The sequence below is a fragment of the Myxine glutinosa genome, chromosome 2, assembly GCF_964187855.1.
Source record: "Myxine glutinosa chromosome 2, kmMyxGlut1.1, whole genome shotgun sequence".
NCBI classification, from domain to species: domain Eukaryota; kingdom Metazoa; phylum Chordata; class Myxini; order Myxiniformes; family Myxinidae; genus Myxine; species Myxine glutinosa.
The window spans coordinates 113163630-113235718 of NC_136262.1; the positions used below are offsets into that span (position 1 = coordinate 113163630).

At 45.2% G+C, this 72089-nt stretch overlaps 1 protein-coding gene across 6 annotated transcripts; it reads left to right on the plus strand.

Annotated features, from left to right (window-relative positions):
* The first annotated feature begins 14743 nt into the window (after positions 1-14743).
* Positions 14744-50837, plus strand: LOC137421403 (sodium/potassium-transporting ATPase subunit beta-1). 6 transcript variants are annotated; one of them, XM_078771426.1, is made up of 10 exons: positions 14787-14825; positions 17918-18023; positions 25857-25942; positions 27009-27113; positions 38618-38830; positions 38949-39077; positions 40353-40505; positions 45070-45242; positions 48717-48782; positions 49032-50837. In XM_078771426.1, exons 5-10 carry the CDS (start codon positions 38737-38739, stop codon positions 49383-49385), a joined length of 969 nt encoding a protein of 322 aa, XP_078627552.1. In that variant the 5' UTR covers positions 14787-14825; positions 17918-18023; positions 25857-25942; positions 27009-27113; positions 38618-38736; the 3' UTR covers positions 49386-50837. The 6 variants fall into 6 exon arrangements, with proteins under 6 accessions (XP_067963530.1, XP_078627551.1, XP_078627553.1 ...); XM_078771425.1 differs by lacking the exon at positions 17918-18023 and having other exon boundaries at positions 14749-14825; XM_078771427.1 differs by lacking the exons at positions 17918-18023; positions 27009-27113 and having other exon boundaries at positions 14751-14825.
* Positions 50838-72089: the final 21252 nt, after the last annotated feature.

The window sequence follows — 72089 nt, forward strand, 5'->3', positions numbered from 1 at the left end:
TCCATTTAGCATGAATTGGAAGAAATATACATGCAGGTGTATTTTGAAATTTATTAAATTGTGGCACATTTAAAGAAATCGAAATTTTTCTCATTTCGCAGTGCAGGTGATGCCAGCAGTTATGGTTGAGAGTCCATGTAGAGTGAGATAACGAACATAATGTGATAAGTAATACACCCTATTAGAGGTATTTATATACCCATTCCAGTAATGTATGCTGCTAAATGATCATTTAAGCCACAATAAGATGGCAGGCCAAGAACCAACTGGACCCTCCTACCGCGAATAGCGCGAAATTGGCAAAAATGCAGAAACACCGCATCCCCCAAAACCTCATTTTTGAGAACGTTACGTTGATCCTATCAAATGTCTCCTCATCTATTTCAATTCAGCATACCTTAAAACCCTTATATACCAATTTTTATGCTTCCTGCCAGAGGTGAACATCTTGTTCACGTATCCGCCCAACTACTAGATCCACCTCCGGTGGGAAATGTACTGCGGCGCATTCTTGGAAATGCACTTTATAATTTTTGAAATAAATTTTATTGATCACAACATGTCATACTGCAGATGATAATTTTGACAAGATTCCAGTATATTAAGGAGAAGATAAAGGAAGATGATTTGTAATACCAGCTGCCACCAAAGGTGGTGCTAAATACACCCAGAATGGGTACCTTCAGTGGTTGGGAATGTGATGAGGATTAACTGCGCTGATGCCCTGATGAGGATGAACAAGGCCGAAACCGGTCGGTAGTTTCACCTTTCAGCACCTGCACTGTATGGTGTGTAGAGTGAAAGAGTAGTTCAGGGACACAGGGCTGCCAAAGAGTAATGGGAAAGGTAACAATTATGGGTAAAAGGAACACAGAAGAAACTAGAACAGCACTCGGTAGAGCATATAGGCCTACCTCTGCCAGGAAGAAGTGTTTACGTTTTGTATCCAATGATCTGGATCCGACATGAACCAAAATCGAATCCGCTTGTCCTTGGCACCGACACAACTCATCCACCACATTTTGTCATGTCGTCCACAACTTTTTGAGATATCATGCTACATGTCATCTGTATCGTATTTGGCCCTGTCTCTCAATGGCGAAGAATGACTTATCATTGTTTAAAAATTCTCGTATCGAATCTTCCCCAAAATTGAACCAAGTCGTCCTTGATGACCACCGAGATTCATACGAATCTGGAAATGTAGTTTTGATATCCTTTTCACAAACAGAAAGACAGCCAGACAAACAAACAGAAACACAGACAGAGCGACAGACAAACAAACAGACAAACAGAAGGACACAGACAGATAAACAAACAGACAAACAAACAGACAAACACAGACAAGCAGACAGACACACAGACAGACCGACAGACACGCAGACAAACAAACAAACAGACATACCGACAGACAGACAAACACAGACAGACAAACAGACAGACAAACAAACAGACAAACAAACAGACAGACAGACAAGCAGACAGACACACAATCAGACAGACACACAGACAAACAAACAGACAGACATACCGACAGACAGACAAATACAGACAGACAAACAGAAAGACAAACAAACAGACAAACACAGACAGACAGACAAACAGACAGACAAACAGACAGGGGTGAATGTAAAACCATAACCTCCGTCGACCTTCGGTGGTGAAAGCTTCAAATAGAAACACGAAGTACTTTCTATGAGAGAGTTATTTCTATTGTCTATAATCTATATCCTTCCTTAATAACATGATCCTGGACTGACGTGATGACTTGGAGGTGTGCACACTCTCTGTAGGCCATAGCTTTGGCCCAAAAACGCTCACAAAATCCACCCATAACTTTGCCCTCAACATCGACGGTATCCCAGTATCCACCTCCCCTCACATCCGGAATCTTGGCGTCATCTTTGACCAAACCCTTTCCTTCGACAAATACACTAAACAGATCACAAAGTCAGCCTTCTTTCACCTGAAAAACATTGCCCGTCTCCGCTCATCCCTCTCCTCCACGGCTGCAGAAACCCTCATCCACGCCTTCATCACCTCCCGTCTGGACTACTGCAATAGCCTCCTCTATGGTTCACCCTCAAAAATCACCAATAAACTCCAATACATTCAGAACTCCGCTGCCCGTCTACTCACTCATTCCCGGACCCGTGACCACATCACCCCCGTCCTTTACAAGCTTCACTGGCTCCCCATCCCCCAGAGAATCCAGTACAAAATCCTCCTCTTGACATACAAAGCCCTCCATAACCTGGCCCCATCCTACCTGGCTGACCTCCTCTCCAGACACACTCCCACCCGCAACCTCCGCTCTGCTGGTACCAACCTCCTGACCCCCTCCATCCGGACCAAATTCAGATCCTGGGGGGACAGGGCCTTCTCCATCGCTGCTCCCACCTCTGGAACTCACTACCTCACACCATCAGAGACTCCTCCTCACTCACCACATTCAAAACATCACTAAAGACCCACCTGTTCAACGCTGCATTCAACATTCAACCCACAGCATTTAACCCCTGACTATCTCTTCTCCTTCTCCCTCCTTTTGCTTTAAATATTTCCCTATTGATTCTTGTCTTGTCTTTTTGATTCTTGTCTTATATATATGCCGTATATCGCTGCTGTTTGTTTTCTTGATTCTTGTCTTTTTGCAATTGTTGTTTTCATGTATTGTTATGCATTATGTTTTCCACTCTGTCAAAGCGCCTTTGGGCTTCTGGAAAAGCGCTATACAAAATAAATGAATTATTATTATTATTATTATAGCTGTCTAGCCCAGGACTTGGAGGTGTGCACACTCTCTGTAGGCCATAGCTGTCTAGCCCAGGACTTGGAGGTGTGCACACTCTCTGTAGGCCATAGCTGTCTAGCCCAGGACTTGGAGGTGTGCACACTCTCTGTAGGCCATAGCTGTCTGGCCTAGGACTTGGAGGTGTGCACACTCTCTGTAGGCCATAGCTGTCTAGCCCAGGACTTGGAGGTGTGCACACTCTCTCTAAGCCATAGCTGTCTAGCCCAGGACCTGGAGGTGTGCACACTCTCTCTAGGCCATAGCTGTCTAGCCCAGGACCTGGAGGTGTGCACACTCTCTCTAGGCCATAGCTGTCTGGCCCAGGACTTGGAGGTGTGCACACTCTCTCTAGAGTCTAGGCCATAGCTGTCTGGCTCAGGACTTGGAGGTATGCACACTCTCTCTAGGCCATAGCTGTCTGGCCCAGGACTTGGAGGTGTGCACACTCTCTCTAGGCCATAGCTGTCTGGCCCAGGACTTGGAGGTGTGCACTCTCTCTCTAGGCCATAGCTGTCTGGCCCAGGACTTGGAGGTGTGCACTCTCTCTCTAGGCCATAGCTGTCTAGCCCAGGACTTGGAGGTGTGCACACTCTCTCTAGGCCATAGCTGTCTAGCCCAGGACTTGGAGGTGTGCACACTCTCTCTAGGCCATAGCTGTCCAGCCCAGGACTTGGAGGTGTGCACACTCTCTCTAGGCCATAGCTGCGTGGCCCAGGAATCAATGTGTGCTGTCCCTCGGATGGACGTTAAACTGGCGTCCTGTCTGACGGCATTCGTTGGTGGACGTTAAGCATCCCACGGTGTGTCCTTCATGAAGAGTCGGAGAGCTATCTCTGGCACCCTGAAAATAATTATAAATTGCTGCCCGAACCAGCAAAGGGCACTGCATCAGCGACACAGCTGCACCCCCAGCCAATAATGGCACCGTGGTGCCTTGTGCTGCAATTGGGACGAAGATGAAGAGGACATCATCCAATAGATGCACTTAGACTCATTCATGACGACAAACCTCATGTCAATCCAAGCGATGGCAATCCTGTGTGTGCCTCATCCTTACACAATCTAAGGGATGGTCTGTGGTCATCCTTACATAATCCAAGGGATGGCAATCCTGTGTGTGCCTCATCCTTACACAATCTAAGGGATGGTCTTCCTTACATAATCCAAGGGATGGCAATCCTGTGTGTGCCTCATCCTTACACAATTTAAGGGATGGTCTTCCTTACATAATCCAAGGGATGGCAATCCTGTGTGTGCCTCATCCTTACACAATCCAAGGGATGGCAATCCTGTGTGTGCCTCATCCTTACACAATCCAAGGCATGGCGATCCTGGGTGTGCCTCATGTTACGGATTCGTCACTTCCGTTGTTGTGGTTCTCATCCACTGTAAACATTTTTGGTTCCATGTACTATTATTGTTATCGTGTAAGTGAAATAGAGATAACTGTTTTCAAAAGGTAAAAAAAAGTTAGTGTTTTTAAAAGAAACTGGAAACTGGATCGGGACCCGGAAGAAGAAGAGGAAGACAAGGAAGAAGAGGCGGAGCGAGGGAACTCGAGAAGGAGCCGAGCTGCATTGAGGTTTTGAGCAAACGCTGGCCAACGAGGGTCACGAGTGAACTTTGGGTTTCCTGGGAAAGGGATTCCTGCGACAGAGTTGTTATCGCTGTGACAGATAAACCTGCGTGACAGGTTTTGCGGTTGATTCCGAAGAGAATCGTTGGAGTGCCGTTACGTCTCGAGTACGGGCCGGTTGGCCGTTTTGCCTCGCGCCGGATTTCACATCACTCTCGGCTCTACACCTCGCTTCAACCATTTCACCGCATCCAGACGTTAACCTGGTGTGTGTGTGTAACGTGGATTTCGAGTGGGAATTTGCGGTTCACCGTGTGGGGAGCCGTTGAACATCCATACCCGAAGGTGTGATTTCCCAGTCGCCTCTTGAGGACACCTTTGCCCATCTTTGGCAGTGTGACTGTCAACCGAACGGGATTCTGGTCTCGATACGACATCGTTCTGACGATGACTGGAACGTGGATCGACTTTGGCTTGATGCCGGGATAGAGACATTGGGAATGTTATTTTCGCTCACTTGGAGCACAGTGAGTTACATTGTACGAAACTTATGGTACCATCATAGGAATGATATATTGGTTGTACAATTGATTAATATTGTTATTGTACTGTTATTCTTGTTTGACCTTAATACAATACTTGTTTGTTGGTAAAAATTGGTGTGGTTTCACCATTGATCTTTGACACACAGAATAACACATCTTTCTGCCGTGACTCCTCTCGAGGCTCGGAGGTACACCGTGACCGGGGTTTGGGGAGGAGCACGTAACAGAAATTGGGGGCCGTCCGGGATAGAATTCCCGAATATTCCCAAAATTCCCAAATTTGGAATTTTCTAACATTCCCAAATTTTTCAAAAAAATTGGATTTTTTTTGTGTGAAGGTTAACAGGTGCTAACTGATAGTCACCATGGTGTTTGACGCAGAAAGGTTTGCGGCGTCCCCTAATGAGGCACAGTTCCAGGCGTAAAAAAGATCGGAACTCATGATATTGGCCAAATATTTTGGTGGTGGAATCTCTAGTGGGACAAGGAACATGGGAAGAGGTAGCCTTGGATTGGTTACCAGAGGAAAAAGGAAATGTGGAGCTCCGGAAAATGGAGCTGCAACTGCAGAGCCAGGAAAGGTTAAAAGAGTTGGAATGGAAAGCGGAAAAGGAAAGAGCAGAACGGGAACGAGAACTCGAGGAGAGAAGAGCCGAGGAAAGGAGAGCTGAAGAAGAAAGAAGAGCAGAGGAAAGAGCAGAGGAAAGGAGAGCTGAAAAGAAACTCGAGGAGAGAAGAGCAGAGGAAAGGAGAGCTGAAGAAGAAAGAAGAGCAGAGGAAAGAGCAGAGGAAAGGAGAGCCGAAAGGGAGTTAAAGGAACGTGACATGGAGTATCAGAAGGAACTTAAACTCAAGGAGCTGGAATTACTGGGAGAAAGGAGAGAAGTAGTATCCATGCTGGCTAGTTCGACAACTAGTGAGAACTCTTGGGATGTTGGTAGGCATGTGAGGCTGGTTCCACCCTTCAATGAAAAGGAGGTAGCCAAGTTTTTTTTACACTTTGAGAAGGTGGCTCAAATGCTGAAATGGCCTGTGGGGTCCTGGACTATGTTAGTGCAAAGTGTTCTGGTGGGTAAAGCTCAAGATATCTATTCGGCTTTACCGATTGACCAATGTGCAGATTATGAGACAGTGAAGAAAGCCATTCTTAAAGCCTATGAATTGGTCCCTGAAGCTTACCGGCAAAAATTCAGGAATGCCAGGAAGAGGGAGAGTGAGACCCATGTGGAGTTTGCCAGAATGAAGGAAACCATGTTTGATAGGTGGTGTGACTCGAAGGAGATTGGGAAAGACTTCAACCTGTTACGACAATTGATCTTGGTGGAGGAATTCAAACAGTGTGTCCACGGGGACATTTAAGTACATCTGGATGAGAAGAAAGTACCAGAGTTGTATGAGGCAGCAACCGTAGCAGATGACTATGCCTTGACACACAGGATGGGGTTCCACAAACCTAACTTCCCGCCTAGAGTTAGCCAGGGGAGTTACGGAAAATCAGGTTCGGAGAACAAATTTTCATGGAGGCGGCCTAGAGAGGACTATGGTTCAAATCTGATACCGCAACTTTTAGGGATCAGAAGACTGCAGTTCCAAGACATACCTATCTTCCGGGGGGCCCGAGGCAGACCACCAGTTTTTCCTCCGGGCCTACTTGCGCTTTTTGCAACAAACCTGGGCATTTGATGTCCCAATGTTATGCCCTGAAAAGGAAAAATCAGGAGCGGAGTCAAACTAGTGCAACTCCGAATGCATTCGCCAATGCGAGAAATCGTCCTTGGAGGACAGTGCCTTGTGAAGGTTCCCATGCCAAAGTTATGGCATCACAGAACGACCTTGTCCAAGAGGGTTACAAACCTTTTATTTCAGAGGGGTTTGTGTCACTGGATGGAGACTTAACGAACCAGAGACCTGTTAGGGTATTGAGGGACACAGGAGCACATCAATCTTCTTGATGCTTGAAGGCATTTTGCCATTGTCAGAGAAGACGGCAACTGGTGTTAGTGTTCTTAGACAGGGGGTTGGTGGCTATGTTAAAGCTCCTCTTCATGTCATCCATTTAGAGTCTGAGTTGGTGTCAGGACCGGTCACTGTGGGGTTACAAGCCACTCTTCCTGTAGAGGGAATCTCTTTTATTATCGGGAATGATTTGGCCGGTGGTCGAGTTTCTGGTAATCCAATGTTGGTTGAAAAGCCGAGTATGGAAAATAACAGTGACTACTTCCAGGCCTCCCCACCCAACCACCATGAAACCTGGCTCTCAGCTCGGCCTCCTTAAAAAAGTGCTATAGATTTGCTTTGCTTTGGATTTTTGATCACAAATATATATTTTTAGCCGCGTCGCAAGACGCTGGTCATAGAGTGCCCTCTGCTGTTGTTCTTCTTCTTCTTCTTCTTCTTCTTCTTCTTGTTCTTCTTGTTGTTCTTGCAGAGAAGACAAAACCTCAAAGCTCCACCCATTCTGGGAACCATAGCTCCACCCATTGTGGGAGAGGCTTCATATAAACAAATATCCACCATTTTATTAACTCGCATAGCTTTGAGGCCTGTTTTGTAGGCCCGTGGTGTCTTCCTCTCTCACACAGTTTTATTTCAAATCAAATTCGATATATCATTTCATTTTTCACAGTCGCTAACATAGTTTTAGACTCGGTTGAAATAAAACGGGAATAAAATCCGATGAAAGTTGCCCTTTATAGAACGAAATGAATTCTCAAAGGCCTGTAACTTCAAGTCCATTGAGATATATATATTTTAAATCGCGGCATGGTCAGTCATACACCGCCCGAAATAACAGACGGGAAAATGCCGAGATATATATATTTTGTTTAAATCGCGGCATGGTCAGTCATACACCGCCCGAAATAACAGACGGGAAAATGCTGAGATATATTAAAAATTCGTCCATTTGATGACAATCGTCACGATGAAATATTTAATTTATATGTCGTCACAATAATGTGGAGAGAGGAGCATAGCTTCGTTCACGTGTCGCCACATACGGGAAATTGCCGAGATATATATTTTTAAAATCGCGGCATGGTCAGTCATACACCGCCTGAAATAACAGATGAGAAAATGCCGAGATATATTAAAAATTCGTCCATTTGATGACAATCGTCACGATGAAATATTTAATTTATACGTCGTCACAATAATGTGGAGAGAGGAGCATAGCTTCGTTCACGTGTTGCCACACACGGGAAATTGCCGAGATTTTTTTTTTTTAATCGCGGCATGGTCAGTCATACACCGCCTGAAATAACAGACGGGAAAATGCCGAGATATATTAAAAATTCGTCGCCACACACGGGAAATTGCCGAGATATATTTTCACTTTGCACAAAAATAACATCAAGTAATCAAATCAATAGGAATGTCCTGTGCCTATAACATCGACGTTATAGGCACAGCTGCATCAAGGCATTGTGTAACATCGACGCGGCTTTTGTTTTAATTAAAACTTTTTGTACTTGTTTTCATTGTCATGTTCAGCTTTTGTAATATTGATAATATAGTGCTGATGCTTTATCCAGGGTGAACTAACTTTGGAAATTCCTGTAGGTTGTTTGGAAGTTTTGTTGCTTTATTTTGGGGAATATTAATTATTGTTGCTCACGTGAATTGATCATTTGGGCGTGAGTTTTACTTTTGTTTGTTAAAAGAGTTTTTGCATGCAAAGAAAGTTTTCACTATGGTCCAACTTTCTTTCTTGAGGGGGGGAAGTGTTACGGATTTGTCACTTCCGTTGTTGTGGTTCTCATCCACTGTAAACATTTTTGGTTCCATGTACTATTATTGTTGTCGTGTAAGTGAAATAGAGATAACTGTTTTCAAAAGGTAAAATTTTTTAGTGTTTTTAAAAGAAACCGGAAACCGGATCGGGAACCGGAAGAAGAAGAGGAAGACGAGGAAGAAGAGGCGGAGCGAGGGAACTCGAGCGGGAGCCGAGCTGCGTTGAGGTTTTGAGCAAACGCTGGCGAATGGGGGTCACGAGTGAACTTTGGGTTTCCTGGGAAAGGTTTCCTGGGAGCCGAGCTGCGTTGAGGTTTTGAGCAAACGCTGGCGAATGGGGGTCACGAGTGAACTTTGGGTTTCCTGGGAAAGGGATTCCTGCGACAGAGTTGTTATCGCTGTGACAGATAAACCTGCATGACAGGTTTTGCGGTTGATTCCGAAGAGAATCGTTGGAGTGCCGTTACGTCTCGAGTACGGGCCGGTTGGCCGTTTTGCCTCGCGCCGGATTTCCCATCGCTCTAGCCTCTTCACCTCGCTTCAACAATTTCACCGCATCCAGACGTTAACCTGGTGTTTGTGTGTAACGTGGATTTTGAGTGGGAATTTGCGGTTCGCCATGTGGGGAGCCGTTGAACATCCATACCCGAAGGTGTGATTTCCCAGTCGCCTCTTGAGGACACCTTTGCCCATCTTTGGTAGTGTGACTGTCAACCGAACGGGATTCTGGTCTCGATACGACATCGTTCTGACGATCACTGGAGCGTGGATCGACTTTGGCTTGATGCTGGAATAGAGACATTGGGAATGTTCTTTTCGCTCACTTGGAGCACAGTGAGTTACATTGTACGAAACTGATGGTACCATCATAGGAATTATATATATATTGGTTGTACAATTGATTAATGTTGTTATTGTACTATTATTCTTGTGTGACCTTAATACAATACTTGTTTGTTGGTAACAATTGGTCTGGTTTCACCATTGATCTTTGACACACAGAATAACACATCTTTCTCCCGTGACTCCTCTCGAGGCTCAGAGGTACACCGTGACCGGGGTTTGGGGAGGAGCACGTAACACTCATCCTTACACAATCCAAGGGATGGCAATCCTGTGTGTGCCTCATCCTTATTCAATCCAAGCGATGATCATCCTTATACAATCCAAGCGATGATCATCCTTCCACAATCCAAGCGATGATCATCCTTACACAATCCAAGTGATGGTCACCTTTACACAATCCAAGCGATGGTCATCCTTTTGCACCTTTTTTAATGTAAAGGTGTGATGTTGGCAGCTTTCCAAGCAGATGGAAGATGACTGAGGGCAAATGACGTCAAAAGGTGTGTGTGTGTCCGTCTCCTCCATAACTGTAAAACCATGAAACCTGGTGGTCCCAACCTTTGCATGCATACTAGGGTGACTTAAAAGCGATTTCATGAATTAAAACTGGGTGTATTGATGTGTTTTTGAAGATATTTATGCTAACAGGCTTACCTTTGGTCAGTCTGCATTCAGTTTGCTCAGCTTGGGGTCTTAATTCCACCATTTTGTCCGCTCAACTCAAGTATGCCTTGCCTCAGAACAGTTCGGTTTCTGTACAATAAAGCTTCCTTTCTCCAAATGGTAATATAGCTGATCTTCATACCTATGAATCGCTGTATACCTGTATACATCGCAATGCTTATAAACGCTAGTGTTCGTGCTTTTATTTAATTTCTTCAAAGATCGAGATTCTTTTACCTCAACTGAATTTCAAATTTTTAACTGCCGAATTGACCTCAGCAGTTCCTACTATTAAAAAAGTGTTCAAATGTCTAATTCGGACATTGTGGGACACTCCTGGGATGTCAACAGTATTGTGGGAGTACCTAAGCTGGTTGGCGAGTGCTCTACAAGTAGCTTAGTAATGGAAAACCCCGCTAGGTGGAACACCCTGCTAGGTGGAACACCTCACTAGGTGGAACACCTCACTAGGTGGTACACCTCAATAGGTGGTACACCCCACTAGGTGGAACACCCCACTAGGTGGAACACCTCACTTGGTGGTACACCCCACTAGGTGGAACACCCCGCTAGGTGGAACGCCTCACTAGGTGGAACACCTCACCAGGTGGTACACCCTACTAGGTGGAACACCCCACGAGGTGGAACACCTCACTTGGTGGTACACCCCAATAGGTGGAACACCCCATTAGGTGGAACACCCCGCTAGGTGGAACACCTCACTAGGTGGTACACCCCACTAGGTGGAACACCCCACTAGGTGGAACACCACACTAGGTGGAACACCCCATTAGGTGGAACACCCCGCTAGGTGGAACACCCCATTATGTGGAACACCCCGCTAGGTGGAACACCTCACTAGATGGTACACCCCACTAGGTGGAACACCCCACTAGGTGGAACACCCCACTTGGTGGAACACCCCATTAGGTGGAACACCCCGCTAGGTGGAACACCCTGCTAGGTGGAACACCTCACTAGGTGGAACACCCCACTAGGTGGAACACCCCATTCGGTGGATCACCCCACTAGGTGGAACACCACGCTCGGTGGAACACCTCACTCAGTGGAACATCCCATTAGGTGGAACACCCCATTAGGTGGAACACCCCATTAGGTGGAACACCCCACTAGGTGGAACACCTCACTAGGTGGAACACCTCACTAGGTGGAATACCCCACTAGGTGGAACACCCCACGAGGTGGAACACCCCGCCAGGTGGAACACCCCACTAGGTGGAACACCACGCTCGGTGGAACACCTCACTCAGTGGAACATCCCATTAGGTGGAACACCCCATTAGGTGGAACACCCCATTAGGTGGAACACCCCACTAGGTGGAACACCTCACTAGGTGGAACACCTCACTAGGTGGAATACCCCACTAGGTGGAACACCCCACGAGGTGGAACACCCCGCCAGGTGGAACACCCCACTAGGTGGAACACCCCACGAAGTGGAACACCCCACGAGGTGGAACACCCCACGAGGTGGACACCCCAATAGGTGGAACACCTCTGCTCCTTCCTCAGATTGAGTCTATTTTATTTATTTATTTTGTCCCTTTTTGTGTGATCTGCTTTCATTATATTCCCCGTCACTTCCATTATATTATATGAGGCGTTGGATGAAAATACCCGAAGGCCAATCACCGAGTCGGACTGGGTCTGTGTGCTATATTTGGTGGTTGTCGCCCCAGTGGTCTTTGCAAAAAATGCGAACATACAGACAGACATCCGATGAATTTTATGTATTCGACTAGTGGGGCAACCATGGGAAACCCTCAGGGATAAACATGTATGACATTTGGACATCCTGAGTTAGATGGTGCACCAAGAGTTTTACATAATGGGTAAAAAACCTCACTCTCCTAGCTCTCCCTCCTCACACCTCTCTACTCCTCACTCCTCTCTCTTTATGCCTCACTCTGCTCCCCTTCCCCCCTCACACCTCTCTCTAACCCTCACTGATCTCCCACCCTCACGCCTCTCTCTAGCCCTCACTGATCTCCCACCCTCACGCCTCTCTCTACCCCTCACTGATCTCCCACTCTCACTCCTCTCTCTACCCCTCACTGATCTCCCACCCTCACTCCTCTCTCTACTTCTCACTGATCTCCCACCCTCACTCCTCTCTCTACTTCTCACTGATCTCCCACCCTCACTCCTCTCTCTACCTCTCACTGATCTCCCACCCTCACTCCTCTCTCTACTCCTCACTGATCTCCTATCCTCACCCCTCTCCCCCCTTTACTCCTCTCCACCCTAACTCAGCCTCTCCTTCCCCTCACTCTCCTCGCTCTCCCTCCTCACACCTCGCTACCCGTCGCTCACCTCTCCTTCTCCTCACTCCTCTCTTTCCCTCCTCACTCTCTTCTCTTCCCCCCTCACTCGCCTCTCTTTCCCCCTCACTCTTCTCTTTTCCTTCTCACCCATCTCTTTTCCTTCTCACTCCTCTCTTTCCTCCTCACTCCTTTCTTTCATCCTCACTCCTCTCTTTGCCTCCTCACTCTCCTCTCTTTCCTCCTCACCCCTCTCCCTCCTCCCCACTCCTCATTCCCCTCCTTCCCCTCACTTTTCTCTACCTTACTATTTCCTCCTCACTCCTCTCTCTACCCCTCACTGATCTCCCATCCTCACTCCTCTCCCCCCCTTTACTCCTCTCCACCCTAACTCAGCCTCTCCTTCCCCTCACTCTCCTCGCTCTCCCTCCTCACACATCTCTACCCGTCGCTCTCCTCTCCTTCTCCTCACTCCTCTCTTTCCCTCCTCACTCCTCTCTTTCCCGCCTCACCCTCTTCTCTTCCCCCCTCACTCGCCTCTCTTCCCCCCTCACTCTCCGCCCTTTTCCTCTTCACTCCTCTTTTTCCCTCCTCACTCCTCTCTTTTCCTTCTCACCCCTCTCTTTTCCTTCTCACTCCTCTCTTTCCTCCTCACTCCTCTCTTTCCTCCTCACTCCTTTCTTTCATCCTCACTCCTCTCTTTTCCTCCTCACTCCTCTCTTTCCCTCCTCACGCCTCTCTTTCCCTCCTCACTCTCCTCTCTTTCCTCCTCACTCCTCTCCCCCCCTTTACGCCTCTCCACCCTAACTCAGCCTCTCCTTCCCCTCACTCTCCTCACTCTCCCTCCTCACACCTCTCTACCCGTCGCTCTCCTCTCCTTCTCCTCACTCCTCTCTTTCCCTCCTCACTCCTCTCTTTCCCGCCTCACTCTCTTCTCTTTCCCCTCACTCACCTCTCTTCCCCCCTCACTCGCCTCTCTTCCCCCCTCACTCTCCGCTCTTTTCCTCTTCACTCCTCTTTTTCCCTCCTCACTCCTCTCTTTTCCTTCTCACCCCTCTCTTTTCCTTCTCACTCCTCTCTTTCCTCCTCACTCCTCTCTTTCCTCCTCACTCCTTTCTTTCATCCTCACGCCTCTCTTTCCCTCCTCACCCCTCTCTTTCCCTCCTCACGCCTCTCTTTTCCTCCTCACTCTCCTCTCTTTGCCTCCTCACTCTCCTCTCTTTCCTCCTCACCCCTCTCCCTCCTCTCCACTCCTTATTCCCCTCCTTCCCCTCACTTCTCTCTACCCTCACTATTTCCTCCTCACTCCTCTCTCTACCCCTCACTGATCTCCACTCCTCACTCCCTTCCACCTCTTCACTCCTCTCCTCTGCTTCCCTCATTCTCTCCCCTTGCCTCCAACTCTCCCCCTCCACTCCCCTCCTCACATAGTCACATGTTGAACCCATTTTGCTGGAATCACGTGACTGACGTTCCCAGTGCTTTGTTTCAGCCGGATGAAGCAACAACAACACGACCATCTCTTGTCCGCGCCATGACTCAATGACCACTTTCATGGAAGATTAATTTCCCGCCCAATCTACATTTCCTTCGCTTCCAAGATCTCCTGACCTTTCACCCTTAGGTCTTTTTCTCTGTGGATTTGTTTAGGAAAATGTTTTCACTTTCAGGGAGAAGCCATGGAACATTAGCATTACAGAACCCAAGGATGCTGCATTGACGAGTCTCATTATCACGTGACACACTTCACGTACTTCTTCTTCTTCCTCTTATTTAATGAACACAATAATTGCCCGAACGTGTTCTCGTGGGACTCGCCGGGGGAAGCTTGGCCCAAGTCTTTCACGAACCGGCTGGACAGTCCTGTCGTTCGACTATGGTCAGGGCAGGAATTTGTTCAGGGTGCCGGCGATAGCTCGCCGAATCTTCGCGATGGATATTTTAACATCCACAGGGTCACACATGGACGGCACACGTCACATTGACCACCCTACCCGTGAAACACTGGGATGACCGTTCATACCTGTGTCGGGATTCGAACCGAGGCTATACCATTACCAGTATACACCTTAGACCGAGTGTGCTCACCTCGAGGTTTAACCATTATTATTATTATTACTAATAGTAGTTATCCTTATCTCAAATCTCTCGGTATTATCATTTATTAAATTATCAGAGAGTATTTTGCTTGAACTTGGACTCCGACTTAAGCCCCACCCCTCACCATTTCTCAATACCTAATGAATATTCATAAGGAGGAGGGAGCTAAAAACGCAGCACTCCACACGCGCTCTTGAGGCTCCGCCCACCGAGAGGAATATATATGTGGAACAGCACGTTGAGGTCTGGGAGGGTCTTCTGAACATTCAAACGGCGCAGGCAACAAGGTACGTTTGGGCAGCGATGGCATTTATCATAAAAATTCGTGTGTTTAAAATTGTCCCGATTAAACATGTAATTATTTGGAACTTTAATTCAATAATTGATTCGAGATTGAGGTTGTTTTTGTTTCTTTAGCTTCTCAGCGATGATCATGAACCGTTGGACGGAGTGATTGAAAACAGGTGTTTGTACGCGGGGTGTGCGCGGAATTGAACGTTTTGGGCGGTTTAAAAAATGTATTTTTCCTCACAAAAATGTTTTTCCTCCAATACTCTTGGGGTTCAGAGTGGGGGGACAGTGGCGGTGTGAGGGCTGGAGGCGCCCGGGGAAATTTCCCCCATTCCGTGGGGGAAGCACCCCAATTCTCCCCATGTAAATATAGCGCCGCTCCTGGTGGAGGGGGTATGACAGGTGACACGAAAATCCAGATAATTTCAGAGGAATTGTCCCGTCCGTTGTTCGCTAGTCAACTCAATTGCTAGTTGAGTTGCTAGTTAAGAGGGGTTGTTCGCTAGTCGTTTATTTCCCCATGTTGATGGTTGGTTTACCCCAGGCACACTAGTCCGGCCGGCACGTGATCATGTGTTGCTGTGAGATTCGTGACGGCTTCTTAGGCGGTGTATAGAGTAAATTTTTATAATGATGTCCAAACTGCTTCATCTTTAGTATTCACGATGTGGCCTCTGAAACTTGTTTTTATTATTATTATTATTATTATTATTAATTTATAGTATATTTGTAATTTCAGATCTACTTGAAGCTATTAGCTCCCTTAACTGAGATTTAAAAAAATCTTAACTACAGCTCTTGATGAGAGAAGTTCGATATTAAAGGGTTTTGAATATTTTTTTTCCCATAATTTAAATTATTTAAAACCAAGGGTGTATCACATCGAGCAGCTTGCAATGGCTTGCTAAGTCAGCCGTTCCCTGGAGTGCTTGCTCGGGTGCTTAAGCCACTTGGCGAGCGCTCTACAAGCTGATTGGTAACGGGACACACCCCAGTTTGAATATTTTCCATTGCGATGGTAACTGCGAATGAAATCGACCTTTCACTTACCGAAGTGTGACGTCAAACCCTATGAAACCGTCACTTCAGATTGACCTGGACCATGTAAACGGCATCCGTTTCGGACGTGAATTGTGAAAATGGCGACTTTTCCGTGGTAACTTGATTTGTAGACCGTTCTGTGTTTGCAGTAAACTGATGCGCTCGTAAACCCCCCCCCCCCCCCCAAAAAAAACCGGTTGCGTCACGGCGTATGCCGACGTCACTGCGCACGCGGCACAAACGTTGCCTGCGTCAAATCGTACGCAGAATCGTAAGAATGATGTACACGTCGATCTGTCGTGAACGCCACGCCCCCTTTTGATCCCATTGTACCGTACTCTCCGGTTTCCATGGTAACCAAAGCGCAAATGACGTATATATCCCCTCGCAGGTGCATTAGTCGATCCAGGCCGACACGCTTGGGAATTGCGAGCATTTCCCAAATGGGAACTGAGGCAGTTGGTCAAAGGTTCCGATTCTCGGAAGACCTAAACGTCGTTGGGACGTCACCCTGACCCACTCGTCGAGAGTGACGGTGACGCTGTTGTCTCCAGGACCAATGGAGGGTTTCGGGTTGCACCAGATGGCGAACATAGCCGGAGGAATTAAACGCGGATGATCTTTATAATGGTCTAATTATAACCCGAGGAGTGGATCAGCTCTCCGGGTCTCGATATAGATAGAACTCCTTGCTGTAATTGGGAGGACCGTACAATGGCCGCTATTGTATGACATGTGTAACCACAAGCAGGTACCAACTCGAACCTGACCCCTTCCTGCCCACAACATTCGATCCGAGCATCCCGTGCAGGTGCATCTTTTACACCTGTTCGTTCTGTGAACCAGAGCAGACGCTATTTACCTGTCGGCCGGACCTATGAGGGAACAGGTTGTCGCGCATGACATGGGCATTCTGTCTGTAGAGTACGTACAGACGACTCTTACTATGACCCTTGTGGGATGGTTAACAAACTGCAGGTAGAAAACGGCTCAAATCGTTGATCTACATAACCGTGGACCGTATGGTGTACCCTGAGTACCCCCTGATCATCACGAACTACCTGCCAGGTTCGCACCAAGGGCCGCTCATGGCTTCCGATCAGGGACGGATTTAGACACTGAGGCTGTTCGGAAGGAAATTCGTGCTGATGGAAAAGGAGTCACTTGGATGGCTCCTGATGGATTCAGATTCCACTGGACCATCATTGTTACCCCTGCTAGACGAGAGAGTGTGTTTGAGTGTTTGTCTGTTTCTTTGTCCGCACAGAATAATTTTGATTTTCTCTGCAACCGTTGGTCCAATTGACAGGAAATTTTCACCATTGGTGCAACTCCACCTGTGTATTTTTTTTAATGATAATTATGACGCCATAGGTCACGTGGTTCGGCCGCCATCTTAGAAAAACCGAAAATTTTTGCACCTCCATCGCCGAAAGCGCTGCACAGAAAAAAAATTGAGACATGACTCATTGTAAAGAACTCTCCATGGGGAATAAAATATGTTGATGGTGTCATAGGTGCCTCCATTATGACGTCATAATTCGACAAGTACAAAACTTCATCCGTTGAAGACGAAATGTCTTGAGTGTCATGTCGGCATAGCTTGGTGGGAAAAAAGAATGATGACGTCATTGGTCACGTGATTTGGCCGCCATCTTGGAAAAAACGACAACATTTGCACCTCTATCTCTGAAAGCACTGAATAGAAAAAATTGAGACAGAGCTCATTGCAAAGAACTCTCCATGTGGAATAACATTTGTTGATGATGATGCCATAGGTGCCTCTATTATGACATCGTAATTCGACAAGTACAAAACTTCATCTGATCAAGATGAAATTTCTTGAGTATAATCTAGGGATAAATAGGTGGAGGAAAAAAGAATGTCATCGGTCACGTGGTTCGGCCACCATATTTCTTTTAACACAAAAGCCTTAAAAAAAAACACGGAAAACACGTCCTGGTGAGGGTCTGCAATCTATGATTGCTGTTTCTTGTTCTTCTTGTAATTGACATTCTCAATGTATGTTCCACATCTGTTCAAACAGACTTTCATCCTGACTCCGAAATGCTCCACAACTCGTCTGCAAATGGCTGAAGTGGTAGCCGGACGGTAGTCCTCCACCTCCTGCTGCAGGAAAGCCAGGGTTCGAGGTTTGTTGGTGTACACTTGACATTTGGCAGCACTCCAAAATAAACTAGAAGGGCCCCTCCGCCAGGCTGAACATTTTGTTTTGCATCCCACTGATAGGCCGGATCTGGATTCTGACCTGAACCAAAATCTAATCGGCTTGTTCTTGTCACCAAATCAACTCGTCCATCAAGTTTAGTCATAACTCGTCCATAATTTTTAAATATCATGTTATATATCGCTTTTCACCGGATCTCTCAATGGTGAAGAATCACACACACACACACACACACACACACACACACACACACACACACACACACACACACACACACACACACACACACACACACACACACACACACACACACACACACACACACACACACACCAGGTCCACCAAGTTTCGTCCAAATCCGTCTGCAACTTTTTGAGATATCTTGTTCAGACAAACAGACAGGGGTGACAACATAACCTCCACCCATCTTCGGTGGTGGACGTAAAAAATCCAATGGATTCAAATCAGGGCTGTGGGGTGCCCACTCATGCGCTGTGCCCAGGCTGATGACACGATTTCCAAACAGCTGGTGGAGCAAGCTGATGGTTTTGCGTACAGTGTGCGGTGGTGCACCGGCCTGCATGAAACATGCGTGTCTGAGTTGGTTTGGAGACGGTAGTTGAGCGAGATCATTGTGGAATCGGCACAAGACCTCGTGGTACCGGTCATCGTTGACTGTCTTACCATTAGCGTCCTCTAACCAATACGGCCCCAGCATACCCCCATCTGGCATTCAATGTACAGAAGCAAGTGGACTTTGGGCCCTTGAGAGACATCTCAGACACCTTAGGAGGCTCAGCACCCCAGAAGACGTTGTGATTGTTGATAGCCCCCATTGAAATGGAATTGTGGCTTCATCATGGACCCACAAGGAGTTGATCCAGGTTTGGTACCTTTCCATTCGGTCACTGAACCAATCACACAATTGGTACTGGTCTTGCCATGTCATTCCGAGCTAGTTCATGCCTTACAGACATGATGTAGGGGTGGAGCTTAAGTTCGAAAGTGAGAATGTTTGGCATAGGTGAGGCTGAGATCACCAGTTCTCAGGAACGGTGGGATTTCTTATGATTTCCGATAGCTAAATCTCTCAAGATCAATGTTCCCTTGGTCCCTGGTAACCATTGGTGAGTGGCCACTGTTGCCTTTATTTTGGATTTTCATGCTCCCATGTGCTTGGAAGTGCTCCACAAACTGCAGAATGCTCCCATTGGAAGGTCCATTACAGGTGTGGACATTGTAATACCGACAGTATCGTCGGCGCACCTGCACGTAGGATTTTGTCTCAAACCACAAAGTCACGATTTTCACTATGTTCCACTGTGAACACCATAGTTGAGGTAGAGTCCTACTGACTATTTGTTAGAAATGGCCCACCACCACCACCATAACCTTCAAGAGAAGGGTATAGCATTAGAAACAGAATGAATATCAGGCTGCTCAAATAGGCCAGCGTATCTCTGTGTATTATCTCCATAATTCGGTTTCAGAAGATGGAATGGAGTCCTCCCTGGATTCGAAGTATCCACCTTCATTTCGGTGAAGGATTGTGCTTCATGGGCCAAGTTGTTCAGTTTTGTTCCGCGGTCTCTTTTCAGGATCGTCACCGAGCCCCACACGGTCTTTAACTGTAGTTGGTTTGTGGTGATGTTCCCAGCGGCGGTTTGTACAGGATCTTTAATGTTCTTCTTCATCATTCCCAATGCTCCAATTATCACTGGTACAATTTTGGTGCTCTTCAGCTTCCAGGATCTTTTCACTTCATTTTTGAGGTCTTGGTATTTGGTCATTTTCTTCATTTCTGTGTTTCGGCCAAAACCACTGGGTACTCTCGCCTCGATTAGCAATGCCTTCTTTTCTTTTTTGTACCTCAGTACTATATCCGGTCACAATGCTTTGTTTTCTTTGTTCAGGCTTGATGGGATCGTCAGGTCATACGTGAGCGTTGGTTCCTTGTTTTCAATGATTGATTTTGGTTCATGTTTCCATGAGTTTTCTGGAACTGGGATATTGAGATTTTTGCAGATGTTCCAGTGGATTACTCGACATGCTTTGTTGTGCCTTTGGGTGTACAGCTGCTCTTACATGAGTGTTTTACATCCCAATAGGAGGTGACTTGTGCTTTGTTTCTACCTTGCAGAACCTATGCTTGTCTGATTGACTCAGTCCCACCATTTTCTCAAAGTCATTGGTGTAGTGTCCTTCGTCTTGAGCATTTATAATGATTTGTTTTCCATCCCAGTTGATCTTACTTCTTAGCCATTCCAAAGCTCCTTCATTGTCTCCCCAATATGTCCAACTCCTTTTATTTAAATTTTTTATGGTGTATCTCATAGAGCAAAGCTGTCTGGAATAGAGTTTCTGTCTGTATGTCCCCACAAATGTACACCAATCAGATAGTCCAGTCATTCTAGTGAACTTTTACCCCTAACCCACCACTAATTGCAAGAGAGAAAAAAAAAGATATTTTTCTGAAACATGTCGATCCTCTGAACAAATACATAAAATTATACTCGATTATAATGAGTGGATCATACTTTATTTTCAGATTGAACGAGAGCCGTGACCGAGAGGTGGAGTGACGCTTGCAGTGAGATTTGATCAGTGTGCTGAGGACAGTTAAATGCTGTGGTCATTGTGAATATGTCGTATTATATTTAATTTATGATTGTTTAAGGTTTTATTTTTATTTTTAAAAGCAGTTTTTTTACATTTCATTTTATAATAAACATGTTCAAATTTTGTATTTTTATGAACCTATACATTTATAGTAGGACAACACAGGGAATAAAATGTAATCCTAAGTTCCCTCTCTCTTCAGCAACATGGGTGATATCGACTGTGTCTTCTGTAAGAAACCCCTCTCCAGTGATCCAACCAGTACACTGACGGATAAAGGTTGTACAAGGATCGAAGAAGCTGGACGTGAGCATGGTGAAGAAGTCCAAGTCCATCCAGGACAGGCAGTTCATACAGATTGTCGTAGGGTGTTCTGCAATGTGAGAGACATTGAACTTTCTCTGAAGCGAAAACGTGTTTTGTCTGAGGCAGACAAAGGGAGGTGCCTTCGTTCAATGGATTCAGCGTTTGACTGCAGAACTCAGTGTCTTTTCTGTGGTAATCCTGACAAGTACCAGGGGAGGAAAAAGGACCATATGTTGATCCAGGTTAAGACATTCGACTTCCAAAATCATGTGTCTGCTGACTGTGAAAATCGATCTGACAACCGGTCGGGTACTGTGAGGAGCAGAATGGCATTTGTTGGCGATCTACACGCAGCAGATGCGGTATACCATAAGGTGTGCAGTGTTAACTTTCATACAAAGAAACAGATACCACTCAAATTCCAATCGGAAGAGGCGTCTTCATCAAAAAAGCAGAAGCTTGGTCGACCCAAGGACCAGATCAGACATGAAGCGTTCCTGAAGGTGGCAAAGTACCTTGAGGAAAATGATGAGGAACTAACCACAATTAGTGATTTAATTGGGAAAATGGAGGACTTCCTAGTAGACACTGGCTGTGATGCATATGGTTTTTCATACATGAAGGATAACCTTTTCAATCACTTTGGTGATAAGATTATAATTGCAGACATTAATGGAAAATCAAATGTTGTGACATTTAGGGGTGTGGCATCATCGATTCTTCATGACTTCTATCGTCAGCAAAAGGAAAGGGACCCTGAAACGAAAAAGTTGCGCCTGATCAAGACAGCTGCTGATATCATTAGAAGTGACATAAAAGAGGTATCTCAAAATAAGGACATTTACCCGACTACTTTCGATATGTCCAATGTCAATGCTGCAACCAAGTTCCTACCTGAGTCACTAAAGCTCTTGCTCGAAATGCTGTTTGTGGGGAAAGGAAAAGACTTAAAAATCTGCTCACTGGGACAGGCGATCATGCAAGCCGCGAGGCCTAGGATCCTTCAACCTCCACTGTTGGTGGGTCTTGGAATCCAAATGCACTTCCATTTTGGTTCTCGATTTCTCATAGACACGCTCTTTGCACATGGGTATAGTTCATACACGGAGGTGCAAACGTATGAGCGCAGCGCAGCAGTCACGTGTGGAACAGACATCCCTGGTTTTACCCCTGGACATTTCATCCAATATGTGGCGGACAATGTTGACCATGACATCTGCACATTAAATGGGAGAAACACATTCCATGGTATGGGCATTATTGCGAGTGTGACCCCGAAAACAGTCCGGACACTTCAGATTGCCCGTAGAGCTGTCTCGGCAGAGGACATCGCACAAGTGGGGCGAATCAATATACGACCTTTCACATCGGCATGTGGAGGAATGCAGTCCTTTCTCTACGAGAAGCTTCCAGCCTGTACCGACTTGAGACAAATCAGCTCAAATGTTGACCTCCTCTGGAAGGTTTCGCTTACTGTTCGATCACCTCGGCCCTCTCGGACAGGAATGATGCAGATGGTACACAAGGGAGAACATCCGGGTGAGGCATCAATAATGTTTCTGCCCATGATTGATCTCAGTCCAAGTGACTTGGACTGCATCAACTCCACACTGCATTTCGTTTGTGAACATGCGCAGAGATATGGTGTAACCCCGATACTGACATTTGATCAGCCACTTTGGTGGAAAGCTCTCACCATAGTCAAGAGTGAGCCAGCGGACAGCAAACTTCACTCGATTGTTCTAAGACTAGGAGGATTCCATACACTCATGAGTTTTCTTGGGTGTATTGGCCACCTGATGTCTGGTACTGGACTCAAAGAGCTTCTGGAAGTTGCATATGCCAGCAACACTACAACCCACATGATGAGTGGCAAAGCCGTGTCTAGAGCTATACGTGGACATCTACCCGTTGATGCAGCACTCGATGCAAAACTTGCTTCGAAGGTATTTCAGATGAACCTCCCAAGTGATGGAGACAGCGAGCGTACAGTTCCAGCAGAGCTCAATGATGCAGGCGACTTGTTTGACGGTCTGATGTCGGGTGACCAAGCAGTGTCAGACATCGAGTCATCGAAGGTGATGCAGGTCATTGGAGACAAAATCAATCAGGTGATTGATACAATAAGGCATCAACGGACAGCGAGACTGTGGTTACAATACATGGAAATGGTGGACATTATCCGTTTTTTTCTGAAATCTGAAAGAACAGGGGATTGGATGCTTCACTTGCATATCTTGCAGTTTCCGGACACAGACACTACACAAAGTGCCTGCACATATATCTGCAACTGATGACCGAGTTACCAAAGGACCATCCAGAAGTACATCAGAAATTTCTCCAAGGATTCCAAGTTGTCCGACGGAGCGACAGATACTGGGCTGGTCTGTCTACAGATTTAGTCATCGAACAAGTACTTATGAGAAGTCTGAAGACATCAGGTGGTCTGACCAGGGGACGAGGGATGACAGACACAACGCTCAGTCTGGGTCATGGCTAGTCCTTTCTTTGCAGAGGTGAACAACGCCCTCCAACACCTCACTGATGTGATGTATGTGACAAGTGAACAGCACAAGGATCTATCAAAGTCTAAAAGTCAAAGCAGTGATAAACGTTGTGGTTGTCGGAAACTTGGGCTGCCTTGCACATTTGCATGTAGGGAGTGCAGAGGTATTTGTGCAAATGCAGACGAATCAGTGGACGTTTTCGAGGATGCTGATGATAGTGACCATGGAAGAGACGAAGTGACGTGTTAAATATTGTGAACGGACAGAAGGACATTGGGTACAAATAATTGTGGTAGTGTATTCAAACATGGTTAAATAAATAATTTAGAGTTGATTTGGTGTATTATTAAGAGTGATATTGTCATATAATTAATTTCCAAACATTGCGGTAGTCCGAAAAGTTCCCAAATCGGAAAGGACCTGAAAAACCATGTTCCACTCAATATATTTAAGTATAATTTTGGGCAGATATTTAGTAGACATCAAGGTCTCAGAAAAGTATTACTTCGTTTCTCTTGCAATTAGTGGTGGGTCCATTCACATTTTGACTGGACTAAGAGCTGAGGATGTGGTCACATGACAGGGGGACGTGTTTAGTAACCATTACAGTTGCATATTTTCCCAAAAGGAAATCTAATAACCTTCTGTGGAATGTTTCCTGAATACAGAAATTCCTGAATACAATTATGATTTTGAAATGCGGTCGACACGGATCTTGCTCCCGAATCCGGAAGTGAGCAGATAACGGTTCGCTGGTTTGATAAATATCTCGATACAATCGTGATTTAACATTATATTTTGATATATTGATACTATAATAATAATAATTTGTGATTGGAATGATGAATGATGCTTGTTTGGAATATAAATATAGGGAACGTGCTGTCGATGTCTGCCGTTGGACTGAAGGAGGCACAGGAATGTGGAATTTATTGGTTCATCGTTTGCCATTCGCCGTATTTTGACCCAAGTCATTCACGAACCGGTTGTCCATGCCTGAAGTCAAAAACATTTAATACTTGAATTATTTACTAACTGGTATCCCCATTCAGGTCATACTACCTACCCTCTTCAACTAAAATATCGAACAAGCCCGGCTACCTGTTAGACTATCGGTCTTGTTTGTTTTTATTTTTTTCTTGCTCTTGTCTCTCGGTTGTCACTGTAATATCCATTGTTATTTCATCTTGCATTTTTATTTTGTCTTTTTTGCAATTGTTAGGGCTGTAATTGTTTCTGTTTTGGTTTGGTGTGTGACATCTACAGTCTACAACATTCACATTTTCTAGATTTGTTACGTACCCAGATTCAGGCAATCAGCGTAAAAAAATAATCTTGCTATAATTCACCAAATGTCCGTCTGTCCATTCGAAGGTACCGCAAAAACCGTTCAACCGATCGCAACGATATTTTGGGTGGGTATTCCTGGGACCCCGGGAGTAAAATCGGCTATATTGTTTTTCCAAACATGATGGAATAATATTGCTGCGGTTTTGAGATTGGCACATTGAAGTCATTAAAGGTTAAAGGTTTGCCCCCCATAGTTGGTCACACGGGCAACGTCTAGGCCCATTTGTAGTATAGTTATGTCTTAGTATGTGTAAGAATAGGCCATTTCCCTTAGTACCTGCGTTGTGTAAAGACAGGAGAGTAGGCCCCATTCATTTTGCGTCCACCCTCCAATTCTACCTCTATGGGCGCAATCCATCCCGCGCCCCATTTGGCTGACCACTAGTCAAGCTAACACGAGGTAGGCCTAAAAAGGTGGGGGCAGCATTGAGGTCGGGAGCGGCCGAGATGATGACGGTAAGAGCCACCAGCCAATCAGAGCTCGAGCGGAATGGCGTGAGAGGGCGTGGTGAAGCGCGTCTGGTGAGTTCCAGAAGGTTCGCGGGGTGTGCCTATATAACCCGCTGCGGAAAGGACTTGGAGGACTCGCATGCATACGGCAGTGGCAAAGGACCTGCTCGTAAAGGACTTGTTTGAGAACTCACACACACACACACACACACACACACACACACACACACACACACACACACACACACACACACACACACACACACACACACACACACACACACGAAGAAGAACGTGCATCACTCGCCATTGAACTTTGACCTCACATTAGAACGTGCACGCCAGGAGATAGAAGAGGCATTGAACCGTACAAGTACGCGGGCGCAGCCAGACGCGCCGGTAACGCATATAGCGCTTTTCAGTCACGCGAGTAAGCACGGCCATAGCTGCAAGTGAATAACCGCCAGCCGCGCCAAAGTCCGCTCCCTACCATTCGCCCCGTGATAACCCGCTCTGTTCAGGCGACACGCGGCGAGCTCATGCTTTCACCTACTTCCATCTCCAAGGGACATGCCGGGGACCGGAGGAAGCTGCACAAGAGCCATCCCTGGACGCGCTGGTGAACATCAACCTGCCCATCAGCAATCCCCGTGTGAGTGTGTGTGTGTGACGGGCCCGTTTGTCCAGGGGTATTAAGTAAGACTGTATAAGGCTGCTCTGTGTCCCTTTCCTTCTACCATTGTATAGTGTAAATAAATTCTGTTCTTTCCTTTCCAATTCGATCGCCTTCGTGATTTCTCCATTGGCTAAGTGTGGTACGAATAAGATCGCTCCAATCGGGTCTAGTGAGTAATAACGGCGCGGGTCACGTGTACACAACCGCTCGGCATATCACCAACACACGTGGTTCATGCTGGGCTTATTTCCTCACTTCCAGGGCAGCGCTCGTACTTGGGTAACAGCGAATTTGGTCCTGAAACCCTATTTAGCGCTGTACGGAAGGGACGTAATAGGTCCCGGGTCGCGCCAGGTCAGTCAGACAAGGGGACAAATCCCCCCTTGGTAAGGGGAGAAGGCCGGCGGCAGATCCGCAACAATATTTACCGATATGAACAGTGATGTGGCTTTTGTTGAAATTCTACAAATACTGTTTATTCTACGTACCAGGAGAGAGTAGATCGACTCCTGACGAACTCTTCCTATATAAACGTGCGGCTCCGAAGTAACATGGCAGCGTGTGCAAAGCGACTGAGAAACAGATGTAGCGGCCGCTTCTGTATTACAGATTCGGCACGCACTCTTCACACAGAAACGTGCGACTGAGAAAGACGTGCAGCGGCCGCTTCCGTTTTGCAGAATTCAATCTTTATGGTTTACTAAAGTCTAAACAAGCCGATTCTGACCGGAGGACCCGATTTGTTACATATGACGGAAACACCTTGGACATGCAGAGCCTCACCCTTGTCCTGCACCGCACCTGGCTGATGCTCATGGGGCTCGATCCCTCAACCCCACCCTCCTCCCCTTGGCCATAAACGTGATTTTCACAGTGGAAGGTGTGTTTGTGTTCCAGGACCTAATGTTTTAATCAATTTGAGTCATCAAATTTCAACAAACCTTAATTAAGAGAATATTGAGAACCCTAATCAATAACCGTGCTCACCCCGACACCTTGATTTTTGTACTGTTGTATTTTCTGCACCTCTACTACCTGCCAGGTAACCCGAGCCCCCTCCTAAGGAATATTCTGGTGGCAGTCCTTCCTCACCCCTTCCTCACCCCTTCCTCATCGTTTGGGACCGCACGAAGCGTCTACTGACTCGGTGAGCGCACAGTAAAGTAACCTCGGGGTGTAAAAGGTAAAATGAAGCATCCGCAAAATCCAGCCAGGGGCAGATGTGCCTCTGACGTCACTCAGCTACGACCTATGTCATTTGGGGGATTCCTTGACGTCATACGCACTTTATGGACAGCGGCCCTCCAAGACAGGATTATCAGGTGTGCCGTGTTGGTTTGATTGTCAGTTGTCACGTGATTGTAGACGTAGTAATAATGATGTAGTTTTCAGGTGAGCAAGACCCTCCAACGAGAGCGTGACGTTTAGAGATGTGGAATACGTGACGATGAAACCAACAATAGCATGGAGGGGAATGGCGGAGCTTGAGGAGGGAAAGGGGTTTGAGATAACGGGGAGTGAAGGGCGAGGAATGGTGAAGGTGATTGCAAGGAGAGACGTGGGTGGGACATGCGGATCGAAATGGAGAATGAAAATGCACTTTTTACTGCATTCACCTCTCCATCACCTTGCGGGCTTCCGCTCCCTCCTTCCCGGACTCGGACATGAGGCTCTGGCGGACAAGAGACACAAATATGGGCAGCAACAGGACGGACAATGAAATATTTATTTGTTTAAAGAAGCGCGACGGACGCCCGCAGTCTATGTAGCCAATCTGTTTGCTCGGGCGGGTCTAAACCCCACTTTGTCTGGGGATCATGATGTTGTACATTGTTGTACGTTATTGTACATGGGGTTTGGTTAAAACACCAAGGCTGGCCGTCGTTGTACTCCCCACTCCCCACCAACACCTCTCCCCTCCTCCCTCGAGCTCCCTATAAAAGGGCCGCGCGCTTTCTCTTCCTTTTCCATCAACCGCAGACACAGGTGAGATCGGTACTTGTCCGGCCGTTGTCCGCCCTTCATCAACATGAGGTCGGACGGCAAGACATGCAGTCCGGCGTTTGCCCTTATAACAGCACCGTGTCTTTGTCTTTCCGTCGTGTCGGTGTGTGTGTGTGTGTGTGTGTGTCTGCCATTGTGCGCGGTGTCCGCAAACGTAAGATAATCTCGAAAGGTTAAAGGTAAAGGTGAGTGTTTGACCTACACGGCACTCATTCCTCTGTGACCTTTGTTCACAACTGAGGCTGTGGACCAGCCGTTTGGAGAGGTCCTGGCCTTGGAGTCGACACCTTGGTGATGACCCGAGCTCGGCTGATCCCGATGGTCATTAGGTCGTCCGATGGGTTACCTGGTGTCGATGGAATGTCGGATTATCCATGTATTCCTGTTGGATGATCGATTGCAATGTTCTGTCTGAGCTGAAGGAATTGTTCGGATCCGTCTTAAAATTTCACATTATTTATTCAAAACGGACTGAAGATAAAATGCGAGTACGATTGGATTATTTGTCTGCATTTGTGTCTCACATGGACGAGGACATGGACATGTCCACATGGAATGAAAGGGCGAGGATGGCTTATTGTGTCCCAGCTCGGGTTCTCGTTCTCTGGCCTCGTCCGTTTTACATATAAATGGACGTCTGACCTCAAAGCCTCGTCGGGTGTCTAGACTGCGTACAGATCGTTCTCGCGTGTCCATGTGCACCTGCATTTTTTGTCGGACAGCAAGAATACCGGCTATTTGGATGCATGTCTAGACATCAAAAATGCAACATGTTGGACATAATTTTTTTCTAATTGTCCAAAAAAGAACAATTGAAATGAAAAGGACCTTTTCTGATCAGATGGTAACACATAGGGGGGGATAACACCAGGTAACATTTTGAGATCTGGTTAACATTTTGAGATCTGGGTAACATTTTGAGATCTGGGTAACATTTTGAGATCTGGGTAACATTTTGAGATCTGGGTAACATTTTGAGATCTGGGTAACACTTTGAGATCTGGGTAACATTTTGAGATCTGGGTAACACTTTGAGATCTGGGTAACATTTTGAGATCTGGGTAACACTTTGAGATCTGGGTAACATTTTGAGATCTGGGTAACATTTTGAGATCTGGTTAACATTTTGAGATCTGGGTAACATTTTGAGATCTGGGTAACATTTTGAGATCTGGGTAACACTTTGAGATCTGGGTAACATTTTGAGATCTGGGTAACATTTTGAGATCTGGGTAACATTTTGAGATCTGGGTAACATTTTGAGATCTGGGTAACATTTTGAGATCTGGGTAACATTTTGAGATCGGGGTAACATTTTGAGATCGGGGTAACATTTTGAGATGTCTAGCCGCAGAGAGATGGCAGGACGATGTTTCCGCGTCTGAATTTGTATGCTGCATGGACGGACAAACCACCGATATGGTTATGGGGGATAATATGGCCGACTTTTAACACTACATGTGCCTTCAAGTTGGTGAATGGTTAACCAACCCCCCTTTCCCCTTCTTATCCCCCTTAATGCCATGAAGATTTAAGAAAATATTGCCGTAGTGACGTCCCTATGCATGCCACACTCCCCCCTCTGCCCCTCTGCCCCTCTGCCACCCACCCACCCAGTGACACAAAGCGGATAAACTGGTGTTGATGTAGTACCTCCATGATGGGCCAAATGCCCAAAAATGCCAAAGTTCCTTGTAAACATGAGCAATGCCCTCTAAATCTACATGCTAATTGTCCTCACGAGTATCGAGATCCAAAATTGAATATCCTACAAAAGCGAGGATGTATGCCAACTATGTTTGGCGATAAGGACCGATTCCTTTGGACGTGTATTCTCCAAGGGTGCGGCGTGTTACCCCATCTTCCCTTTAAAGATCACGAGGGTCCACCGGAGAAGGCCATCTTGACCACACCCAAAGAAGTGGTTGTGGCGAGTGAAATTCCCATTTGGTAAGTTAACAAAAGCAAGTGGGATAACCACTTTAGTGCGATGGGATTTATGGTCTACGATGGTCTTCAGATGTACACCACCAGAACGGTAGGTTTTTTTTTTTTTTTGCTTTAAATGAATGAAATTTGCAACTAGAATGATTGGTTTGCAATCGGTCGGGCCCTGCCGGTCGTGCCCCCCACCCTTGCTCTTCACAAAAGACCGTGGGGTCTTTAACATCCGTTGATCCAAGGGATGGCACTTTGTGATGTAATACTGTCGATGGTTTATCATAAAGTTGGGAATCGAACTGGGACGATACGGCTCAAAGGTAGGTGTACTACCTCTGCACCACCTTGTCAGGACTACGTGCAGGTGAATGAAGCAGAAAGATGAGCAAGGTACAACAGCTCCATATGGTCAACAGTATGATCAGTTGTTTCATCCAGTCTTTTCCAAGAAATTCAAATTTAACTGGTGGTCACATTTCCCGTAAACGAGGAGGTATAGTTATTGAAAGGAAGGAAATCTATTTGCTGTTTTCTACCTCCAGGAGTGTTAACCTTTTCCAGGGAGCTTGTTTTATTTATATGTTGGAGTTTCTCAACCGTAACTTTTTACCCTTGAAAGCTGGAATCTTCAATGAGCCCCAACCGATGAACTTTCCCAGAAGGCCCAGGGGCAATCTTGACGTGCAATGATCTCGACATCTTTGCCTCTGCATTATCAACACAAAGTTAACGCTCTGCTTTGATTTTTGTACTTGCAATTCGTTTGGATGACCAATGAGCTTGAACTCAGGTGTTTCTCCTGTATTCACCTTCTTGGTGTGGTCCATGTTTGGCCGGGGTCATGAGGGATGCTTTCCATCTGTGCATTAACCAGCAAATGTCCCACGATTCGATAAGGAGCTCGTGGATGATCCACTTAACCGGATCCATCGAACCGGAACTTTCCTTTATACAGGAGATTGATGCTGTCCGTAGTTGTCCGAGATCCAAGGTTGTTGCTTTTGCTCCCAAATGTGTTGGTGCAGGTTTCACCTTCCAGTCATTGCGGTCCACCTCTACCTTTCTGAATCGATCTTTTGGTGATCCAGATCATACTTGCGTAAAGATGTTGATGGATTCTTTTCCTTGCTTGACAAAAGGGAAGTAACAGCAACACGATGTATGGTAACGAAGTCTGCTCCTCCATTGACCTCACTTCCTGAAGGTCCAACGCTCGGATCCGTAATGTTCCGTTTGTCTAAATCCCGTGTCTGCCTCTTTGAAAATTGTCCACTTTTCATTCCAACTGGAGGACGGACGATTTTGCTGCTGTTTTGTCAAATTGACTGGAGAAAATCAAATTCGGAGACCGCCGCAGAAATGATGACCAACCCAGGTAAGACCAATGACTCCAGGTGCCTCACTTGGATGCAAGGCTGCAATGAAAATCCAACTCTAGATTTCCAATCGGATGGAAAACGGTTTTGACGTTTCCTGGTGGTCTGGTGGATCCTCAACTTCCGAAACCAACTCCGCTCCTCAAAGTGATAGAAAATCCATCGACCCACCTCCTTCAAACTTCCTTTGTTGATTGATCCAGAAACCTGGAGATCATTGAAGTATTTCATCCGGAATCGTATGATCAACATCTGTTGCTTTCGCACTATGGTCAGGTGTATCCGAGTCCTTGGCTGACTCGCGTCCTGCCTTACGTGACCTTCCCTCTTGGGCATCTTTACCTGTCCAATCCTATTCTTCCCTCCAATCACTCGAGGAAGTGTTGCTACCTTTTTACCACCCTACATGTCTATCCACGGTATTTTACCTGATTTGTCAGTTAATGCTCCATCTTCCTGTATTCTAGCATCTTGCTACATTTACCTGCAATCATTTCACTTGTTTAGCTCCATGAGCCTGCAGACAAGGACAAGGGAAAGTTCTAATTTGCAAAATTGCTCCTTGAAATAGTTGTCGGTCACATTGACCCCATGAAAGTTTGTTCTGAAGACTAATTGAATCTTGTAAACATCGCTCTCTTTTGATGTTACATTGGAAGTACAACCACTGGATCCTTAAAGACTTTACTCTCTCTGGGTTGATTACATTACTCTCTAAGCTGGCTAGCCTGGGTTCGAGTACCAACCAAGCTACAAACTGCCATCCTGGTGTCTCGCAGGTCGGGTGAGTCTGTGTGCCGTCACCGAGATGGACAGAAAACGGGCGTCCTGTCTGCCAGTATTCGTTGGTGGGTGTTAAAAATCCCATGGTGTCCTCCGAAGGGTAGGTGAGCTGTGGCCCGCCCCCTAAACAAATCGCAAATCCTTGCCCTGACCTACAGGGGGCAATGCATCGACAGCACAGCACTGATGCTCCCCCGCAGCCTTGTGCTGCATATGAACGAAGTGGTCTTTCAATCGAGGAGTTAAGTAGCCATTTTCTTGCATGCGAGATCGTTCATACATCTTGGGATGAGACTTTGGGGTATTGAAGACTTTGGGCTGAGACAAACAGGGGATTATGGATCTATCTTTAGATTGATTCCACCACAGTTGAAGTGAAAATGGTGACTCATCTACCGTATTTGTCTCACACACCTTGCCAACATATTCGAAAGGAAAGGAACACGACGTTTTTGCAAAATAATTGCAACAATGCACTGCCTATTGTGCCCTATTGTGCCCCATTGTGCCCCATTGTGCCCTATTGTGCCCTAGGTACAAATTAAAATGCACTTTTTCATTTGTATTCCTAAACATCGCACCTCACCATTTTCAATTTGAAACTGAGTAGCTTTGAGAAACTTTTAAAAGCAAGAATGTTTTGCTTCATTTGCAAAATGGAAGTTGCTACTTGGTGCAGCAAGTTTGCACCTAGTAGAACGAACATCCAGCAGCTGGGGCAGAGACCAGGAAGGTATCTGCAGAACATTGTAAGTTCATTGAAAGTCTGTGTTGGGGGGGAAAAGACTACAGCAAGCTCAGTAGATGTCCATGTTTTGAGGGTGAGACCAGGAAGGTATCTGGAGACCATGGTATGCTCAGTATATGTCTGTGTTGGGGGGGGGGGGGGGGGGGGACTACAGCAAGCTCGGTAGATGTCCATGTTTTGAGGGTGAGACCAGGAAGGTATCTGGAGATCATGGCGAGCTCGCTGAATGTCTGTGTTGGGGGGAAAGACTACAGCAAGCTCAGTAGATGTCCATGTTTTGAGGGTGAGACCAGGAAGGTAGCCACAGTCCATGGTGAGCTTGGTGAATGTCTGTGTTGGGGGGAAAAGACTACAGCAAGCTCAGTAGATGTCCATGTTTTGAGGGTGAGACCAGGAAGGTATTTGGAGACCATGGTATGCTCAGTATATGTCTGTGTTGGGGGGGGGGGGGGGGGAGACTACAGCAAGCTCAGTAGATGTCCATGTTTTGAGGGTGAGACCAGGAAGGTATCTGGAGATCATGGCGAGCTCGCTGAATGTCTGTGTTGGGGGGAAAGACTACAGCAAGCTCAGTAGATGTCCATGTTTTGAGGGTGAGACCAGGAAGGTATCTGGAGATCATGGCGAGCTCGCTGAATGTCTGTGTTGGGGGGAAAGACTACAGCAAGCTCAGTAGATGTCCATGTTTTGAGGGTGAGACCAGGAAGGTAGCCACAGTCCATGGTGAGCTTGGTGAATGTCTGTGTTGGGGGGAAGACTACAGCAAGCTCAGTAGATGTCCATGTTTTGAGGGTGAGACCAGGAAGGTATCTGGAAACCACAGTGCACTCGGTGAATGTCTGTTGGGGGAAAAGACTACAGCAAGCTCAGTAGATGTCCATGTTTTGAGGGCGAGACCAGGAAGGTCTGTGGATATCCATGTTGGGTCAGAGACCAGGAAGGTATCTGGAGATCATGGTAAGCTGTGGATGTCCATGTTGGGTCAGACCAGGAAGGTATCTGCAGACAATGGTGAGCTCAGTGGATGTCTGTTTTGGGGCAGAGACCATGGTGGTGGTGGTTCGTATGCAGCCTGTGGCTGCTTGGGCTGCATCATTTTCTGGGGCATTCATGTCGCTGATGCAATTCCCCCATTGCATTACCAGTCAGCTGGTATAGTCATTTTGCCAACCTCGGAAGGACGACTGGCTGAGTCAACCCAGCTGGTGTTGATTTAATGGTCTGACGGGGTTGACTCGGGACCCTAATATCTCAAGCCACCACCAGGTTTGACAGAGACCATGGTAACCTTGGTGGATGTCGGTGTTCCTGAAATCGGACTTGTACCTGTGCAGGCCTGATAGCTGGGGGCTGCAGATCTGACTCATGTTTATCTACCTTGATCATGTAGTTTGAATACAATGTGGTTATTTGATTCAATGTTCAAATTGTAAAAGTTTACAAATAAATGTGGCAGTTTTGGCCAAATGATAATTTGACTGAACTTGATGAACGTTTGTTTCAGTTTGGCTTCCCTGCAGCAAAATGAATTTTTTTAAAGCTCGGATGAGTTACCTGGTATTTTAATTATTTACTGTACTGTACCAGAGACACTGCACTCCCTTTGGAATAATCTTGGGGTGGGGAGGTGGGGTCAATATTTTTGTGCTGTGGCGAATCATCCCCCTGTCTGCAGCAGGGGTCAAAGTAAACCACTTGCACGTGTCCAGATTAAAGCTGCGAGTTGTCTCAACCCACTTCCCCTCTCCCTCTACCAGGGGTGGGGGGGGGGGGCTTTTGTGCCCATGACATGACCCGAGGTACTACCAACATGTTTGCAAAATGTGGTGGAGATCGGGCAAGCTTCTTCTTTTTTTTTTTTTCTTTTTTTTTTAAATTAGAAGTCTGCATGTGCACACACAAGGCAACAGCAACTTGTATATAGACACACACCACACACCACACACCACACCACACACCACACCACACCACCCACACACCACACACACACACCACACACACACACACACACCACACACACACACACACACCACACACACACACACCACACACACCACACACACACACACACCACTCCCATGACCTATCTAATGTAGTAGAATCACCACCACAAGTTTTTGCACAAATTGTGTTTTGTAAAATGCACCCAACGGTTAAAAATGAAATGCTTGTGATAAAATAAACATGGCGGGTGTTGATGGCGTTTCTCTTCCAGTCGTTTTGTTTGATCCACATTTGATTGATCGTTTGTCGTTATTAAATTGTCAGGTACATCGGTTTATAATCCCAGGATATGAACGTCAAATCGAAATGTAACAAGAATTAAACCACCGAGGGAGAAACTTCAACATTTGACCTTTCAAATGACCTTGAGGGCCCCGACTGCACTTGTCTTGCATCGGTTAAAATAAATAAGTGTTTAAATTTTTGTTTTGTTGTCGCTTATTTATTTATTATATATGATGGTGAATTAAAAAAAAAAAACACAAAAAATCCTTTAATCTGAATATAAATAAATAATGTTGCAGATGGAATAGATCAACAAAGGAAGGAAACAAGCGGTGTGGATTTCAGTGTCACGTGTCCTTAGATTGATTTGGAGTAAAAAAAACCCCAAAAACCAGGAAGTGTTGGGAATCTCATGGAAGGAAAGAGGAAGAGGAGGTAGGAAAATGTATTGATATGAATAATGGAGTCGGTCACAGGTGTTTATTCATAAATGCGGATGTGAGCGCAAGTCCCTGAACCGGATTGTGGCCTGGTTTGTAAAGGTGGAAGGTGTCAGGTGTAGATCCTTGTAAGGCCAATCATGGATTTGAGAGTATTGTGTAAATCTGGATGGAAATTCAAAATGGCTGCACAAGGAAGTTTTCTTGGGACACGTTACATGTTTGGAATAAAGATGGTTTCAAATCACTGGGAGGAAGGTTTAAAAATAAAATAAAGACTTTTGATTTGTTGTGGAGATACAAGGACTGTGGTGGTGGTGGGAGAGCATTTCACCACCAACCACCAACCTATGTTTGTGTTGTACGTATGCATAAAAGGGGGCAAAACTGAGGGGTTGGAATATGACTATGTGGGTGGACAAGGAAAGGATGAGGTGAGGGCCAGGTATGAGGAACTTGGCGAAGAAGCCGAAGGATTGCTGGAGTGGAAGAATTATGGAGAAGCGTTTCGGGGAATTGCAAACGTTTTGTGGAAGGATGTCAGGTGGAGAGTGGAGGGTCAGAATAGAAACCAGGTATGATGGATGGAGGAAGAAGCAAAGGAGGGTTGGTGCATCCGTCTGGACAAAATGAGAGCTGTGGATAAGGTGAGGAATGATATGGAAGTGGAAGTGTACAAGTTTGGAGAACAGCACCTATAAATTGGCTTGTGATGAGGATGAGGATATGAAAGGGGTCGGTGGTGGTGATCAAGGAATGGTGACTGGAGGCCATGACAGAGGGGGAATATTGAAGGAATGGGAAGGATACTTCGGAGAGCTGTTGAACCTGGAAGGAAGAAGCAAATGGGGAGCTGGAGCTTCTGAGTCGTGTGGTTGGTGGAGATCAGAGGAGGATGTGTGGACAGCATTGAAGAGGATGAAGGGAAGAGTGCCAGGCATTGATGAGGTGTGTAAAGATGATGATTGCAGCATGAGAGGTCGGAGTCATTTGAATGAAGAGGATGCTGAATGCATGAGGGAGGAATGGAGGACTGGGCTAATTGTGCTAATTGTGCTGATTTGGAAGAGGAAGGCCAATGCTCAAGATCCGGGAGAAGTACAGGAGCATTACGAAGGTGCTCGAGAGGATTCTGGGCAGGAAGACAAGAGTGTGGAGGAGGTCGGAGAAGAACAGCGGGGGTTTAGAAAGGGTCGGGGAATGACGGATGGTGATGCTGAGACAGCTGGTGGAGAAGAGGTTTGGAGGTGCAAAGTATAATGGCATTGGGATTTGTGGACCTGGAGAAGGCCTACAACTGTTCCTGGAGAGATGGTGATGGTGACAGAGATGGATGGGAGTACCGGAAGCAGAAGTTGGGCTGGTGGAAGGGATGTACAAGGGAACGAAGGGAAGAGTTTTGCTTGGTCATGGGGTGTCGGAGGAGTTCAATGTGAACATCGGTTTGAGGCAGCGAATCGCTCTCGGTCCCCCTCATGTTATTAGAGGAGGATTCAGGTGGGATGAGGGTGGATGGATTGATGGCAGACAGAAAAATATCAAGGAAAGAGAAAGTGTCTTGTGTAATGCCAGCCTACCTTTGGTCTGGAGACTATGGTACAGACAGACGGCAACAGGGGTTGAAGATATGCGAGAATTTGGTCAGTCGGATTGTGGGAGAGGTGGATATAGGGAGGAGATTGGTGTGCAGATGAGCTTGATGGGAAGATTGAATTGGGCTGGACACTTAGTGTGGATAGGTTGAAGGAGTGAGGAAAAGAGGTTGAGATGGAAGCATTGTCTGAGGTGGGATATCAAGGTGGTTGGAGGGTGGAGAGAGTTGGCTGGCGACAGGGAGAAGAGTATCGTGGTCAAGATGGGGCAGAAGATTGGTACCACTTGACTTCAATCATAAAGGGAAAAGCAGAAGAAGAAAGTGAACAGAGCGAGTGATTTATTTATTTTGTACTGAGATTGCATTGGATGCCAAGGCTCGTTCGTCGTGATGGCAAATGGATTTTAAAATAGGACTGGATAAGAGTTGTTGGCCGATTTGTATTCCCATGTGAACCTGGGATGTCGGAGTGCTCATGATTCATGGAGCGCAAGTTCAAATCCCGTCTACCACATCGTCATTGTCTACCAATGTCCGTGTAACTTGTGCTAAGGTACGTTGATGTCTGTGCCCAACGTACTTCGTACAGGTGATTGATGTGAAGCTCTTTCATGAGGCTTGGATCCATTAAAAAAAACAACAACTTTAAGATCTCGAATTGAAAGGTTACGATTGGCAGGAAGAGCAGAACGAGCTTATTACTTGTGAAATCGAAGGTTTTTCAAGTATATTGGTCGGTTGCGTTTGTGGTTATCTGTTTGTCTGTCACCGGCCTACAGGTCACAATTCTAAACCGATCATCACGAAACTTCAAGTTGTATAGGTCGTCCCAATTGAGAAGCCTATTGTTTTTGAGGTCAAAGGTTATCTGGAGGTCAAATTTCTAAAATCGCCATTTTAAATCCGATTGACTTAAATTGAATATCGATTGTATATTGAGCGACTACATTGGGAAATGAAGTATTTTTGAGGTCAAAGGTCAACTCGAGGTCAAATTTTAAAAATCAATTTTCATCTAGAAAGCCGTCGACTCTCAACCGATTGACTTGAAAATTGAAAAGCATTTGCATATCGAGGCATTAAATTGGGAAATGAATTATTTTTGAGGTAAAAAGGTCAAAGGTCAAATTTTAAAAATCATAAATTTTCATCTGAAAAATCGTCACTTTTCCATCCTGTTTACCCGAGCTTTGATCAACATCGTAAATTTTAATCTTCATGAAATGGACAATTTGCTGTCAATGGAAAACATTTGGGGGGTGGGGGAGTAGATTTTGCAAGTATCGTGCTCATGACGTCTTCTTTATTTATTTTTGTCCTTCGGGTGTTTGTCTGTAATTAAAATGTCTGCCAAAAAAAAAAACAATGATTTGTCCAATGATCCGCGACAAATGTTTGTTTTGACATGTTTATTTAAATATATATTATTTTATGGATTTTTTTTTTTTTTATCTGCTCACCTTGAGTCTGGATGTTTACCTGTACCGTACATTTGCAGATGAGTTAATAAATTTCATGATTTCATCCGCACCACAGGCCAAGTAAATCAAGCCGGCGGATTTGAAAAGCCAGAAGAGGTTGAATCATATCAACCGCTGAGGCTTTTTGGTGTAAGGAGACTAATTTGAGAAGGTAACCAAAACCTTGGAGCAGAGATGGCTCGACAAGAGGAAGGCGGAGGAGGATGGAAGAAGTTCCTGTGGGATTCGGAGTTGCAGACGTGCATGGGTCGTACAGGCAGCAGCTGGTGTATGTTCTGTCTTTGCTTGTTTGGCACTGATCCTCTAATCGAGAGTGTGCACAACCTCACTCAGTCATTGCTGTAACGGCCGATGTCTCTCCTCTCTCCTCTCCCTCCTCCCTCCAGTTAAGATCCTTGGATTCTATGTCCTGTTCTACATCTTCCTCGGTGGGTTCTTCATGGCGACTATGAAGGTGTTTCTTCTGACCGTGGACATGGCCCTACCAAAGTGGACGGACAGGGTTCTACCACCAGGCATGCTTTCACTATCCCTTCTACAATGTTGCTTGCATTCCTTTACTGCTTCTTCAGATGCGTTATATTTAATTATCAACTTCCATGTTTTTCAACAATGTTACCTTTCCTCCAATTCACCATCACTTCCACCGTTACCCCGTAGCAGTTCCTGGCTGGTCTGGTTAATTCCGTCCAAATCTGTCGAGCATTTCTGGAGATGGTGATTACACGTTGTGTGGAGATAGCTGCCCAGTCACGTGACTGGTCAGTGCGTAACAATACGTAAAACGTCTCCTCGCGGCCCCAAGAGGAGATGGGATGTTTCGTGTCCTCGATTGGGATGACGGATGTATATTTATTTCCGAGGAAGAGACGTATGCAAGTCATCGAGTGCGCGTTTCAATCCAGGTGGCATATAGGTAGCGGCGATTGTAAGTTGTATCTAAATAAATGATTCCAGAAAGCAGGTACAATCCTGCAGCACCCTCACCTGATTTTAACCTTTTTGCCAAAATTCAAAATAAAATGGCGTCGTTATAAAAACACACGAGGTTAACGGAGATCAAACTGGGCTTGGAATATGCAAATGAACACGTTCTGCAGCTTGAACTGTGTTTATGAATCTCACCACAAATGCTCTCAACCACCACCGTAATATAACCACAGCTGCTGCCATCTATATCTTATCTTTGGTTAACTGTCAACATGGAGTAATTGCTTAAATGTTGACCTGGGCACCAATTGAGGACCAGCCACCTGCAATACGAGTTCCAAAAGGTGGAACAGCTGTTCTATGGTCACGTGAGCCATGTAAATGTAAAGGAGAAGGTCATGATGGATTGTTGGTGAGCACTCCATATAAAATACTACACATACCGGTACCTCCGACAGGTGGAATAGTCCGTTTTGTATCCACTGATAGCCCACACCTGGATTCAGACCTGAACCAAAATGGAATCTGCTCGTCCTTGTTACCTAACCAAACTCCTCTACCTAGTTTTGTCATAATCCGTCCAACGTTTTTGAAATAAAATTTTGGCCCCATCTCTCAACCGTGAAGAATCACTTAGAATTAAATAATTATCGTATTCAGATCAATATCAATATCTGTATCGATTAGTCCGTCACGCACCCAACCTGTCCACCACGTTTCATCCGGATCCGTCCATAACTTTGACAAAATGGTGAAAATGCTTCAATGTATGTAGACGAGGAAAGCCTCAACATGTCGGAATCTAAGACGATTGACTGTCTAATTATTCCCACTTCCTGCATATGCATATTTACCTGCAGGACTGTCTGCTCGCCCACGGTTTGGAAAGTCTGATCTGACCTTTAACCCCGAAAAGCTGGCCACGTGGGAAGTATTTACAAAGAGCATGGAAGATTATCTGAAACAGTACGACACCTTTGAGAAACCCATGGAAAAATATGTTGACTGTGGAGGTGAGGAAAACGGACTCTTCTTCCTCTTCTTCTTCTTCTTCTTCTTCCCTTTCACCAACTTAACATCCTGAATTTTCCCTGTTCTGTTGCTACTTCTTTGTCCAAATGACTGCTGCAAATGTAACATTGTCAGTGACCAAGATGGAGATGAGGCCCAAGCTGCAATGACCACCAAAGTAAATATTGCACTCGCTCGTTTAGTCTGTGGTTCCAACATGAGGGCAGCCAAAGGCAGAAATGCAATGGACCCACTCACGTGATCACGCGACGCATCATCCTCGCATCCTGATTGGATGAGCCGATAAATGGCATCGTGTATCGAGCGTATCTTGTGGAAACGTTTGTTGTCTTTGCGCATGGCAACAGGTATTTATTGAATTGGCCTGGTATGTTGCCATGTTTCAAAACGCCATTGTACCAATTTGTGGTCGACAAGGTCCTTGGATTACGGACACACCATGGTGCAGGAAGCATGGGACAACTCTCCATACTGTGTCCTTGACCTTCATGAAACGTTTTGAACATTTATTTTTCTCAAAGGTTTCCAAACCGATACTGATGCGGAACTACCGGGGCCCACTCTTTACCCCGACTTGATTCCACAAGATTGCTTTCTTTTGGGATATTTGAAGAGTCGAGTCTTGATTTGTAAAAGTTAGAACTTTTAAATAGTAATTGTAAATGTGCGAGCATTGTCGACATGGTAAACACCAGCAGTGTTTGTCATGAACCTATATTTTGTATACAGTCTTATAGTAAACACGAAACGTGGTGGGTTACATTTTTTGCACTTTGCCCTTGTGTTCGAGCGTCCCACCTTGGCTCAGGTCGGGCATCCTCTCCATCCAGGAGTTGGCTGCGATTGGTTTTCAAACCGGTTCAAAGCACCTCACACCATAATCACAAGTTATCCGCTTCGTTAATAACAAATGAGATCTCTGAGAAATTAGAGATTAAAATTGATATACTGTATATGTATATAGACATATACATATATATATTGTTGCGGTTTTGCGAAGCCCGTTCCCTTACAAAGGGGAGATTAAGCCCCTTTTTCTCTCTGGGTCTTCGAAACCGCGAGACTGAGTCGCCACTTCCGGGCAGACGTGGAAAAGGGTCTCGGGACAATTTCACACGTACCTTGAGTACCCACGCCGCAGCGGAAGCGGGGATCGAGTCTCGCACGAACCACGCGTGATTGAGTACGCCCGAGCGGATGGCGTACCACGTGACTCGTGCTGTTACCTTTCTTATAGAACCCGATCAGAGCGATCTAATTCGTACCATGCTAAGCCAATGATGGAAAGCGCAAGACGGTCGAATCAAAGGAATATCACGATTTATTATTATTTACACAATGTACAATGATTCGGTAGAAGAAGAGACACGGGGCAGAACTTAAGCAGTCATACTTATTCCCCAGACAATGGCCCCACTTACACACACAGGGAGATGGAGGAAGAATGTTCGCGCGCCGAACGCGCCTGCTTCGGTCGCTCCAGGAACAGCTCACCCGGCGTGGCCCTCTGGCGGTCACAGCACGTATCCCGGCGAAGGCAGGCAGGCGGGAAAATCCTCGCGGCGCGTATAATCGTCAAAGGCAGGTAGAAGGAAATACGCGCGTCCGTGGCCCGGCACGGGTCTTTACAGCGCGATTAATACTGCGCGGGGAGCAGGGCAAAGTTCATATACACGAAGTTATTCAGTTCCTCCGATATGACTCGACACAACGCAATCTCACGCATGTCTTCTCACAACTCCGATTCGTAACTCTTCTCATGGGCTGCGCAACTCATCTCGTTCTCTGACTCGACTGAGAACTCACGTATTCTGACGCGGGGGGGGGGGGGGGGGTGGGGGGGCTCTGGGCACAGGGTTATATCGCCCCGCCCTAGCCCGACTCGAACGTTCCAAACCCGCCTTTTGCCGCAGTGGTAAGTCACTCCCCTCGAGCCCTGATTGGCGGCTCGCGCTTACCGTTGGCTCCTCCTCCGCCTTCCTTCGGCCTTGGTCGACTTGTTCAGGCCTGCCTTTCGCGCCAAAACCAAAAGCATCGAGGCATCGTAAAGGGACCTAATTCTCATTATTCTACTCAACGCAAAACTAACACAGGAAAGGTCTACGCTTACATTTACTAAGAAATAACTGAGCTTAAATGAGGCTATATGTTGTAGTGTAACTAACTATGAGGGGAAATTAACCTTTATTATAAAAACACAAAACCACAACTATATATATATATATATATATATTATTATATATATATATATATTATATATATATATATATATATATATATACCTAAATTGTATTTCACTTTCAGAAAGCACTTTCCATCAAATGCATCCTCACAAGGTGATGTTGTTCTGGTTAATGTCTGACCAACACCCCTCAACTCATTCGATACTTCCATCAGGGAAGCTACCTGGGGTACAAGTCGTTGTTTGAACTGTTTCAATCCACCCCAGTGGTATTCCCCGTGCTTTTCCCTGACCAATCCGAGGGTTTACTTTACAAAATTCAGGTCATTACTGGATTGGATGGTAATCCTCAAGGTAGAAATCTGACTGATAGCAACAATTTCTACAAACATCCAAAATGAGAATTTCACTGAAACAAAACGTGCCTCTACATGTCCAACTGGTACACATTGTCTGTTTGTTCATATGTGGATATTGGGCTTGTATTCCTGGATACATAATGTATCTGCTTGTTCATATGTCATTGCCTTCAGAAAGTATTCACACTCCTTGATTTCTTCACATTTTGTTGTTGCAGTCTGAATTAAAAATGGATTCAATTGAAAAAATATTCTGTGAAAATACGTTTTTCGAAATTTTTACAAATGAATTGAAAATTAAATACAGAAATATCGAATTTACAAAAGTATTCAGCCCCCTGAGTCAATACTTCATAGAAGCGTCTTTGGCAGTAATTACAGCTTTGAGTCTTCCGAGGTATGTCTGTATCAGCTTTGAACATCTGGATTTGGGAAGTTTCTCCCATTCTTCCTTGCAGATTTGCTCAAGCTCTGTCAAGTTGGAAGGGGAGCGCGGTGAACAACGATCTTCAAGTATTTCCACAGATTCTAAATGGGATTCAAGTCTGGGTTTTGGCTGGGCCACTCAAGGACTTTCACATTCTTGTTCTGAAGCCATTCATCCAGTGTTGCTTTGGCTGTATAATTGGGGTCATTGTCCTGTTGGAATGTAAATCTTTGCCACATTGGAAAGGCCTTTTGCACTCTAAAGCAGGTTTTTCTCAAGGATTTGCTTATATTTGGCTCCATTCATTGTTACCTCTATCCTTACGAGTCTCCCAGTCACTGCCCCTGAATAGCATCCCCATAGCATGATGCTGCCACCACCATCCTTCATGGCAGGGATTGTGTTAGATTTGTGGTGAGCTGTGCTCAGTTTCCGCCAGACGTAGCCTTTGCATTCAGGCCAAAGGATTAAATTTTCATCATCAGACCACGGAATATTTTGCCTCATGTTCTCAGTCTTCCACGTGCCTTTTTGCAAACTCTAGGTGTGCTGTCATGTGCCTTTTTCTCAGGAGTGGCTTCCATCTGGCCACTCTCCCATAAAGCCTAGATGTGTGAAGTGCTGCATAGACTGTTGTCCTTCCGGCAGGTTCTCTCCTCTGACAAGAAACTGTGTAGTTCTGTCAAGGTGGTCGGTCATTCGATTATTGGACACCTCTGACCAAGGTCCATCTTTCCCGGTTGCTCAGTTTGGTCGGACGTCCTGCTCTAGAAAGAGTCTGGGTAGTTCCATCTTCTTTCCATTTCCTAATGATGGAGCTCACTGTGCGATTGGGAACTTTCAACACTCTGGAAATTGTTTTATACCCTTCCCCAGATTTATACCACATCACCATTCTATTTTGGAGTTCTACGTACAGTTCCTTGGACTTCCTGGTAGAGTATCAGCTCTGACATGCTCTGTCAACTATAGGACCTTGTATAGAAAGGTGTGTTTCTTTCTAAATCATGTTCAGTCAATTGAATTGGCCACAGGTGGACTCCAATCAAGTTGTGGAGACATCTCAACGATGATCAAGGGACACTGGATGCACCTGAGCTCCATTTGGAGTGTCATCACAAAAGGGTTGAATACTTATTGCCTACTCAAGACATTTCAGCTTTTCATTTTAATTAATATATTTTTAAAAAATTGTTAAAAAAAAAAAACAACAAAAAAAAAACATTCCACTTTCACATTATGGGGTGTTGTGGTAGATCATTGATAAAAAAATCTCAATTTAATAAATTTTAAATTCAGGCTGTAATACAACAAAATGTGAAAATGTCAAGGGGTGTGAATACTTTCTGAGGGCACTTTACCTGTGTACATAGTCTGCTCGTTCATATGTGGATATTGGTGATTATGTTCCTGTATTGCATGTACTAATTGCAACAATCCAAGTCTTCAACTTTTCATCAAACTCGTTGGATAAAGTTTAAACCCACCATTTTGTTTTGTTTAACTATATTGTGCTTTGCATAAAATATATCTGTCTCTCTCCACTGGCCCACACAACCCTTAAAATCCTCCACCAGTGATGCCCAATCCCCCAAGGCTTCCGCAAGGAAAAATATACCCCACTCCATGTCACTTTTACCGTGAATGGTTGGGTCCTTGTTCTGGAACTCGTGACCTCAATTTTGGCTATGACGTGGGACAACCCTGTCTGATCATCAGGTTGAACAGGGCGATGGACTTCGTACCTGAGGTGAGTCGATCAAATATAGCTTGAGCCTAAAATTCACATAGCAAAGGCAGAATGTGTATTGAGAACAAATTGTTGAGTCTAGTGACGAGGTCTTCGAAGAGCGCAAACCAAAGACCACTGCCCAGAAGGTGTTAGTCACATGGTTTGTAATGCCTGTTTCAAACTTAAGACTATTTGATGCATACGCAAGGATAATATTTATGACGTGTTCTTAATCGATGCCCCTTACCACTTTTCCCTTTTGTTCCCATTTTCTCCCAATAGTCCAACAGATGTTGTTTATTTATTTATCTATCTATTTGGCCACAATCATTCAAATGGTGATACAACAAATACTAAATTTTGCAAGTTCTTTTTGCTCACTTTTACAGAAAAACGTTACCGGTAGCCACCAAAATATCCAAGATGTTTTGTCCAAAATATCCATTTTCCAAGATGGCCGTCAATGATAGCCTTGAATTGGACTTTTTTGTATAACAATTGACAGAATTGTCCAATTTAAGTGATATTGGGGTCGATTGGTTTGTTTAATTGTGCAGAAATTTATTTTACAACTTAGGCACCTCCAATTATTTCATTATTTCTGGTTAGTTTGATATTTGTTTTTTATTATGTTTGCATTGTATACAGGGCCTTCAGAAAGTATTCACACCCCTTGAATTTTTTTTCACATTTTGTTGTGACAGCCTGAATTAAAAATGGATAAAAATTTTTTGTCACTGATCCACACATAATACCCCATAATGTCAAAGTAGATATTTTTTTTAAACAAATTCATAAAAAAATTGAAAAGCTAAAATGTCGAGTCACAAAGTATTCAACCCCTTTGCTATGACACTTCAAATTGGGCTTGGGTGCATCCAATTTCCTCTGATCATCCTTGAGATGTCAACAACTTCATTAGAGTCAACCTACGGCCAATTAAATTGATTGGACATGATTTAGAAAGAAACATACCTTTCTATACAAGGTCCCACAGTTTTCAGTGCATGTCAAAGCAGAAACACTTCCATGAGGTCCAAGGAACTGTCCGTAGAACTCTGAGATGGAATTGTGAGGAGGCATAAATCTGGGGAAGGGTATAAAACAATTTCTAGAGTGTTGAAAGTTCCCAAGAGCACAGGGAGCTCCATCATTAGGAAATGCAAAGAATATGGAACAACCCAGACTCTTCCTAGAGCTGGCCGTCCGAACAAACTGAGCAACCGGGCAAGAAGGACCTTGGTCAGGGAGGTGACCAATAACCCAATGACCATTCTGACAGAACTATAGAGTTCCTTGCCGGATGGGAGAACCTGTCGGAAGGAAAATAGTCTCTGCAGCACAAATCTAGGCTTTATGGGAGAGTGGCCAGATGAAAGCCACTCCTGAGAAAAAGGCACATGATGGCACACCTGGAGTTTACAAAATGGTACGTGAATGACTCAGAGAGCATGGGGCAAAATATTCTGTGGTCTGAGATGAAAATCTAACTTTTGGGCATTAATGCAAAGTGCTACATCTGGTGGAATCCCACCGAGCACAGCTCATCACCCATCTAATATCATTCCTACCATGAAGCATGGTGGTGGCAGCATCATGATATGGGGATAATTTTCAGCAGCAGGGACTTGGAGACTTGTATGGATAGAGGAAACAATGAATGGAGTGAAATACAGGCAAATCTTTGAGGAAAACCTGCTTTAGAGTGCAAAAGACCTTTCCAATGTGGCAAACATTTATGTTCCAAAAGGACAATGACCTGAAGAATATGGCCAAAGCAACACTGGAATGAATGGCTTCAGAACAAGAATGTGAAAGTTATTGAATGGCCCAGACAAAGCCCAGACTTGAATTCCATTGAGAATCTGTGGAAAGACTTGAAGATTGATGTTCATTGACAACCCCCCCCCCCCCCAATCCAACCTGGCAGAGCTTGAGCAAATCTGCAGGAAGAATGTGAGAACCTCCCCAAATCCAGATGTGCAAAACATCACTGCTGTGCAACACGGCATTGAATTCAGTGTCGGATAATTAACAAATAGTAGTAATTTTATGTCCCAAATGTTATTCAATTAGCCTCATAATTTTGAGTACCATACTTTGATTGATAAGATGAGCAAAGATGATCGGCCTTTAACACTGGATGAACGCTCATGCTGGGTGTGGGGCAGTTGCATGTAGTTGTACATATAAAGAGGAATTTTGTACAATAATTGGATGTCAAGCAGGTTTGAGATGGTGGAATTGTTGAGTCAGTCTTGGTACACACGATAGCCATGATATTATTTTACAAGATGGCCATTTTGGTTATACCATAGTTGTATGCATGGTATATGTTGAAAATAAACATTTATCTTGAGTTTATTGCTTTTTGAATGAATTGAAATTTTACTTTGGACATTATTGAAACCAACCAACCCCATTTGTAATTTTAATTATTATCCAGATTAATGTCAATGGCAATTGTACTCGCATGACTACAAATGTTACATCGGAAGTTGTGGAATTTCCATCAAAGGCACCAAAAACGGTAAAAAATAAATAAATAATCATAGCTTTGAAAGCCGCAATGTCAAATTTGGCATAATTGAAAACATAAATTGATGCCAAGATCATTGAAATTGAACAAGTCAATTATTGAGGTGAAAAATTCAAGATCCTCATTGGCAGCCATATTGGAATTTTTGGTGGCTAACTTTTTTCCCTAAAAAAAAATAAAAAAATTGACCTTTGGAGAATGCGCATGCAACTTTGGTACTTGTATCACCATTTGAATGATGTTTTGTCAGCGTCTGATCTGTCATCCATCCTCTGGTTTCTTTCCCATTATTCTAATGTCCTCCTTCTCCTCCTTCATTCATTTGATCCTCCTGTCCTTTTCTCCTTCTACCCATATCCTGCTATTTCCTATCGCCTCCCCTTCTCTTGCTTTTCTCCATTTTAATTTTTCCCAATTTATCCCAACCCCCAATACTTGTGCAAATAATTTAACCTTCCATTGAAACGACACCCAAGGCTGCCGCAGTGTTTACAGTCCAATATCCCAGAGTCAAGTGGTGAATGCTATGTGCTTGAGCCGTTCGAGGAATTTTGGATTTTGAAGGCTATCGGCCCAATTAGCCATCTTTCACCACCTACAGTGTGGGATTGTTGATATTGAGTTGAAAATTCAAATTAATGGACAAGCTAATCACTTTTGAAAGATTCCATTCACAACGAGGAAGCCCCCGCCAGGATTGCAGTTTCATTTGGATCTGACTATGCTGGAGACGAGAGGTACAATCGGGGATTGCGAAGAATGGGGGCAGCACCACCAACCAAGATATCCTGACACCCAAAAGATAGAAAAGGGGAATGAAAATTCTAGTAAAGATGAAGAATAGTTTCCTAGATTCAAATCCAACTACAATTTTAAAATGTCACTGCTTTTGGTATTTGTGGGTTTGTTTGAATGTCGTTGCTATTGTTGTGAAATTATTTTCTCCCCCGTAGGCACCAACAAATGACACTGGAGAAAGTTTCTCTCCAAATTTACTGCCGGTCAAGTGTTACGCTAAGGTATATTTTCACATTCCTTGCATTGTCCTGTAACCTAATTATATATATATATATATATATATAATTATATATATATATATATATATATATATATATATATATATATATATATATATATATATATATATATATATATATAAAAGCATTCATTATCAATATCTGAGTAGTGACGACATCATTGTATTTATTTATTTACCTGCCTTCTACTCTCTGAGTTTACCAATTCCCTCGTTTTTCTTGTTTTCTTAGCATAAACAGGATGAACACCTCATCGGCCAGGTCTCGTACTACGGATTCTCTGCGGAGCCTCTTCCACTCTTTGTGCCACCTATTCCCACTCGTAGCACGTCCGACGCACCAATCACGACACGAGCTCCCGTTGTGCAGTCCCAGTCCCAAGCAGGCATCCCACTTCAGTATTTCCCCTGGTACCCTGGGAAGTCGCCCAAACGCCTGACTCCCCTCGTTGCTGTGCAATTCCTAAATTTGACCCGTGGTCAAGAACTCAAGGTGGAGTGCACTATTTCAGCAGCCAACATAAAGTTTAGTGCTCGTGATAAAAACCAGGGCAGACTGAATGTCAAGTTTTTTATTGAAGAATGATGCGATCTGCCTGTTCTAACTTCCACTTGCTTAATCTCTTGTTTTCATTTTCGATTTATTCTTGAATCGGTACTTGCTCATTGATTTGATTGTTCTACCCACTTGCACCAGTTCCAAATCCCACTTCTGAAACAATTTTCTCCAATTTCCTTGTGCTCTTTAAAACGTTCCTCATTATTTCTCACCAAATTCTTTCCAACGATTGTTCTACCCAATGATTCGATCACTTCGATTGTTCTACGATTGTTCACTTCGATTGTTCACTTCGATTGTTCACTTCGATTGTTCACTTCGATTGTTCACTTCGATTGTTCACTTCGATTGTTCACTTCGATTGTTCACTGTTCACTTCGATTGTTCACTTCGATTGTTCACTTCGATTGTTCACTTTGATTGTTCACTTCGATTGTTCACTTCGATTGTTCACTTCGATTGTTCACTTCGATTGTTCACTTCGATTGTTCACTTCGATTGTTCACTTCGATTGTTCACTTCGATTGTTCACTTCGATTGTTCACTTCGATTGTTCACTTCGATTGTTCACTTCGATTGTTCACTTCGATTGTTCACTTCGATTGTTCTACGATTCGAGTGTTCTACCCAATGAATGGTTCTACCCATTGATTGTTCTATCCAATGATTGTTCTACCCATTGTTCTGATTTGATTGTTCTACCCACTTGCACCAGTTCCAAATCACACTTCTGAAACCATTTTCTCCAATTTCCTTGTGCTCTTTAAAACGTTCCTCAATATTTCTCCCCAAATTCTTTCCAATGTCCTTGCTTTCTAACCTTCCCTCGTTTTCTACTCTATTGAGGTTTTCCTGATGCCAGCTCCAGTTTCTCATCATGATGCTCGTTATTTACTGCTCCCGGTGAAAGAGTAACAAGTTTCGTCATGGCCACGTCGAGTGCATTCCTATAGCTGCTTAATCATCATGTGGAGGTGATTGCGATTCAGAGGAGGAAGGAGATGGAGAATATTCCCCTTTAGCTGTGTCTGTGATTAGGTTATTAATATTATAATGTATGTCAATTATTCTAAGAATGTATGTTAACGCAGTAGTGTTAGATACCTGTCAATTACATGATGTATGTCGATATAACGTGTTGTTACTGTCCATAATACAACGTGTGGAGATGTGCAGCATCTTGTCTCATCAAAGGCATTATTATTTACCAAATACCTGTGTAACCGTCTCATTTGGTGAAGTCTCCTTATTTAATTTGGCTTTATTCTTTTAGCCGAGGTCGACTACAAAGCGGAGGTTTTACCATTGTGAGAATGCTATTTCGTCTTGTGCATGTGGGTGCGTGTGCTGTCGGTGTTGCGGCTTGTCACCAGTAAAATATATTTTTGTTCACCACATTAGGTACTGCAACGGTCTGTACATGGCGTTGTTCATCGCTGGTGATGTTTTGATGCCGAATAAACAAAAGCGTCATGGTGAGGTCTGATCTTTGTTTATTTCAATACTAATATCGGGAAGAAGGTTACGGTGGAGCTGCAGATGGAGAGCCGATTGTGGGAAGAAGAAAAAAAAATTCCTTGGACGTGAAGAAAACCGCTGGTGGCAACTTACAGCCAGGAAGAGGAAATGGAATCTAAATTGTTGTTACCAATTCTTTCAAGACGGCCATTCACATAGTTCTTTATTTTTGGCTGAATGATTATAACGTCAATCAGTCGAACCATCTGAAAAGGCAACTTGTAAACAGATTGCAATGATAATTTCTACCAGGCCTCCTTAGGTACCCAATAAAAGGCTTTGGCTAAGGGTCAGGCCTTATGGTTGTACCTTTGTCCAGAACAAGCACAAGAAAACTAGCTTTCCTGTATTCAGACTAATTCCCCCAGAACCTTTCACGACTTTCACACCAAGTAATGTTCTAGATCTGAGTACCTGCTCCTCATTCATTGGAGAATGGTAAATGCAGTCAATTAACCAATTAAGTAAAGACAATAGTGTTACACTTGTGGGGGTGAATGAAGAAATACCTTAAAGTTCATAATGTGTAGATTAGCATGCTCTGAGTGTTGTGAAGAAGAACCCATCTCGATGTACATAAGTAGAGTCGAATGTCCGGTTAAGTGTTTAGGTGTCTCCACACGGAGGAGTGGAGTTGTGCTATCTAAGTAGGGTCTGTAAGGTTAAATTCCCCTGTAAGTGTTTGCCTCCTGTAATATTCCCTCCGTCTTTATTACAATTAAAAAGCCCGCCAACAACAACTGTAACAAATGCTCATTCGCTCAAAACTCCGGCAGGGCTAATCAACACCCAGCACACTTGCAGATCGGCACGTAAATCCTGCCTCACGGCCAACGACGTCATCTGAACATTCCCGAACGATGACTAGACTCTGCCCCCTGATGACTTAATGAGGAGGCCACGCCCTGGCCTTCGTGATTGGTGGGGGCGCAATGGGATGATTGAGTAGAGCTCGGTGATTGGACAGAGTGTGACATCGGCATGGAACATTTGAGAGCTGAAGGCAAAAGACCCGTCTCGCCATCTTTGTCTCTGTCGCTCTGGCTCTGGCTCTCTTTCTGGCTTTGGCTCTCGTTTTGGCTTTGGCTCTCGTTTTGGCTTTGGCTCTCGTTCTGGCTTTGGCTCTCGTTCTGGCTTTGGCTCTAGTTTTGGCTTTGGCTCTCGTTTTGGCTTTGACCCTCGTTTTGGCTTTGGCTATCGTTTTGGCTTTGGCTCTCGTTTTGGCTTTGGCTCTCGTTTTGGCTTTGGCTCTCGTTTTGGCTTTGGCTCTCGTTTTGGCTTTGGCTCTCGTTTTGGCTTTGGCTCTCGTTTTGGCTTTGGCTCTCGTTCTGGCTTTGGCTCTCGTTCTGGCTTTGGCTCTCGCTCTGGCTCTCGTTCTGGCTTTGGCTCTCGTGCTGGCTTTGGCTCTCCTTCTGGCTTTGGCTCTCGTGCTGGCTTTGGCTCTCGTGCTGGCTTTGGCTCTCGTGCTGGCTTTGGCTCTCGTTCTGGCTTTGGCTCTCGTTCTGGCTTTGGCTCTCGTTCTGGCTTTGGCTCTCGTTCTGGCTTTGGCTCTCGCTCTGGCTTTGGCTCTCGTTCTGGCTTTGTCTCTCGTTTTGGCTCTCGTCTCAAGCGTGCTGGTGAGGACGCGTCGGGGCTTTGGGACTTTTGCAACGTGGAAGGAGGGGGTGTTGGATGACGGTGGTGCTCTGCGGAGAAGGAGGGGGTGGCGAGCGAAACGAAGAGAGATCGTACCTGCTTGTCTCACGCTGGCGGCTGGCTATGGACGCGACTCCGTGCCATTTTGTGCATTTCCAGCACGGTGGTTCGAGGCGACGACCAGCAAGCCTTACCAGCCATTTGGGGACGCAAAGCTGAGTGCCGGCCGATTACCAAAACATTATTTATTTTCTTTCATTATCTTTTCCCCTTGTTTGTATACGAGTCTAATGGAGATGTCTCAATTAGGAATTTTAGTTTTTACCTCACCTTTCATTGTTATTTGTATTTATTTTCATTCAATCATTTGTCGAATCTTACTTTTCTTGTATTGTGGATTTTGATAACCCCTGCGTGTGTTCCCGATTAGGTAAGACTCGAGCCTTCCCGCGCATGCCAAAGACAACCCCGCCACGGTTCAGAGTACGACTTGGAGTTTAAGCTCGTTCAGGCCATTCTTTCTCTTGGGGTCTTGACCCTGGGGACACGACAATATTTCAAATGTATATGAAGAGTCAAAACTCTAAAGGATTGAATTTGAAGCTTTTCCCTATTTCAAAAGGTAGAAAATCCAAATATAATGGGGGGAAAGCACGTGTTTCGTCGACTCAGAAATTGACCTTTCTGGGATGAATGAGGGCATTCATTTTTTTTATCTTGGCATGTTCTTCTGTTGGGAAGAGGATGGGTGTGATTGGAATTATCCAAGCTTTCATCACAATGGATTATATATGCAAATAAGCAGTACATGTTTGATCAAATATGTAACCTGGGATTTTTATTTTTGGGAGTGATCAAGGCAAGGGCCTGTTGCCTATACACCACCCAAATAAAAGGATATTAAAAGAACATGTTGCATGCTTGGAACAAGATTGCCTGTAGGGGGGGGGGTTACTCTGCGAGTGAACATAATTCCAAGATTGCAGTTCAGCTGTAAAACAGTTCTCGAGCAGGAGGAGGAGGAGGAGGAGCAGCAGATTTTTGTTGGGTTCTCCTGGAGCTTTCTGATGTGGAAAGTGATTCACTGAAATGATCGTTGTGATCTGAGTTGATTAAGTTAAATAATTAAGAATCCAGAAAAATTCCCATTTCTAAACATGCGTCATGTTAAGATGTATATAGCAGTTTAATAGGGCCTTCCATGGCTTGGCATTCCAATTACAAAATAAACAAAACAATCAGATTGCAGACCCTTGCCAGGATGTGTGGTTTTGTTCTCTGGGTCTTCAAGGGTATCCGAGTATTTTTGGGTCCTTGGAGTCGAAGGGTTTTGGTGTTCTAAAGCCTCAAGTGTTCGGTGTTTTTGGGGTCTTTAGAGTTTTTTTTTTTTTTTTGTTTTTTTTTGTATACTGAATCGAGGCTCGTGAAAGAGCTAACATTTACTTCACAAACAAATCAACCAGACAAACAAAACACACAAAAAGAGGGAGCGGAAATCAAGATGGGGAGAGAAGGGGAAGCACACAAACACAACATTTGAGGGTATTAAGGGTATTTGTGGATTTTCGTGGTCTTGATGGGTGTCTGTTGTAAAGGTTAGAGAGGGTCTTCGGGGTCATAAAAGGTTCTAATGTAATTAATATACATTCATGTTTTTTTGTGGAAAAACAAAAACGGACCCAAATTGAAGGTTCTAATGTTATTAGAACCCACAGCTTGGTGAGGGTAATAACAATAATATTGTAACAAAGCATTTATTAGTTAATACTTATTACAATGATAATAGTAGCATCATTTGGCAATAATAATGAATGTATAATCCCTGGCCCCAGCATATCTGGGCTTGGTGAAAGGTAAGTTGATGCTCAAGCCTTACAGCAGGTAGGTATGAAACAAGGTCGTGAAGACCAATGCAAATTTGGTCCAATGGACCAACGAGCCCACAAGTGTTCGAAGCAATTATTGAGCTCTGGACTTACTCACCAGTACCCTTCATGTCATGGGGGAATTACACTGATGGCACAATACAGCAAGCCTGGCTGTCGTGAAATCGGATAGCAAAGTGTTGTGCTGCCAGTATACCAGCCACAGGTAAGGTAAAGGTGCAGCATATGACCTTGGCTCCACTTTAAATTCTTAAAACTGAAGATGTCACCTCAAAACTTACTTTAAAAAAAATCGATTGGAGGAGTCATGTACAACAAAGTTTTGTTCATTTGATCCTTTTCTTATAAGGCTGTCAGAAAAAAAACAAAAAAACATAGATCTTGGTTCAGGTTCCCAGGCCATGGAACCTGAACTCTCTCTCTCTCTCTCTCTCTCTCTCTCTGTATATATATATATATTGTTACGGACGCGGTTAAAGATGTTATTTACCGAGCGGTGGTATTGCCGCGACCTAACAGTTTCCCCGATTCTTCCCCAACTCACCCGATTCACCCAGACGTTGGCCAAATCGCGCTATGCCAAATCAATGATAGAAAGGACACGACGACTGGGAAAGAGGAAACGACGCAAGGGGTACAGTTCTCAAGACCTCCGGAGGAGGGTATAATTACAGTGGTGGAGAAAAGGGGTAGATTACAAGGCAGTGAGGTAAAGACACAGAAGAGATGGGCACTTAATTACCGTCTTATCTTAGCCCAGACAGACCACAGACAAACGGAACAAGGCAGACTTACACAGGGATTGATGGCAGGAAGGGACAGGTAGGTCGATAGCACAAGGTGCACCTTGGCTCGGGGACAGGATAAAGCACGGTCCAGAAGATGCGGGGAGGTGCCACAGCGCTCGCAGGGGATGTCTTTCTTTCTCCAAGCTCAGCGCGCATCTGACGTCACCTCCCTCTCCCTGCGCATGCTCAGCGGGGAGTGACACGCCCTCGGCTGGTTGGTTCCGCCCCACTGGGCCGGTCCGCCGCTTCCATTGGGTGCGGGGGTTACCGGGCTCCGCCCTTGACGAGGAGCTGACAGGGAGCCCCTATTTGGTAACCCCGTCGAGCACATGTTCGATGGCGGCTCGTTGGGAAGGCCTGGTGCCCTCCCAACACCCCTACCAACCAAGCCGGAGTGAGGACGCGCACTCCCTGCGCTCGTTGTTGTGGTTGTTGTTGTTGTTGTTGTTGTTGTTGTTGTTGTTGTTGAACTGTGAGGAAGAGCTGCGGGGAGGTATTGGGAGGTCCTAAACTTCCTAACGGTGCCATACAATCACATTCTGGTGCAACGAAGGGTCAGAATTAATGGAAACGAGTCCTTAACTGACATAGACTAAGAATAACTAGCAAGATGTCCTATAGTTGTCTTACATGAGATGCGGTGAACCTGGGCATGACATTTAATGGGGGAAATAGGAGGAGGTCGGGTCTACAGAGTGTTGTTTACAGAAAATGGGATGAGGGAATGGGGGATTGGGGATAGTTGGGAAGTATTGAGGAAATAGGGGAATATTTACAAGCGGATATGGATGGATGCAAATCCCATATCCGCAACACTGCACCCTTCTCTACCTCGGGGCGTCCCGACCCGATAAATTTTTACCTACTTTAGTGTGGCACTCAGATGTAGTTCCCTCTACTATTAGCTCAACCCTGAGTGCGACAGTTTTACAGATGTTCACAAATGAGTAAATATGTCCCCCTGCGACGTTGCACCCTTCTCCTAACAGAAACACACCCATAGGATAACCGAATCGCAGAAAGCATCCTCAAACTAAACATACAGCCGGTAGGGAGCATTATTTATACAACACTGATATTTACACTACGATCCAGGACCTGTTCTTTGAGGAACACATGCAGATGTTATGCATAGGGAGAGCACGCATGCCAGCATCGATACACCAACCCACGAGTGCCCTGTGGCCCTACGGCCTTTAATAATGTGCAGAGCACCCCGTCCAAGCACCAAAAGCACCACCCCATTACGCACAGTCAGCACCATCCGGTGCACCAATAAAGTGTTCATAAAAATGCACAATTAAGTGTCCATGGTCACCGGTGGTGTCGCAGCCGGCCGATGTTCTGCCGCTGGTCTTGCCTTCATGGAGTGCACTTGGCCTTCTGGCTTCTTTAGAAATAAAGAAAGGTGCCAACCGCGTCCATTTCTGAATTGTGGCCGTCAGGGGGGCCAACTAAAAGTGGTTCACCTGTATGGCATAGGTGCCACGTTGACCCAGAGGTCCATCCACGGGTGGTGCTTGACCGCAAAAGAACTGCAGTCCATTGTGGGCGGCCACAAAAATTGCGGTCCATATGGTGTATCGATCCAGGCAGCAAGCAGCGGAAGTACAGGCCCACAACTGCGGAGCCAGCACCTCTCTCTCTCCTCTCTCTCTGCCCCAAAGCCAGATCCTCGGAGGTGGGAGACAAAAGAAGACAAGTGAGTAAGGTGGTAAGGGCGCAAAAGTGCACGCAATACAAGGTAATGCACACTGGGGGCACATGGGAACCAGGTGAGACAGGTACGTTCTTACCGTACACCCCCCCCCCCCCACCAGGTAACCTACATTGCCCCTCCCTTACCCCTTACTGTATCCACAAAACACAACACTACCCATAAACATCTACTTTACACATCAACAAACGTCCCTACTGTCTTCCCCGTTCCTCCCATAAACCAAATTCGTCTTCTCTCCCTCCTAACCAATCAAATTTGCCATTTCCAACTCATCAAAATTTGCCATCTCCAACTCAACATCAAAATTTGCCATCACCAATTCATCATCAGTCCCTCCTAAGGAGGGAGAGATGGAATCACCCCAATGTCTCATCCACGTCGTGATGCGTCTCACAAATCCAAACAGCAATTCTCCTTTCCTGCAACACAGAACAAAGGAACACAGGTGTGGAGTCATCATCACCACCTCACGTAAGTGGCTGCGTATGGTGTGACAGGTTCATCAATCCTAACTATTTCCTAAATGACTTTAACAACTTTACATTACCCGGGGTCTTTCCCTGCCAATCCATTGGCCAACTTACACTATGGGTTCTAAAAACCAATTCCCATTGACCAAACTGTGGTGCTTCTCAATTTGGGGTCTCACTCCCCCGATTCATCTCCCGGTGCCCTTGCACAATTTCTGGGCTGCGACGTGTAGCTCTCCCAGCAGGTCTACCCACCTGCACACCTCCACCACTGCAGTTGCCACCCGAGCTTACCTAGCTCCTCACCCTAACCTAACTAACTGGGGAAGGCCCCTCCTGGCTCTGTCACCCCTCGGTGCCCTCTGGCACTGGGCTACCCGGGTCCGTCCTCCGGATCCTTGGGCCCCATCCACAACAACTACTACCGGCTCCCAGAGCCCACCTGCGGCCTCACCTGGCCGACATCCTCACAGTGGTGGAGTGCCCAAACCAACTACGCACACTAACAGGCTACACGCCCAGCCATTTCCACAACACTAATGCACCCATCCAATCATCATTCTTCCACCCGCACCACAGATGCCAATATCCAACCACAATTTACCTATACCCTCTACCTAACACTTACACTACCCGCCCCGGGTATCCGTGATGGGGGTCCACTCTTCCCCCATCCACACCTTCGCACCACGCACACCACTCCGTACTACTTACTCCAACTCTCTCCACACCACTCGTTCTCTGCTCCATATATTCCACACACCATGTATTCCACACACCTGTTGGTGCACACCTGTGCACTCACACCTGGTGCCACCTGCACCCTTCTCTCCCCCAAGCGCATTCGCGCTGATCCACAACACTCACTACTCACCATGACACTCATCCGCAATGCTCTCTCATTCATCACTTGTACACTCACACACACCTCGGAGCATTGCCTCACCGATGCCTCATTTGAAGCTGCTCACCAGCACTTCCATTCACACTGCATCATCTGCTCTGTCTACTCCCTTCTAAAACTCGCGCTCCTCCGTCTTCCCTTACACTCAGCGCTCCCACGTCATTATCAAACACTAAGCTACTACGTCCCCACTACAGGTAGAAAGACTCTTACTTAAATCTTGTCACCCATAGTCACCTCTAGTCCCTATCAATATAACCTAACCCACCCGGGCTAGTTTTCACTGCCATACACCCCATAATCTATAGCGCATTTGCCCCCATCATGGGAAGGGTGGCAGGGATGCCACCCTTACCCACCATCATACGGCGCGAGTGGGACCTTGTGGGACCACCTCGTATGTGAGTCGTTGCCCGCCTGCCGGACCCCGTGTGTCGCCCCTTGCGGGGTCAGCGCAGGGCCGAACCGGCCGGGCCCCCACAGTACATTACCCCCAAGGGGCTCCCGTGCCTCCCCTGTCCCTCTAAAAACTACCCCTGTTGGTGTCGATGCATGGGTCATGCTTCCGCAACCCGCTACCCATTCCATACCACCACAACCTTGCTCACTCACACCTCGCACCTCTCCCATCACCGGACCCTCTCGCTCGCACCCTCATTCCATACACTCCGGACCAGCCATACACCTCACCCGTGGCCTCTCACGAACATCCGGGTCCATCTCGACCCCCAAGCTTATTAAATCACCTGGCACATCATACGCACGACCATATTGGTCACCACTTACACCGGGTCCTCTTTCTCTTCGCTTCTCCTCCATCACCTGCGAATCCCTCATCCGGTTAATGAGCACATCATCACGATCCGAACACAGACTTTGGACCAATTCTTTTACTTCCTCTTTTATCTCTTTCTTATCCTCTCTCCGTCGCTTCTTAATTTCGCTCACCCCTTCTTCCACTTCTTCTAATTTCTGCTTCACCTCCTTCATCTCCTCGTGCGCCCCCTTAAGTTCTTCCTCTAACTCCACCTTATTTTTTTCTATGTGCTCCCGCACCTCCGGCTCTTTAACCTCCATCACCTCTACCACCTTGTTCATTTTCCTCGTCAGGTCCTCATGTACCGTCTGACACTCTTTTTTAATTACCCCTACGTCCTTTTTCATCTCCTTCTGTGTCGATTTTAAACCCTCTATTACCGCTGTGTTCTTCTTTACCTGGTCCCCCAACTCCTTTTGTCCCACTGTCAGTTGTTCTACTCCCAGCGTCAACTCCTCTATACCACCTTGCAATTTTACAGTCCCCTTTCTCACCTCCTTCTCCATGCGCTCCTTACAGTGCCTCACCTCCTCGCGCACTCCTCTGACCTCCTCACTCACCCCTCTTCTGATCTCTTCTCCCATCACTTGCATCTCCTGCCCAGATGCCACCCTCATCTGCTCCATTTCCTCCCTGTGAGCATCCAATTTAGTTTCTACCCCCATTCTGACCCCTTCTATCTGCTGCCCCATTTTTTTAACTTCCCTTTCCGCTTGGTTCCTCATGTCCCTCAATTTGCCTTCCATACTGTTTTCTAACCCCTCTAACCCCTTTTTCATCCCTTCCATTTGATTCTCTTGAGCGGCCATCCTGTTTTCTACCCCCGTTAACCCATGTTTCACCCCTTCTATCCCATTGTCTAACCCCTCTAATTTAGCTTCTAGCCGTTCCCCCATTTCTCCCATTTTGCCCCCCATTTCTCCCATTTTGCCCCCCATTTCGCCCCCCAATCGCTCACTATCAGCCCTCATTTGCTCACTCTGAGCATCCATCTGGTTCCCCATTACCCCCATCATTCTGCTTTCCATTTCTTCGCTATTCTTGTCCATAAGGGCCTTCATTTGTATAAAAAAAAAGGTTCAAATCCACCAGCGGCGCTGCTACGGTCGCGGGCGCGGTCGCCGTAGCCATGTGCGAGGTCCCATTTTGCGCGCCCGTAACCTCGTGCGCGAGGACGCCATTTTGCGAACCTGCCGCCCTCACTGCTTCGCTCCCCTCATGTCCCTCAATTTGGTCCTGGATCGACCCTGCCTCACTCTCCTCTACCGGAACCCAGCCGTCTTGATCTCCCATAGCGCGACTTTCAAAATTCGGGTTTTTTTGTAAAACAAAATCAAATTTCGGTGACTTGTAATTTTGAGCGCGTTAAGCGCGCTTCGGGTCCGTATCTCACTCCCAGACACCAATTGTTACGGTAATAACACAATTGGTGTCCAAAATTTGGGCTAAATAAATTTAGTCCCAGGTTCGAATCCCAACTCCTGACTACCATTTGTTACGGACGCGGTTAAAGATGTTATTTACCGAGCGGTGGTATTGCCGTGACCTAACAGTTTCCCCGATTGTTCCCCAACTCACCCGATTCACCCAGACGTTGGCCACATCGCGCTATGCCAAATCAATGATAGAAAGGACACGACGACTGGGAAAGAGGAAACGACGCAAGGGGTACAGTTCTCAAGACCTCCGGAGGAGGGTATAATTACAGTGGTGGAGAAAAGGGGTAGATTACAAGGCAGTGAGGTAAAGACACAGAAGAGATGGGCACTTAATTACCGTCTTATCTTACCCCAGACAGACCACAGACAAACGGAACAAGGCAGACTTACACAGGGATTGATGGCAGGAAGGGACAGGTAGGTCGATAGCACAAGGTGCACCTTGGCTCGGGGACAGGATAAAGCACGGTCCAGAAGATGCGGGGAGGTGTCACGGCGCTCGCAGGGGACGTCTTTCTTTCTCCAAGCTCAGCGCGCATCTGACGTCACCTCCCTCTCCCTGCGCATGCTCAGCGGCGAGTGACACGCCCTCGGCTGGTTGGTTCCGCCCCACTGGGCCGGTCCACCGCTTCCATTGGGTGCGGGGGTTACCGGGCTCCGCCCTTGACGAGGAGCTGACAGGGAGCCCCTATTTGGTAACCCCGTCGAGCACATGTTCGATGGCGGCTCGTTGGGAAGGCCTGGTGCCCTCCCAACACCCCTACCAACCAAGCCGGAGTGAGGACGCGCACTCCCTGCGCTCGTTGTTGTGGTTGTTGTTGTTGTTGTTGTTGTTGTTGTTGTTGTTGTTGTTGTTGTTGAACTGTGAGGAAGAGCTGCGGGGAGGTATTGGGAGGTCCTAAACTTCCTAACGGTGCCATACAATCACATTCTGGTGCAACGAAGGGTCAGAATTAATGGAAACGAGTCCTTAACTGACATAGACTAAGAATAACTAGCAAGATGTCCTATAGTTGTCTTACATGAGATGCGGTGAACCTGGGCACGACATTTAATGGGGGAAATAGGGGGAGGTCGGGTCTACAGAGTGTTGTTTACAGAAAATGGGACTAGGGAATGGGGGATTGGGGATAGTTGGGAAGTATTGAGGAAATAGGGGAATATTTACAAGCGGATATGGATGGATGCAAATCCCATATCCGCAACAATATATATATATATATATATATATATATATATATATATATATATATATATATATATATATATATTGTATACAAAGGCCAGGATCGTGGAAGAGCGAGAGCACAGATTGGATCAGGACCCAGCAAAAGGAACAGCAGAAAGAGAAGGGACAAACTTCAACAGCAGGGAGTTTCAGGACAAAAAAACAAAAAACAAGTACAAATACATTCAAAGTACACCGCCCCATGCCAAATAATTAAATATGCTGCAGCGCGGCATTGCCGGGGCACCTCTGGCGCCCAGCAATACCGCAGTGCAGCTCCTTGAGGCTGCATTGGGAGGGAGAGGTGTACACTAATTGATTGATTAATTGTATAATTAAAATCAATAAAAGATTATCACAAAATATTTTCATAATCAATTGGCTAATCGCATAACTAAACCACTAGTGCTTCATCCGAAGATGTATCTTTTAGAAATTTAATTAAATAAGTCATTTATAAAAAATTAAAGAATTAATTGATTACTCAATAAATAATTAATCGATTAATCAATAAATAATTAATAGATGAAATGATTAATCAATAAATCAAAAATATCCTTGATAGCCACATCACTTGGTCACTCATGTCCAAATATTAGCTTCCCAGCTCAAAAGGTGCCTGAGATATTGGTCAAATGAGAAAGAAAATAAATAAATGATTAATAATGAAAATAAATAAATAATAATCATAAAAAAATTAAATTATTAATCAATTTGGTCAGAGAACACATAAACTACCACTATTTCATCAGAATCTGTAACTTAAAAAAAAAAAAATTTTTGGTCATTAATCGAATAATTAAATAATTAATCGATTAATTGATTAATTAATAAATCAAAAATATCCCTTGCAGCCAAATCACCTGGTCATTGGCATGTCCAAATATCAGCTTCCTAACTCAAAAGGTGCCTGAGTTAATGGTCAGAAGAGAAAGGAAATTTGATTAATTAAATAAGTACTTAATTAATCGCTAATAATTAAATAACTCCTCAATTTATTGATTAATCAAAAAAAAAAAATAACGTTTTTGACAAAGGACTTGCTCACTATTGTGCCGAAATTTCAGCTTCCCAGCTCAAAGGATGGCTGAGATATCGTCCGGACAAACAAACAAGAAAACAAACAAGAAAGAAAACAAGAAAACAAACAAACAAACAAACAACCAGAGTGAAAACTGAGTACTCCCTTTCAGCGTGCGTCACTGCCGAGCCCCCTTCGGTGCCTGGCAATGACGATTTGCAATGCCTGGAGATGGCATAGGAAAGGAGCGGTGTACAAGAGGGAGATTTGGACAAATAATATGGGTGTGGGGAGGAATGAGGGGTAGGGGAGTATGCATGGGGTGGACAAGTTGGATACAGAAGCAAAGTCTCAGGAAGGAAAAACTGGAAATTTGGAAGGAGGTGGGGTTGGGGGTAAGTGGGTTAATTCAGTAAAAAGTTGGAATTGTTTGCACTCAAAGAGGTTGTCACAGACAGGCTGCAAGACTACTTATCGGGCACTAGGTAGGCTATATATACCCACGAGGTGGGTATATTGTGTAAACAATAACAGGCTGCAGGAAAACTTATTGGGTCCGAGGTGGGCTATATATACCCACGAGGTGGGTATATTGTGTAAACAATAACAGGCTGCAGTATTACTTATTGGGTCCGAGGTGGGCTATATATACCCACGAGGTGGGTATATTGTGTAAACAATAACAGGCTGCAGTATTACTTATTGGGTCCGAGGTGGGCTATATATACCCACGACGTGGGTATATTGTGTAAACAATAACAGGCTGCAGGATTACTTATTGGGTACGAGGTAGGCTATATATACCCACGAGGTGGGTATATTGTGTAAACAATAACAGGCTGCAGGACTACTTATTGGGTATGAGGTAGGGTATATACCTACGAGGTGGGTATATTGTGTAAACAATAACAGGCTGCAGGACTACTTATTGGGTACGAGGTAGGCTATATATACCCACGAGGTGGGAATATTGTGTGAACAATAACAGGCTGCAGGACTACTTATTGGGTACGAGGTAGGCTATATATACCCACGAGGTGGGTATATTGTGTAAACAATAACAGGCTGCAGGACTACTTATTGGGTATGAGGTAGGCTATATACCTACGAGGTGGGTATATTGTGTAAACAATAACAGGCTGCAGGACTACTTATTGGGTATGAGGTAGGCTATATATACCCACGAGGTGGGAATATTGTGTAAACAATAACAGGCTGCAGGACTACTTATTGGGTATGAGGTAGGCTATATACCTACGAGGTGGGTATATTGTGTAAACAATAACAGGCTGCAGGACTACTTATTGGGTATGAGGTAGGCTATATATACCCACGAGGTGGGAATATTGTGTAAACAATAACAGGCTGCAGGACTACTTATTGGGTACGAGGTAGGCTATATATACCCACGAGGTGGGAATATTGTGTAAACAATAACAGGCTGCAGGACTACTTATTGGGTATGAGGTAGGCTATATATACCCACGAGGTGGGAATATTGTGTAAACAATAACAGGCTGCAGGACTACTTATTGGGTATGAGGTAGGCTATATACCTACGAGGTGGGTATATTGTGTAAACAATAACAGGCTGCAGGACTACTTATTGGGTACGAGGTAGGCTATATATACCCACGAGGTGGGAATATTGTGTAAACAATAACAGGCTGCAGGACTACTTATTGGGTACTAGGAAGGCTATATATACACACACGAGGTGGGTATATTGTGTAAACAATAACAGGCTGCAAGACGACTTATTGGGTAGTAGGTCGGCTATATATACCCACAAGGTAGGTATATTGTGTAAACAATAACAAGCTGCCGGACTACTTATTGGGTAGTAGGTCGGCTATATATACCCACAAGGTAGGTATATTGTGTAAACAATAACAAGCTGCCGGACTACTTATTGGGTACTAGGTAGGCTATATATACCCACGAGGTGGGTATATTGTGTAAACAATAACAGGCTGCAGGACTACTTATTGGGTCTGAGGTGGGCTATATATACCCACAAGGTGGGTATATTGTGTAAACAATAACAGGCTGCAGGATTACTTATTGGGTACGAGGTAGGCTATATATACCCACGAGGTGGGTATATTGTGTAAACAATAACAGGCTGCAGGACTACTTATTGGGTACGAGGTAGGCTATATATACCCACGAGGTGGGTATATTGTGTAAACAATAACAGGCTGCAGGACTACTTATTGGGTACGAGGTAGGCTATATATACCCACGAGGTGGGTATATTGTGTAAACAATAACAGGCTTCAGGACTACTTATTGGGTACTAGGTAGGCTATATATACCCACGAGGTGGGTATATTGTGTAAACAATAACAGGCTGCAGGACTACTTATTGGGTCCGAGGTGGGCTATATATACCCACGACGTGGGTATATTGTGTAAACAATAACAGGCTGCAGGACTACTTATTGGGTCCGAGGTGGGCTATATATACCCACGAGGTGGGTATATTGTGTAAACAATAACAGGCTGCAGGACTACTTATTGGGTACTAGGTAGGCTATATATACCCACGAGGTGGGTATATTGTGTAAACAATAACAGGCTGCAGGACTACTTATTGGGTACTAGAATGAATGAATATGAATGAATGATCGTTTTAAGGCCATTTTCCCCGCTAGAGCGGGGGTTAGCCTTGCGGGCCCCATGACAATCATGGTTCCCTGTTTGAGGCAATGTTTTTTTTAATGGCCGGATGCCCTTCCTGGCGCCAACCCTGAATCGCCTCTTACGATGCGCAGGGATACGGTGTACCTATTCTAAACCGGGGTACACACCGTGATCATTCATCCCTGCATGCTGGTACTCAATTTGCCGACCTCGGAAGGATGACAGGCTGAGTCCACCCACGGTTATTGGGTGCTAGGTAGGCTATATATACCCACGAGGTAGGTATATTGTGTAAACAATAACAAAGCATGCTTCGTACATAGGTACATAATAAATCGACACTTTAGGATTGTAGGCAAGCATCACCAATCTGCTGCTCGATATTAATTTAGTTTATTTATTTATTTTATGGACGCGTTTACGTTTTTTAACGTAAATTTTCATTTACGGACACTTTTTCTTTTTATCCTTTACGGACATTATTGTCATGTTTATTTCACAGTTTACAGTTATATAAATTTCAATTTTCAAATACTCGATGTTGATTTTTTTTTTTTACGGATGCGTTTACGGGTTCTTTACGTAAATTTTCATTTACGGACGCTTTCCGACGGTTCTGTGATTTTTCCCGGTGTTACCGGTTTCGATAGGGAAACGTGTCCGAGTAAGCCCTCGTGATCCCCCAGATCCGCAACAATATATACAAGGACGGCCATTGACATGTCACGTGTGAACACCTGGTGATTGCATTGCAAGAGTTTACCTGCTTACCTGCAGAGAAACCACGCTCTGAGATCGCCAGCAGTGTAAGCCGCCATCGAGGAATATCCGAGATGAGACAAGACCACTTGCTAACCTTGATTTATATATAGGAAGGAATCTTGTGATTTGTTCACTGTGCCGGCGATAATTCGCCTACTCTTCGCAAAGGGCACTGTGGGATCTCTAACATCGACCAACTAATTCCGGCAGTCGGGATACCCGGCTCAACGTCCATCCGAGGGGGACGTCACACGTCACACGTATTGTCGTGCAAGGTCCAAGCTGCAAATCGCCAAACCGAAGGATTATAGCCTGGTCTGGACTCAAACCTGGACTGGACAGGTAAGTGTCATACCTGTCTGAAATAAATACGGAAAATATCCCAAGGCTCAAATAAAGCTGGCACGAATACAACAGTAGGACGCATAAAAAACAAGGATAAATGGAGTTTGAACCAGTCCGAGTTACCTGCAACACGTCCGACTTACAATGCTCGACCCAGCGGATCTTCCGTCTCACCCACCCCACGAAGCCCCGCCCCTCTGTGCTGACACCTGGGGCACAAACCGATGACCTCTTAACCCATTGCGGTGGTTTCAACCTGCAGTACTTGGTACCACTTCACATAACTTGTGAAAACGATTGATTTTTTTCCACCTTATAAAAACACCTTCAACTTGAATGTTACAATATAATATTCAACTAAACTCATGGTAGTTAGTAGGCCACGTTTTCGTAGAGTGTAGAATTGTTTTCAAGGCATGGATGATTAAATTCAATAAACTAAAAGGGCACTCGGTAGAGCGCATACCTCCACCAGGACGAACAGTTTACGTTTTGTATCCCACTGATAGGTCGGATCTGGATTCGAACCTGAACCAAGATCTAATCAGCTTCTCCTTGCCACCTACCCAACTCATCCACCAAGTTTGGTCACAAGTCATCCAAAACCTTTTCATGAACCAAGCCAAGTTATGGGTGTCGTCTCTGGCCTCGTTTGACTTTGCCATCTGTTGATGCCCGGGGAAGCACAACGCCAATGCAGATGGACTGTCCAGAATCAGGAACCAGCGGATGGACTGTCCAGAATCAGGAACCAGCGGATGGACTGTCGAGATTCAGGAACCAGCAGATGGACTGTCCAGAATCAGGAACCAGTAGAAGGACTGTCCAGAATCAGGAACCAGCAGATGGACTGTCCAGAATCAGGAACCAGTAGAAGGACTGTCCAGAATCAGGAACCAGCAGATGGACTGTCCAGAATCAGGAACCAGCGGATGGACTGTCCAGAATCAGGAACCAGCAGATGGACTGTCCAGAATCAGGAACCAGCAGATGGACTGTCCAGTATCAGGAACCAGCAGATGGACTGTCCAGAATCAGGAACCAGCAGATGGACTGTCCAGAATCAGGAACCAGCGGATGGACTGTCCAGAATCAGGAACCAGCAGATGGACTGTCCAGAATCAGGAACCAGCAGATGGACTGTCCAGTATCAGGAACCAGCAGATGGACTGTCCAGAATCAGGAACCAGCAGATGGACTGTCCAGAATCAGGAACCAGCAGATGGACTGTCCAGAATCAGGAACCAGCAGATGGACTGTCCAGTATCAGGAACCAGCAGATGGACTGTCCAGAATCAGGAACCAGCAGATGGACTGTCCAGAATCAGGAACCAGCAGATGGACTGTCCAGAATCAGGAACCAGTGGATGGACTGTCCAGAATCAGGAACCAGCAGATGGACTGTCCAGAATCAGGAACCAGCGGATGGACTGTCCAGAATCAGGAACCATGATGAGACTGAACTTTCAGCAGCAATGTAAATACCGGCATGGAGGATGGGACGACCGTACTGCCAGTGGATATTCAGAAGTTTCACAGCAGAAACCCAGTGTCGCTGTAGTTGCTTCAGATTTGCAGCCCAAACCAACAATTCCATTCCCTATGTTGACGACCAAACTATTCAAAGAACTACAGCAGAAAGACCCAGATTCGGATTCAAAACTTTGGCATCAGAAGAGAAGACCGACTAAAGGAGAAAAGCAAAGACATGGCAGATCGTACTTTAAAACTTCTTCGGCAGTGGAAAGGGTTGGAGACTCGGAATGGTCTTGATGTTCCGATGTTGAGAATCCAAACGAAAGTCGAGGGAAGCAGTTGCTACGATGACGTTGTTTGCAGGAGGCAGCACTGGAGTGTCTGCATGACAATATCGGGTACCAAGGAATTGATTGGACAAAATCCCTGGTCCGTTCGCACTTCCATTGGCCAAGGCACCAACAGGTGAACACGAGGCCAATTACCACAAAGCACCATTCGAGTACCCATGGGGAAGATGATGGCCACATGCCCACTGGAAATATTAGTTATAGCTTTTACCATGTTAGAATCCTCAAGTAATGGGACTGAGAATGTTGTAGTCTTCACTACATTCCGGCCCGCCTTCACCACATTCCGGCCCGCCTTCACCAAAATCCGACCCGCCTTCACCAAATTCCGGCCCGCCTTCACCAAATTCCGGCCCGCCTTCACCACATTCCGGCCCGCCTTCACCACATTCCGGCCCGCCTTCACCACATTCCGGCCCGCCTGCACTAAATTCCGGCCCGCCTGCACTAAATTCCGGCCCGCCTGCACTAAATTCCGGTCCGCCTTCACCAAATTCCGGCCCGCCTTCACCAAATTCCGGCCCGCCTTCACCACATTCCGGCCCGCCTTCACCACATTCCGGCCCGCCTTCACCACATTCCGGCCCGCCTTCACCACATTCCGGCCCGCCTTCACCACATTCCGGCCCGCCTTCACCACATTCCGGCCCGCCTTCACCAAATTCCGGCCCGCCTTCACCACATTCCGGCCCGCCTTCACCAAATTCCGGCCCGCCTTCACCAAATTCCGGCCCGCCTTCACCAAATTCCGGTCCGCCTTCACCAAATTCCGGCCCGCCTTCACCAAATTACGGCCCGCCTTCACCAAATTCCGACCCGCCTTCACCAAATTCCGGCCCGCCTGCACCACATTCCGGCCCGCCTGCACCACATTCCGGGCCGCCTGCACCAAATTCCGGCCCGCCTGCACCAAATTCCGGCCCGCCTGCACCAAATTCCGGCCCGCCTTCACTACATTCCGGCCCGCCTGCACTACATTCCGGCCCGCCTGCACTAAATTCCGGGCCGCCTGCACTAAATTGCGGCTCACCTTCACTACATTCCGGCCCGCAATCACTACATCCCGGCCCGCAATCACTACATTCCGGCCCGCCTGCACTAAATTCCGGCCCGCCTGCACTAAATTCCGGCCCGCCTGCACTAAATTCCGGTCCGCCTTCACCAAATTGCGGCCCGCCTGCACAAAATTGCAGCCCGACTTCACTAAATGGCGGTCTGCCTTCACTAAATTGCGGCCCGCCTTCACTAAATTGCGCCCACCTTCACTAAATTGCGGCCCGCCTACACTAAATTGCGGCCCGTCTTCACTAAATTGCGGCCCGCCGTCACTAAATTGCGGCCCGCCTTCACTAAATTGCGGCCTGTCTTCACTAAATTCACTGCAGTGGTATCGAAGAGGAATCAGAAGGCAGAGACTGTGGCTAAGCTTTTTGTGAATGAATGATTTGCAAAGTATTGGGTACCAATCAGAATCCACAGTGATCAGACAAAACTTCGAATCATCATTACTTTAAATTTGTGTCTTATTCACGAGGTGTTTAAATCTCGAATGACCCTCTCCTACCCCAAAAGCAATGGCCAGTGCATGAACCTATAACCTATCCATACCAGTTTACCTTATTTTTGGAGGTGATACAAAGCTGCCAGTTGACATTTAGTGCGGACAGGATCTTTCTGAAGGAATCAGAACAGATATTTCGGTGATAATTCATCAAGGCAGATTACAAGACGCGTACAAGCTGGCCGCAGAAAAGTTTCAAGCATCAGCTGATGTTCGGAGGACATTCTACTAGAAGAATCAAGGGAATGTCCTCTTTCTGTTGGCACTCGCATCCACTTACGGAACTGAAGTGAACAGGGTAGACATACAATTCAAGATTCCTGGAACAAGAAAGTATTCAAAGTTGTCAAAAAGCAGGTTAGGTTTACATAGTGGAGCCTTGCAGACGAGGTTTGGACCAACCAGAACCGTTACAAGGACTGCAATCCGTCCCCACCCTCAGCCTGGGTACCAACCAAAAAGCAGACTTCAGAAATCACGGATGAAACCCAAATGCAAACAAGTCTGGTGAAGTATCATCCGAGTAAAATGTTGATGAATGGGAATTGCACCAACTCGATTCAATCTCTTCTGGTGACATTTCCGATGAAGAACACTTGCCTTCCAACAGAAACCAAACAAATGGCCCATGTCGGACAACGTGAGCTTCAGCAGGTAAACATAGTAAGCTGCACAACATCGTATATACAGTGCCCTCCATAAATATTGGAACAGTGAAGTAAAATTTGTTTTTGCGATACACTCAAGAAATGTGGATTTGAGATCAAAGGATGAATATGAGGGCAAGAGTACTAGAAGGTCAGGTTTTATTTCTTGGTATTTCTGTGCATGTCTTTCTTTTTTTATTTCTTGGTATTTCTATGCATGTCTTTCTTTATTATTTCTTGGTATTTCTATGCATGTCTTTCTTTTTTATTTCTTAGTATTTATATGCATCTTTCTTTTCTTCTTTTTTCTTGGTATTTCTATGCGTCGTTCTTTTTTATTTCTTGGTATTTCTATGCATGTCTTTCTTTTTTATTTCTTGGTATTTCTATGCATGTCTTTCTTTTTTATTTCTTAGTATTTATATGCATCTTTCTTTTCTTCTTTTTTCTTGGTATTTCTATGCGTCGTTCTTTTTTATTTCTTGGTATTTCTATGCATGTCTTTCTTTTTTTTATTTCTTGGTATTTCTGTGCATGTCTTTCTTTTTTATTTCTTGGTATTTCTATGCATGTCTTTTTTTATTTCTTGGTATTTCTATGCATGTCTTTCTTTTTTATTTCTTGGTATTTCTGTGCATGTCTTTCTTTTTTATTTCTTGGTATTTCTATGCATGTCTTTCTTTTTTATTACTTGGTATTTCTATGCATGTCTTTTTTTATTTCTTGGTATTTCTATGCATGTCTTTCTTTTTTATTTCTTGGTATTTCTATGCATGTCTTTCTTTTTTATTTCTTGGTATTCCTATGCGTCTTTCTTTTTTTATTTCTTGGTATTTCTATGCATGTCTTTCTTTTTTATTTCTTGGTATTTCTATGCATGTCTTTCTTTTTTTATTTCTTGGTATTTCAATGCATGTCTTTCTTTATTATTTCTTGGTATTTCTATGCATGTCTTTCTTTTTTTTTATTTCTTGGTATTTCTATGCATGTCTTTCTTTTTTATTTCTTGGTATTTCTATGCATGTCTTTCTTTTTTATTTCTTGGTATTTCTATGCATCTTTCTTTTTTATTTCTTGGTATTTCTATGCATGTCTTTCTTTTTTTATTTCTTGGTATTTCTATGCATCTTTCTTTTTTATTTCTTGGTATTTCTATGTGTCTTTCTTTTTTTATTTCTTGGTATTTCTATGCGTCTCTTTTTTATTTCTTGTTATTTCTATGCATCTTTCTTTTTTATTTCTTGGCATTTCTATGCATGTCTTTCTTTTTTATTTCTTAGTATTTATATGCATCTTTCTTTTCTTCTTTTTTCTTGGTATTTCTATGCGTCATTCTTTTTTATTTCTTGGTATTTCTATGCATGTCTTTCTTTTTTATTTCTTGGTATTTCTATGCATGTCTTTCTTTTTTATTTCTTGGTATTTCTATGCGTCTTTCTTTTTTTATTTCTTGGTATTTCAATGCATGTCTTTCTTTATTATTTCTTGGTATTTCTATGCATGTCTTTCTTTTTTTTA

Excerpts from the sequence above, each read along its gene's own strand:
- LOC137421403 (XM_068107429.2), top strand. The coding sequence starts at position 38,737 with ATGGCTCGACAAGAGGAAGGCGGAGGAGGATGGAAGAAGTTCCTGTGG. Across the intron at positions 38,831-38,948 it reads TCGTACAGGCAGCAGCTGGT|TTAAGATCCTTGGATTCTAT; the intron begins GTATGTTCTGTC and ends TCCTCCCTCCAG. Across the intron at positions 45,243-48,716 it reads CGATGGACTTCGTACCTGAG|GCACCAACAAATGACACTGG; the intron begins GTGAGTCGATCA and ends TCTCCCCCGTAG.